The 71446-nt window shown below is 48.3% G+C and overlaps 4 protein-coding genes across 4 annotated transcripts; all 4 read right to left on the bottom strand.

Annotated features, from left to right (window-relative positions):
* Nucleotides 1-7957: 7957 nt before the first annotated feature.
* Nucleotides 7958-10670, bottom strand: LOC136507921 (probable LRR receptor-like serine/threonine-protein kinase At1g74360). The gene is made up of 2 exons (XM_066502515.1): nt 10337-10670; nt 7958-10245 (listed from the first exon to the last, which is right to left on the bottom strand). Exons 1-2 carry the CDS (start codon nt 10386-10388, stop codon nt 8024-8026), a joined length of 2274 nt encoding a protein of 757 aa, XP_066358612.1. The 5' UTR covers nt 10389-10670; the 3' UTR covers nt 7958-8023.
* A 3496-nt stretch (nt 10671-14166) lies between these two features.
* On the bottom strand, nt 14167-16068 carry LOC136508645 (UDP-glycosyltransferase 88B1-like). Its single transcript, XM_066503379.1, has one exon. It carries the CDS (start codon nt 15739-15741, stop codon nt 14344-14346), a length of 1398 nt encoding a protein of 465 aa, XP_066359476.1. The 5' UTR covers nt 15742-16068; the 3' UTR covers nt 14167-14343.
* Nucleotides 16069-26507: 10439 nt separating this feature from the next.
* LOC136508606 (endochitinase A-like) lies at nt 26508-29144 on the bottom strand. The gene is made up of 2 exons (XM_066503325.1): nt 28805-29144; nt 26508-27249 (listed from the first exon to the last, which is right to left on the bottom strand). Exons 1-2 carry the CDS (start codon nt 29103-29105, stop codon nt 26843-26845), a joined length of 708 nt encoding a protein of 235 aa, XP_066359422.1. The 5' UTR covers nt 29106-29144; the 3' UTR covers nt 26508-26842.
* Nucleotides 29145-47786: 18642 nt separating this feature from the next.
* Nucleotides 47787-49639, bottom strand: LOC136507621 (uncharacterized). The gene is made up of 3 exons (XM_066502289.1): nt 49441-49639; nt 48085-48228; nt 47787-47992 (listed from the first exon to the last, which is right to left on the bottom strand). Exons 1-3 carry the CDS (start codon nt 49637-49639, stop codon nt 47787-47789), a joined length of 549 nt encoding a protein of 182 aa, XP_066358386.1.
* Nucleotides 49640-71446: the final 21807 nt, after the last annotated feature.

Here is a 71446-nt window from a genome sequence, read left to right as displayed (position 1 = left end):
TGATGCTCTATGCATTCACGTTTACTTTCATGCATTGCACTACATACATGTGATTGTGATACTTATGTGACATGTGTGCTCTCTACATTGATTTATATATAAGTCATGTCACTTGGTTATGCTCATTTGCTTTGCTTCCGCGTTTTAATCCGATTCAAATGAGGTTTACTTCCTGTACTCATGCTTAATTCATATCTATGTGTACACTATGTTGGCTTGGGTCATATAAGCATGTCTAACTCCTTTGCTCTTATTGTCAAAAGCTTATATGAACCAAGCATGTTGAAAACCTCACTCATCTCTTTTACATACTCAAGGTTGTGTTGTCATCAATCACCAAAAAGGGAGAGATTGAAAGCATCTAGGCCCCTAGTTGGGTTTCGGTGATTAATGACAACGCGAGATTACTATGACTAACATGTGTTTTACAGAGGCAATTTAAGTTAGGTCATGGTAATGGCAAATTGATTGGGCAATCATGGTTATCATGCCCCTACGATAGAAATCGTTTCGGTTTTCAAAGGATGGACGATAAGGTTAAGGATGAACTAGTTCTAAGTGTCATTTGGTGTTGAAGAGACACTTAGAGTAGTTTAGGATCTTGTTTTTCCTTTGGCCGTACTATTAAGGGGGGTATGGACTAGTAGCTTGACCTAGGTGAGTCTATTGGGTTAGGTGTGGTGCACACTTGTTAAATCTAGCACTAGGTAGCCCAGGAGTAGCCCAAAGATCAATTGGAGTAAACTTCATTCACATAGTATTTCAAGTTGGAAGTAAATGGAGGGTCAAATAACTAACCGGACGTTGGTCTGGTTGTGACCGGACGCTGAAGGGTGAGTTCGGTTAGTTCATTTGATCAATTGAAGTCATCTGGTTGTGACCGGACGCTGAGTGAAAAGTGATCGGACGTTGGGTGCCTGTGTCTGGTCAACTCTAGAGAGGTTCCAGAGAGGGAGTTTCCTGATTAGATGCATACTGACCGGACGTTGGTCAGGATCCGGTAATTGATCGGATGCTGAAAAGCAAAGTGACTAAACTCTGGGTGCCAACGTCCGGTCAACATCAGTAAGGTTCCAGAGAGTGTTTTTCTTGACCGAACGCGTCCGGTCAGTGCTGACTGGACATAGGTCAGAACTTAACAGCTCTTTCTGACACACTGGCGGGGATAACTGACCGGAGCATCCAGTCACCCCGCAGAGTGAAGACTCAGCCTCCAAACATTATGTTTTGAATGAGGGGGTATAAATACTTACTCCACTCATCCAAGGGAGGTCTCTTGTCCATTTGTTCAATTGAGAAACACCCTTGAGAGTGCAAAGGAGAGCAAGAGCCTAGTGAGGTGATTGAGATTTGAGAATCCAAGATTAAGGCCTCATTAGTGCAAGGAGAGTAGCAAGTGTGCATCCACCCCTTCTCATTAAACTTGTTGTGGTCAAGTGAGAGTTTGTGCTTGTTACTCTTGGTGATCGCCATCACCTAGACGGCTCGGTGGTGATTGGGAGTTTGGTGATCATCCGGCGGAGCTTGTGGATGACCCAACTCAAGTTGTGAGCGGTTGTGGGTGATTCACTGTGATGGAGTGTCGAAGAATCGGCCCGTAGAGATCACTTGGTCCTTGCGCGGATCAAGGGGGAGCTACACCCTTGCGCGGGTGCTCCAACGAGGACTAGTGGGGAGTGGTGACTCTCCAATACCTCGACAAAACATCACCGCGTTCCTTTCCCTCCCTTTACTTTGAGCATTTACATTCGAGCAATTCATTTTTGTCTTTATATTCCTAGAATTGCCATGCTAGAGTAGGATTGGAACTTAGGGTGCTAAACTTTTATGCGGTAGAACAATAGAATCATATTCTAGGCACAAGGGGTGAAGTGGACTAAGTGTAGGACTTAATTATTGCAAAGAATTTAGAATTAGCCCGATTCACCCCCCCTCTTAGGCATCTTAATCCTTTCATGGGTGATGTATCTGCCTTACGGGATGGAACCCTAGTTTCAGGCTTGACCATGCGTGGCGTCGCGCCGGCTCATCCCTTGATCACTAGCAACAACGTCGCGCAGTGATGGGCGGCTCCGTTGTTCATGTGTGCCTTGGCTCACTGTGTTTCGCTGGTGGTGGAGACGTTGTCCGGGGCATGACTCTACTGCAGGGTTCGGCTTCACCATGCGGCGAGTCTGGACTGGGTATACGCTGACGACGAGGCATTGCCCCATTGGTTCAGGTGATCTCGTGGTTCCCTAGATGGATGTGGCCACCATAGGCCATTCCTTGGGCAAGGTCGCCATGGGCTATGGTCGTCTGGCTCCCTAGGTGGAAGTCTTGCCCCTGGCCGGTGATGAGAGAGGGCCCTAGGCTCCCTACGTAGGTGAACTCTGGGATATAGCCCCCGTGGGCAGTTCTGGGAGTGCGCCCTCCATAGGCCGTGGGACCCATATTCCCAAGGTGGAGGTCTAGGTCGTGGCCGAGGGTGGATGTAGGCGCCAACCCTTTGGTGTGCTTAACCGCGTGGTTCCCTAGAAGGATGTGACCGGTCGAGGCCATTCCTCGGGCGAGTTCATCACGAGCCATGGTCCTTTGGTTCTCGGACGGGAAGCTTGGCCATGGCTTGTGACGAGCGAGGGTACTGGCCCCTATAGGTAGATGAACTCCGGGATGTAGCCCCTGAGGGCAGTTCTGGGAGTGTGTCCACCGCGGGCCACGGAACTCAAATTTCCAAGGTGGAGGTCTGGACTGTGGCTGATGGTGGACGCGAGCGCTGGCCCATTAGCACCGATGAACCCATAGTTTTCATGATGGATGTGACCACCGCGGGCCATTCCACTAGTGAGTCCACCGGCGGTGCGAGGAGCCATCACTTCCTTCTCAACAATCGAGAGTGCGCGACTATCCCCTGCCTGGCGCGCCAACTGTCGGTGTTTCGTAAACCGGACTAGTAAACTTATATGATTGTCTTGCTGCTCTAGGAAGATGATAGTAGCATCCAATAGACACGAGGATTTATACTAGTTTAGGCTGGAGCCCTACGTCCAGTCTCAGAGAAGATCGAGTGTGTGTTCCTCGTTTGAATGCTCTGAAGTTCTTACAATGGGGGGTGCAAGAATGATGAATGATGTGGTAGAACCTATGCCACTCGAGGGGTAGCCTGAAGAGAAGCTCCAGGAGCCCTACTGCTATGGTGAATGGATGGAGTGGTAGAGAACGATGAATGAGAATGTGTCGAGGTGGGAGCCCTGGATGCCCTTATATAGAGTTCGGGGCCAGGGCTCGTTACACAGAAGAGGTTCCCCCGACCGAGGGTCGAGAGCCTGAGGGAGGTCCTAGCTAACTTGGCTTGTAAGCTACGCCATCTTCTGGCTTCCATCTGGGCATGGCCATCGTTATGGTCTTGTGGCCACGTTGCGGCAGGTCAGGACGTGGTGCTACTGTGCCGGACGTGGCAGGCACTGTAGGCACTTTGGTGGTTCGTCAGCCGTCCTGTGCAACGCGGCATCCGTCATGGTCTTCGTCATTGTCTCCGGGTTCCCCGGGGTGCCGTTCCCGTAGTGGGTAACCGCCCTGGGTCGTTGTTCGCCTGATCGCTTCTCGGGGCTAGAGGCCACGACCCCGATTGTCGGGGTCGGGGCTTTCAACCAGCCTAGTCAGCCTCTGTGCCGAGACCCTTGTCATGGATCCCATCCCGTAGTGGGTGGGATCGTACGCGCGTCCTGTCGATCCGTATTCGGACAGTGGGTTTTGTACTAGTTGCCACCGCTGTGCGGTGTTGTTTTGCTGGTGCGACATGGCACAGGGATGGTGTCTGATCGGACCGAGGTGACCGCTGTCACATCGGCCCTTGCGGGGTCAGTGCGACGTACCTGCTCTTGTCAGAGCAGACATACTGAGCCGCGCTCGGTCTCTTCCCGGGGGTCGTGATGGGGGAGAGGTCGCGCGTCTTCCGTGTGTCTAAGGCACGAGAAGGGGTCGTGGCCGACCCTGGCCTAGGCGTTGGTTCGGCATGCTCATCCTAGCTAGGCCTCGGTCGTTCGGGCCATTGTTAACCCGATGAGTTGCGGGCCGCGTGGCCTGCCGACTAATCGGTGTCTTAAGACACCCCGAGGTCATAACCCCAACAATATGGAACTATACCTTTCAAAGAAATTAAGGGTGAACGGAGTATGTGCTCCCTTCTCCTAACTTATGTGAGCCTTTGTCTTTCAATCTTTAAGTATTTGCTGACTGAACTGAGTGTATTTTCATTTCCTGTGCAATGTCACTTTCATGTTACAGCAATCTACCATATTCAATTAAGAATTCATTACATGCTTGCATGTTTTGCTTTTTTATTTCGTTCTATTAGTTTCCTTTTTACCTTTTATTTTAATGGATGTTTTATCAGCCGACGGATAGGTAGTTGTAGCTCAGTTTCAGATCAATATTTTTGTTTAGTTCCTGAGCCTTTTAGTTTTTTTTGCATGCGGTCTAGGCTTTTTTTATTCAAGTTTGGCAAGCGTGAGCTTCAAGTATTGCGTTAATCAAAGTAGCCTTGCGTTTTTTGAGCAGTAGCTGCTGTTATTTTTTTCTTTATTTCTTTTAATCTCTCTTGCTATGAGCTTTTTATAGTGTGCATGTATGTTGATAGCAAGACCAGTTCAGCTGCACCTTATGTTGTTTACCAACTAGCCATTAAACTAATTTTGAATTAAATTTGAGGATCCTTTTGGACTAAATTTTTCTGTACCCTAGTTTCAGTTTCAGATTTCTTCTATTACTGAGGGTCAGACGACCTGGATGTCCGGCGCTATGCAGCCTGTTTATTTGGCCGTGGCTTGTCGTAAACGATCGTAAATTTCCAGCTGGAATAGTATTTTTCTCTCACACAAACCAACCAGCAGTACCTCTTCACGAACCAGCAACGATATGAACCAGCCAACCGAACAGGCTGATGGCTGACATCTTTTGGCGAATCAGTTTGCTTAGATTTTGATTATGTAATCCTGGAGTCTTGCACTAAATTAGCTGTCTTTGTGCATGCATGTGGTTGCACTAAATTAGCTAGTTCCCTTTTGCCTGTCTATTTGCACGCACGTGGCCTCAGGAGAAGACTGGATTAGCTGTCTTTGTGCACGCACTAAATTAGCTGTCTTTGTGCATGCATGTGGATTGCTTATAGGGCACTGTTATCATGTTGCTTCTAAAAAAGGCATCATTGCCTTAGTTAGTCAGTGCTGAGCAGTGAAGTCACTGCTGAAAATCCTGCACAATTATATGAATTGAAATCTTCTCCAGTCTTAGACAAAATGATAAAAGTTGAACTCTTTCACATGTGTTTTTTTTATGCCTCTTTCACATGTGTTGAGCAGCAGCAGCTCATTATCAATTCACAATAGCTTGCTTTGCTCAACTGATATATATATTGTTTTGGCTTTAATCTGAATTATTTTCATAGCAACTAGGTGTTTTGTTTTTTAGTTTTTCAGATTTAGAGTTTCAACAGCAGTCAGGTATAGCATCCTCCTGATTCCTTCATAGTGTTTTTTATTTATAGTGGACAACAGTAGAACAAGGATTCCTGGTCTTGACTTTTTAGTATCATTTTAGTTTTTTATTATCATTAGTGTTTTGTGAGATTTTCAGTTATAGTTTTAGTATGTCTGTGATACCTGTGTCGCTCCTATGTTCAGTCTTGTGCAGGTCATAGTAGCATGTTGTTGTGCTTTTCCTGTTGGCCAGCTGCTTGGTTTCTTCTTTGCTAATTAGCAGCTCGAGCTTGTAAAGTGCTTTCAGTTTCTATCTTGTTATCACTGCACGTATATTATTTTCTAATTTTTTTTCTGAATCCGATGGCTAAAAAAGGAAGAGTTATGCGAATGGTGATAATTCATTTTCTGTTCGAGTAGGCCAGCATAACAACTTTTGTAAGGGGAAGGTATGTTAGTTTTGGTTTTCAATTCTCATGTTTTTAGACTTTTAATTGTCTTATTTTTGTTTTAAATTACTAGCAGTCCTTCAAAAGAAATGCACTCAAGAGAAACTTACAACATATTTTGGAGAGCATTTGTCATCTACGTTGCTGCAAATGTGGTCTGTCTTGGGCGCCAGTTTTCTTTCCTTTTTATTATCATTTGGCTGTTTTTTTCCTTTTTATTATTTTCTGGAAGATAACAACTGTAGAAATCTTCCAGAAGATAACAACTATAAAAATCTACCAGATTTTGTTTCATGTGACTACATCCGCTGCTTTTTTTTCCCCTTTTTGTTTGTTTGTATCATGTGACGTGGCAATCACTGATTGGTTGAAAATGTGGAAGACAACAAACAGCAAAATCTGCCATGAGAAGCAATAATAGCAAACTACTAATCTCACAACGGTGGCAACAAAGCAAAGTCCCTTGATACTGAAGGCCCAGTCCACGTGGCCCAACAATTCTCCATCCCCACGTCGGCAGCCCAGCAAGAAGAAGAAGCGTCCTCTCAAAAAAAAAAAAAAAAAAAGCAAGAAGAAGCAGCGTCGCCGTCGTCCTCTTCCTCTCCCTTCGCTGCTTCTCTCGGCTCGCACACACCATCACACCATCGGCCAAATCGAACGTAGCGCCAATCGAGCGTAGCACAAGCCGCCAAACTGAGCTTAGCACTAGCCAAAATCGAACCCTAGCACCGGCCGGCGGCCAAATTGGATGGCGGCGCTGTCACATCCCGGCTCAGGCGGCGGCACGGCCACATCCAGGAGAGGGGACGGCGCCGGTTAGCCACGCAAGCGCCAGCGGACTAAAGGCGCGCCGCGCGGAGGCCGCACAGAGGAGGGAGGCGCGCAGGCGGCGTCGGTTCGCTGTGGGGGGAACAGGCGGCAAGCCGTAGTCGCTCATGCGCTACTGCAACCTGCAACAGAGGCGCACGCCGCGCAGCTGTACAGAGCACGGTGAGCACACCAGGTTGTTCCATCCAACTTGGTTTTGTAGCAATTGTTCAATTGTTTGTGGCTGTGTAGCAGCTAGCAGGTTGTTTTATTTGGGTTTTAATCTGAATTTTATAGCAACTATGCCTATTATTCAATCAAGCCAACCTTCTGAATCTGTACAACTGCAATCAGAACTAATAATAGAAGGATCATAAATAGTACGAACAACAGATAGCAATTAGCAATGCAAATGTTATGCAACCAGGATCAGTAGAAACCGGAGCTGATCCTAATGTGCAAAATGAACCTTGTGGTGTTCTTATTGATGAGATATTGTTGCTGATCCTGGGCTTCGCATTCTGCATATTGCATTTTATTGCATCACTGACACAGTCAGTTATACTATCAGATTATATTTTCATATTGTGTCTTTCATTTCTTTGAGATATCTACTAAATTATGCATTTCATCCTTCCCTTTTGTTAGATACTATTGGTATGTAGGCTGGGTTTGAGTTTTTTGGCGCTTAGATAGTGGTCTTAGACATGAAGATTTGCTAGCTCTGCTACTGGTTTGGAGGTAGGTGAAGAGGCAGCAGGAGGAAGACCAGGTTGGATCTCGTGATACCATGTAGGAGATAGCGAGTGATAAGGCAAACACTACACAACCTTGGAGGGATGACCTTTCATGTATATAGCCAATAAGAATACAACATATACAATATGTGTACAACACAAAAGGCTATACAAAATCTCACACAAATCAAGTTGGTTAGCACATTTTTATCACCCAATTCTGATTTTTAATGGAAAGATGCATATTAAGAACATAGAAACCCGAATGAACTCCCATTTCTTTTTTAAAAGTTCCAAAATGGCAAACTAAACCTGAAATATTAGATTAATGATGAATACTAAGATAATAAATTACAGGCTAGTTTTTGAGATGTCATGGTATAGCCTTTGAATAGTTCTATATAGTAGTTCTGTTTTTTAATTACAGTGAATCCCCTGGAACAGAAATAAAATGGACATAATTTAAAATTCTGTAATGCTATGTGGCCGGATATGTTACACTTCAATATATGAACCACATTGGCAGTGACACTATTCTCTTACTTTATTAATTGAATGTTACAAAGCTCAAGGGTTACAATTCTGCATAAATCTTCGTACTTGCACATCTGCATTTCATGGTATAGTACACATACATGAAACTGTCATGTTCTCTGATAGCAATTGTGGTAAAGAAAAACACAATAAATGAAATGATGAGCACCATTGATTCTTCTTTAGCAGGATCCTTTTCTGTACCTTCTGTTGAGAGCTCATCATTGTTTGATTCCAAACGGGGTCCATGGTCAATGAAATGTAAAGACAGGAGAGGGTCTCCAAGAAATGATTGCTCGTCGAAGGTGGAGAGTTGGCCAGTAGATGGAACATTGCCAGAGAGAAGCGAATTGTATGAAACATTGAACTTACTCAGTTTATAGAGCTGGTTCAGACTTGATGGAAGTTCATTAGAGAAGTTGTTAAAAGACATGTCAAGGGTCTCAAGGAGTACCATCTGACCAATCTCAGATGGAATCTCACCAGAAATTATGTTCCTAGAGATGTTAAGCACAACAAGTGACATTTGACTAATCTCTGATGGTAGGACGCCAGCGAGCAAGTTATCATCAAGAAGGAGCAAGTTGAAGTTTCTCATTGCAGAAATCATGGGAGGTATTTGTCCTGACAACAGATTCCCTGAGAACCTAACATAACCCAAGATGATACATGGCTGGACAGAAGGTGGTGTAACAATACCATACCCCTTCAAGATTCGGTCCTCTAGGCTCCGACAGTCCTTCCAAGACATCTCTGATTCTACATAATTGAACCCTGGGTAACCGAGGGGAATCCACCGCATCACAGAGAGACACTTCCTGGTGCCAATCTCCAATTGTGCAGCATCCTTCTGATTCCTAGCAAATGTTGGACTTGGGTCTCTCCCAACACCTGCTATCTCTGGGGGAATCTGACCAGATAGCTTGTTTTCCGCAAGGTTGAGCCAGAGCAAGCTGGTACAGTTCCCTATTTCCTTTGGGATCTCTCCAGAAAGTTGGTTTCCAGCAAGCATCAACACGAGAAGTGAGGAGAGTTTACCAATATCTGCAGGGACACCACCAGAGAGGTGGTTGTATGATAGGTCCAATATTTGGAGCTGGGCAATCTGTCCATACACCGGGGGTATCTGACCAGAGAAGTTATTCTCAGCAAGCACAAGGTATTTGATGCTTGTCATGATTGCGACCTCCGTGGGTAGCTTTCCGAAGAACCGATTGAGGCTGAGATCAAGCATGATCAGCTTAGGTAGTCTAAGAATGCCAGAGGACACAATTCCATCAGTATAATTGTTTGAGTGAAGTATGAGATGCGTCAAACTTTCTAACTTCCCAAAGAATCCTTGCACCTCCCCACCAAAACCATTGTTACTAATGTCCAAATACTTCAGTGCAGTACAATTCATTAAGCTAAATGGCATCTCACGGGCAAAGTTGTTGCTCCCCAGGATCAGTTTCTCAAGCCCAGGAATTACTCCAATTCCTGGTGGTATCTGCCCATCAAAACCGTTCCCCGATAGCGACAGGTATGTCAAACTAGAGCAATTTGCTATGGAATTAGGCAAATTGCCAAACAAATAGTTGCTGGAGAGATCCAGAAACAGTAGTTTGCATCCCTCTGGGAACATGTCAAGAGCAATGCTTCCAGTCAAGGCATTCTCAGCAGCATTGAACTGAATTATGCTTGCAATGCCCTGTGTGACCTGGCCAGTGAAGCGATTCAAACTGAGATCCACATATTCAAGCCATGAACAGTTATCGAGCAAGCCAACGATGTTGCCTCTGAGATTGTTGCTGGAGATGTTGAGGATGGTGAGTTCGTCACAGGTTGCAAGGAAGTTCATGCCAATTCCCCCCTCGAACCGATTCCGTGAGACATCTAATGTTCTCAGCTTTGTCAGGCTGGATATGTTAAGGACTCCACCTATGAGGTTGTACGAGAGGTTAAGGTGCTTCAGTCCCAAGCATCTGTTGAGATCAACTGGGAGTTCACCAATGATAGAATTGTCTGAGAGATCCAGATGAATGAGGCTTTTGAGACCTGAAAAATTGCCGAAGAACGGTCCTGATATGCTGGAGCTAGAGAGGTCAAGGGAACTCACACGGCCGTTCATGTCACATCCAACTCCTTGCCAGTTGCACGGGGAGGCCTCTGACTCCAACCATCCATCGTACGCTCCTCGGTTTATCTGGTTATGTGCTTGCAGGAAGCCCTTGAGCTCGATGAGGACCTCCATGTCATCGTTGTTCCCGCTTATCAGCTCAGCTGTACAAGTACAAGTAATGGGATCAAAGTTAAAAACAACATGATTTAGAAATAGCAGAGATGCAAGAGCACTTCAGTGATCGACTCATACCAAAGATTAGTACTGAACACATCAATTCGAGAAGATGCGGAAGCCTGGACATGGATGCAGGATTATGGATTGCTTGCCTCTGTGGAGTTCATCAAATAACTGTCTGTGTTTGTTTTTGCATCTTGTCCAGCAAAGCTCTAGTGGCACGTCAATATATATGTGTGTGGCTAGTTGTCATATATATATTGTAAAATGAGGAGCAGGTCTCCCTCTGTTTCGTGGAAAACGCATACCGAAACGTGATATATTAAAACCAATATTAAATGATAGGGTTTCCGTCAAGTAGTCTATCTCTGCGTGTGCTGGAGAGATTTGGTCAAAAGGCACATGCTTTCAGAAAGAGAACAATCCGGGTGCCTTCATTCGCACCTCAGATGAACATAACATGTGATTAATGTTGACAGATACTAACATATATAATAGTGGTGTCTGTTTTCAAATTTGATCGAGCTTAGCTTAGGCCTCATTTAGTTCCAAGCCAAAAACAAAAAATTTTCAAGATTCTCCGTCACATCAAATCTTGCGGCACATGCATGGAGTACTAAATGTAGACGAAAAAAAAAACTAATTACACAGTTAGCCAAGAAATCATGAGACGAATCTTTTAAGCCTAAATAGTCCATAATTGGATAATTTTTGTCAAATAAAAACGAAAGTGCTACAGTAGCCAAAAGCCAAAAATTTTCGGAACTAAACGGGGCTTTATTTCATTAGATTTCTTATGGGAACGGCCTAGGTTCGAATCTTGAACTTATATAGTATGAATGTTCTAATTTAAAGGCTAAATTTTTCTTTTAGTGTTCTGTGATGTGTCAGACTACCAGGTATATGTGGTGACTTCACCAATTTAACATTCCGTGGTCTTAGTTTTTAGATGTATTAATTAATAAAGCTGGATGTGAATGGATGTATCATTAGAGGTGAATATATCAGCATCTATATTATTAATATGTTTTTTAAAAGAAAAGATTATTAAACTGCTCATCTGGTGTAATTCCCTTTTGTAGTGACTGATGGTAGCTGTGGACGCCAACTACTCGTGCTAGCAGTAGTCTTGAATTTTTGTCACTCGAACATTTTCTTCTCGATCGCTGAGAATGTTGACTATCTGTTGAAAATTGTGAATTTCCTTCGCTTCTTTCATTTCTAGAGAACGTGATGAGCTGGTTTTCCAACCGTTTTTTTTCAAAGATGCCAGCGTCAACCTCCGCCTTGAATGTTGCACAGTGTTTTGATTGCTTTGGAGTCTGGAGTTTTGTTAGGGATGCAAATGGATCAAATTGGGCATGTTCGTTGGTTGGTTTCTGGGCTGGTTTTGGCTGACTGGTGCTGGTTTATTGTGAGAGAAAAATACTGTTGACTGACTGGTTTGGGCTAGCTGAAACCAATAAGCTAACAGGCTGACAGATATATATCGTTGATCCGCTTCCGTAGGTCGCCGCTCCACCATGGCATTGCAACTGGGCGAGCAGAGCTGGCCGTCGTGCTGCTGCTTTACCGAGCCAGCGTGCAGGGCCTCGCTCCACCATGCCGTGCGAGCATCGCTCTGCCACACCGAGAGGAGAGAGAGGGAGAGAAACAAGAGGAGAGAGGAAAGAGAGATTTGTTTGCCCACTGACACGTGGATCCCATATATAAAGGGATGAGGTTTGCCCAGGATCCATTATACTCTATAATTCAGTTTTCTCAATCCCTTATATCAAATTTTAAGGGAGTTACAATACAAGTTGAATTTGGGTCTGGAGCTTTAACTTCAACAGTACATTATAATAATAGAGTAAATATACGGATGATCCTGTCAAGGAATGGCACTTAGGTTCACAAATTTTGAAAATATATTTTTAGGTCCCAAAACTTGCTAAGTTATGCAATGCAATATTGTAGGTCCATTTCTGGAGGATACCGTCGACTTGAGTGAGCCAGTTAACAAGTTTTGAATCTAGAAATAATTTTTCAAAATTCATAAACCTAAGTGATATACCTTTTAATAAGTAGAGAGATGTAGGAAGACGAAGCAAGCCCCGGTGATTCTAAGGAAGGCTACGCAAGCTGGGACATAGGTCGGCCCAATTTGAAGAGCATGTTCACTTGTTTGTTTTAGTCAGGGCTTATCAGTCAGCCAATAGTATTTTTTTTTCATAACAAACAAGCATCCATCGGGTTTATCAGCCCAGAAACGAACCAGCGAACATGCCAGAAGAGGTGATGCAGCCCAATCAATACCGGTTCCACCCATAAGCGCAGCACCAGCACCTGGTTGAGGCTTCGAGCACCAGCACCAGGCATATCCACCACGAGTCCACGAACGGCACCACCATATATTCACCAACTATCTTTATCTTAAAAAAGAATTCACCAACTATCACGTACTAGATTTGTTTATCAAATTGATAATTATAGGTTTTCTATCCTCTGTGTTTTGATGACCATTTGGTGCGCGGTGAATTATGTGAGAGGGTAATCATCCTCAATCGTCTTCTATTCTGTTCCATTCTTCAAAAAGAGGAAGCATACCCAAATTGAAGTGGGCATGTCAAATGATAGAGACCGCGGTAAAGAAAATATAGTCGTAAAAAATGAGTGGCTATCTTCTACTCCCTCTAGTCCAGTTTATAAGGTGTGGTTTAACATGGCACCATCATCCAAATTACACTTTGACTATTTATTTATTTTATACTATAATATTTATGTTATAAATTTAAAGTACATTTGATTACAAATCCAACCGTAAGTATGTATTACAATAGTGAAAAATGGTTGCCTACCGGAGCTAGGGCCGATCACACCGTTGCGCATGGGCACCACACAAGACAGGACAGGGCAGCCACGCCGGAGCTAGGGCCAAACACACCGCCACACAACCTCTTTTTTTTTTTTTTTTTTTTTTTTTTTTTTTTTTTTTGCTTTTGCTTTTGCTTTAGACATCACTTCCTACATTGCAGCTACCGATGCTAAAATCTCAACATTCTAGAGCGGCGCAAGTTGAAGCTCGGTGCTATATGAGTCCCATACTGTAGCGGACCGAGCCTAGCTCGGGTGGCAAGTGCCCAGGTGCTGGGGCTTGCCGGCCGGAGTTCGACCCCCCCGGGGAGCAGAATTTCTGGTCCCGCATCCATATTTGTTTCGTGCAGGTCCTAGACAATCACGTGGTGCTACAATGGGACTACGACGTGTCCATCGTTTACGAGGCTTGTAGGGCTTCGGTGATCTCCAAAAGGACGTTTGAGGTGTATAGGTTGTAGTTTCTAGAGGTGTGCGTGTGTGGTGGTGTGAGTGTGTTGTGTTGAATACAGATACTACAACTTGTACACTAGGAGTCCAGCCTAAAAAAAAAAGTCCCATACTGTAGATAGCTCCGCTTCCAAATTTGTTCCACACTGCAAGTAGGAAAAGTGGTTCACTATGGGACTCATTTTTAGGTCTTCCCCGACTCCAACATGTTTGGTTTGGAGGCCTCCAGGGGCGAGGACATCCCGTGCGGGGCTTGTCGGAGTTGAGGAAGAAGCGAGGGCTCACCGGAGTTGCCGAACTTGAGGAAGAAGTGAGCGCGCGGGTGAGGTCTGTCCTGCCCCGCGCGCCTGGACGTGTCCGTAGGGAAGGGGAGAGGAGCAGGCGGTGCTCCTGGATGTGTCCGTGGGAAGGGAAGGGAGGGGAAGAGGAAAGAAAAAGAAAAGAAAAAAGACTAGCACGTGGGCCCTCTGTCATTAGCAGATCCCACTTTCCTCATACCACACAAAAAATGGGTTCATCACATCCCTTCTCAGCCAAATAGATAAATGAAGCCGATCATCCTTAAAAATCAGAGACAAAGACCATCCCACGACACGTTCTCTCAGTCAAACGCTATCTAAGCTCTACTTGCACACTACGGAGGGCTTTAGACGGTGTAAGTTTGGCAAAAGAAAAGGTACCAACATAGTAAAAAAAGTATTGTCATAAAAAAACATAGCAAAATAAGTATAAACCCTTTTTATTAATATATATAAGTAAATATATGTAGTCCTAATTCAAACATTAACCAACGGGTCTTTGAGGAACTCGAGGAAAGCCTCACGCGACGGGCCCCCTTCCGCCAGCGCCTCGGCCGCTCGGTCCCCTGCCGCCGCCGCGTGCTGCCTGAGCACCCGCGCGCCGTCGGAGTCCTCCATCACCCACCTCACCTTCGCCTCCACCTCTTCAGCCGTCACCACGTCCTCGTCGTCCCTCCTCATCTCCACCCCTAGCTTCATCTCCTCCACGATCCACACCTTGTTCAGCTTCTGCTCCGCATACAGCGGCCAGCACAGCAGCGGCAGCCCCGCCACGACGGCCTCCAGCGTCGAGTTCCACCCGCAGTGCGTCATGAACGCGCCGGCCGCCCTGTGGCGCAGCACGTTCACCTGCGGCGCCCACGGCTTGACGACGAGTCCCCTGTCCTCGGTTCGCTCCCGGAACCCGGCCGGGAGGAGCGCGCCGACGTCGTCCGCGGCGCCAGGAGGGCTCCGCACGACCCAGAGAAACCTCTGCCCGGACCTCTCCAGACCGGCGGCGATCTCCTCCAGCTGCTTCTTGGGGAACGCGCCCATGCTCCCGAAGCAGAGGAACAAGACGCTGTGATCCGGCTGCGCGTCCAGCCAGCGGAGGCACCCGTGGTCTTTGTCGCCGCCGGGCGACACCACCGGCCCGACGCAGTATACCGGCGGCGTGGGGCGGCCCGGCACGCACAGCCCGTCCCTGAGGGCCCACATCGCGCGCGGCTCCAGCGACTCGAAAGAGTTGACGAGGATCCCGCGGGCCTCCGGGATCCGGGCAGCCGCGCGAATGATGCCCCTGCACGCCTCGCCGTCGTCCGCCAGCGCTGGTGGCAGGTCCGCGATTCTGAACGGAGGAACGCCCGGTAACGACAAGACGGCGGACTCGCCGAGCTCCGCGAAGCTCGTGCCCACGCTGGCCCGCATGGCGGGAAGGCCGAGGAAGCAGGCGAGGCCGGCCGCGCCCGAGGGGGAGAAGAAGTAGGCGGGCAGGCCGAGCTCGGCCGCGACGTCGAGCGCGTCGGCGCAGAATATGTCGAGGACGACCGCCTGGACGCAGCGCGACGCCGACAGCGTGCGGAGGAAGTCGCGGAGCGGCGCGTTCGTGGCGCGGAGGAAGCGGAGCAACCGGGCCAAGGGGTCCTCGGGCTCGGTGTCACCGCCGCCGTCGGAGGCCGGCGGGGGAAGCACGTGCAAGGCGACGGAGGTGTTGGAGGCCTTGGCGCGCGCGACCGTGGCGGCGAAGCCGTTCGCGTAGACGGGCGGATCGAAGACCACGATGGCGACGTCGACCTGGTCCCCGCCGTGGCGGAGGAACGCCTTGGCCAGCTCGAGCATCGGCGCGAGATGGCCGACGCCGACGCCCGGGTACAGCACCACCGTCTTCTTTTCCATGCCTCGATTCGACTGACAACGACTCAACTGCCAGCTGCGCACCAGCACCGCCCGATCTTTCTGGAAAGCTGCTAGGCTGTCTGGTTGTGGGACACGAGTATGCAGTGCACACGCCACAAGCGTGCAGCCACTGGGATCAGTCAACACTTGTCATAGTGCCCACGCCTACCCCCAACGTTGCTTTTTTACTTAGGGCACCGCCAATGAAGATTAACATTCCTAATGGATCTAATACAAATAAAGTAATCTACATAGACTATGAAAATATTAAGATTACTATCCATACTATGCAAACTATCACTACTTATAGTTTGTAAAGAAACTTTATCCTTTCATCATACCTTACCTTTATTTCCTCTCCCTCTTCTTTTTTAGCATGTACCATCTTCTCTCTCCCCAAGCATACGTAGCTTCTGCAAGCTACTATGACAAGTGTAGAACATCTATTTTTTTATCCGATCCTACATGACATTTAGGGCTACTAAGTAAATAAGCAGCGTTGGGGAAGCCCTTAGCCCCAAGGACCATGTAGGATCGGATAAAAAAAGTACTTCCTCCATCTCAAATTATAAGACGTTTGACTTTTTTATACTAAATTTGACCACTCGTCTCATTTAAAAATTTATGCAAAATATCACTTCTTTTGTCGTGGCTTGCTTTATTAATAAAAGTTCTTCAATAATGACTTAAATTTGACTATGTTTACATAATTTTTTTAATAAGACGAGTGATCAACCTTGGGGTAAAAAAATCCAAACGTCTTATGATTTGTGATGGAGGAAGTAGGTGCTCTGCACTTATCATGGTGGTCTGCAAAAGCTACATATGCTTGAGGAACGAGAAAGTGGTCCATGCTGAAAAAGAAGAGGAAGAGAAAATAAAGATGAGGTACGGTGATAGAAAAAAGTTTCTCTATAAACTACAAATAGTAATAATTTACATTGCTTGAATAATAGTTTCGACATTTCCTGGTAATCATTTTATTTATACTGCAACTAAGAGTGTCATCGGTAGCCCTGGATAACGAGCCGGCTCGGCTCGTTTGGGCTCGGCTCGTTCTGGCTCGTTAAGATAACGAGCTAGCTCGGCTCGGCTCGTTATCCTAACGAGCCAGAAAGCCAGCTCGGCTCGGCTCGTTAAAAGCTCGAGCTGGCTCGTTAAGCTCGCGAGCCAGGTATAAAAAATACACAAAATATAATATTTACATTTATCTAAAGTTTGAGAATAATAATAATACAAAAGAAATGCATCTAGACCAGTTACCAGTCAATTTATAGGGTCTAGACCAGTTACTAGTCAATTGTAAAGTGCAAGACATGAAGTAATACAAAAACTAATACAAGTTTTGATATTTTTTTCCTGGAAGCTTGGCTCGTTTAGCTCGCGAGCGGCTCGCGAGCTGGCTCGAGTTGGCTCGTTATAGCTAACGAGCTAAAATCTTGGCTCGGCTTGGCTCGTTATCATAACGAGCCGAGCTGAGCCGAGTCGAGCCAGCCACGAGCCGAGCGAGCTAACGAGCTTCGAGTTTTTCGTCCAGCCTTAGTCATCGGTGACGCCCTAGCAGCCAAGCTAGTGTTGAGAAACGTGTCACGATGTCACGTGGAGAGTGTAGGGGAGAGTGATAGGCCGATAGGGAAGGGATGATGTAGAGATACAGAATTTCACAACTCTTTTTTTTAATAATAAAAATTGAATTCTAATTTGGGGGATTTAGTATATGCCTTCACTGCTGCAAAATGACTTTTTTCATGGTCAAAAATAAAATAGAGCCGGCTTTCAAAACCGGTATCATGCCATCGATCATAAAATAAGTCATTTTAAGGAATAGTTTTACAACTATTTCTAAGATATCGATTTTCAGGATCGATTCTGTCTGGAAAATGGACTATAGGCCTATTTACTTTGGATTTTGGTGTTTGATGACCAACACAACTAAATTGGACTAATGAATTTGCAAGTGATTGTTTTGTAGTTCAAAAGGGTGCAAGGCGTGACTTGGACGAAGGCGACGCGCTGATCCGATGATCAACACCTTAAGCAAGACCCTAGAAACACAAAAGAAGACCTAAGATATCAAGCAAAGTCCAAGCACGAAGAAAGGAATCAAGCCGGACACAAGATCGCGAAGAAAGCCGGACGCAAGATCGGGAAGAAACGAGCTCACAGAGGTAACCGAACGCTGGCGGAAAGCAACCGGACGCTGGCAGAAAGCGACCGGACGCTCCGATCAAGAGGCTCGGCAACAATAGGCGTGATCGAACGCTAGCGACAAATCGACCGGACGCAGGACTGCAGCGTCCGATCGAGTACAGAGAGGTTTTAGAGCAGCGAAATTACGACCGGACGCGTCTGGTGGCATGTGACCAGACGCTGGCAGCGTCCGATCAGTTGATCGCGGCTCTAACGGTCGGGACGACCGGACGCGTCCGGTCAAGACGTGATCAGCGTCCGGTCAATAATAGAAAAGCGGGATTTCGTCCCCAACGGCTACTTTCTCAATGGGGCTTATAAATACACCCCCAACCGGCCAAATGAAGTGTGTGGAGCTGAGGAAATATATCAAGGGTGTTGATACACTATTTTAGTGATCTCCACTTCCATAGTGCTTAGTGATTCATTAGGTGATTAGCGTAGGTACTTTGCGTAGTGCTTAGGTTGATTAGACTGCCGCTTATGCGCTTGCTCTAGGTTTAAGGCCTAGTGCTTAGTGAGGGTTGCATACCTCTTACCACTTGGTGCTTGCACGCACCATAGTTGTACATCGAAGGGGCTTGTAGTCTTGCGAGATCACACCAACCGCGGTTGTGATGTGGCCGCCACCGTGTACCGGAGGGAACAAGACCCACGACGTTTCGGCTGGAAGCTTGATAGTGAAGATGGCAGGGAGCATCTAGGAGAGGCTTGCCGGAAGGCATGTCAAAGACCCACTTGCGCGTAGGGAATGCCCGAGGTTATCCATGGAGTTACCCGACCAGGAGCTTGGCCCTTGCGAGGGATTCCTTGCGAGGGGCTCCAACGAGGACTAGGGGAAAGCTTGCGCGCTTTTCGATACCTCGGTAAAAATACAGGAGTTGTCGACAGGAGTTTGCATATCTCTACCTTGCTCTTTAACTTCTGCATTTACATTGATTGTATTACTCCTTTTACGGTAGAGATAGCAACACACTAGCAAAACCATAGTTGCACATTTAGATAGTTTATCTTTTGCATAGGTTTTGCTAAGGTTAGAAAAAGGGGCCATAGTTTAGAGTTAGAGTTTAAAGTTGCCTAATTCACCCCTCTTTTAGGCGTCACGATCCCCTACAAGTGGTATCAGAGCCGGTTGGCTCAATTTGGACCTTTAGATTAACCGTCGTTGAGCCGACGCTATTTAGAGTGGTTGGGATTGATATCTCTAGGCCTCTGCACTTTGACGACACTAACTTCCCCTATTATAAAGCTAGAATGGCTTGCCACCTTGAGGCGGTTGATTTGGATATTTGGAGAGTCACTCGTGATGGGATGAAACCCATTAAGAATCCTGATAAACCCATAAAGAGTGAAGAAAAGGAAATGCATTTCAATGCTAGAGCTAAGAATTATTTGTTTGAATCTTTTAGCATGGATGTGTTTAACAAAGTGTTCGCTTTAAATACGGCACATGAAATTTGGTTAAAACTTCAAGAGCTCCATGACGGCACATCTAATATTCGTGAGCAAAAACATTGTCTAGCTAAACAAAATTATGATTCCTTTACTATAAATGATGATGGGCTTGTTCGTGATATGTATTCTCGTTTGAATCTAATTATCAATGAGCTCCATTCAATAGGATTAACAAAGCTAGATGATGCGGACATCGTGAGAAAGATCATCTCCGTGCTACCACAAAAGAAATATACAAGCATCATCACCATCCTTCACAACATGGAGAACTTGAGCACTATGACCCCGGATATAGTCATTGGAAAGATAGTGGCATTTGAAATGTCATGTAAGATGGGTCAAGACGAAACCTCTTCATCAAGCAAAGGCAAAGCTCTCGCATGTAGCGATAAAAAGAAGATGAAGGGCAAGCAAGTTGAGACAAGCTCAAGCTCAGGCTCCTCAAGTGAAGATGAAGAAGAAGATGAGGATGATGATGATGATGATTCAAGTGATGATGATCAATCTTCCTCCTCCACCTCTGACCTTGATGAAGAATCAATCAAACTTATCAACAAGGTGGAGAAGATGATCCAAAGGCTCAATGTCAAGGATGTGCCTATCCAAATTCAAGATATCATCTTCACTAATCAAAGAAATGAGCAAAGAAACAGAGGATGCTATGGATGTGGTGAGTTGGGGCACTTTGTGGAAGTTTGTCCAAACAAGCCCACACCCAAGACAAAGAAGAAGGCATGCAAAAACCAAGCTCTGACATCAATAAGGTCATAGGATGATTCTTCAAGTGAAGAAGAACACCATCACAAGAGGCGAGGCCGCAAGCACTCATCGTCAAGCTCTTCTCGTATGTGCCTTATGGCACGAGGTAACGAAAGCTCATCCTCTAGTGAGAGTGATAGTGATGATGAAATGCCTTCTTATGATAAAATTGTGCAACAAAATCTTAATTATGCTAAAGTTTGCACTAGTCAACAAAAGAAGCTCGAAAAACTAAAAGAAAAGCTAGATAGTTCACAAGAAGCATACAAAACTTTGCTTAAACAATATGAGAATTTTGCTAATCTCAATGTTGAACTATCTACTAAAATTGAGCAACTTGAGGCTAGTGCAACAACAAATGCATACACAATTAATGATGAGCAACTTGTAAAGAAAAATAAAAAAATAAAAGAAAAATTAGTTAGATCACAAGATGCTTATAAAAGTTTGCTTGCTAAAATAGAAACCATGTGCAAACATTGTGATGATCTAACTATTAAAGTTGCTAATCTTGAAGCCGTCGGTACAACCCCCACCAAGGCATCTAAAAAGAAAAGTTCTATCTTTAACATGCCTAAAAAGGATGCTTCTACCTCTTGTAATGATTTATGTTTGGACTCACCCTTGTGCAACCAAGTTTGTGTTGAGAAAGTTGTTGTACATACACACACACACAAGAGGTTGCAGAGGAAAATAAGCAACTCAAGCAAGAAGTAGCTCGCCTCACCAAGGACTTGACTCAAGAGAAAGGCAAGGCGAAGCAAGCCCAACTACATCAAGATAACCCCGTCAAGGAAGTGAAGAAGCTTGATGAAGGACAAACCGTGGTTTGCTATGTGTGTCACAAGGAAGGATACAAGTCCTATGAGTGCAAGGTGAAGAATGGGGGAGGAGCGAAGAAGAAAGACAAAAAGCAAACAAGCAAGCTTTCCAACACCTACACCAACGAGGTGGACAAGAAGGCCTCCACACCTTATCTCTTGAAGAAGAAGAAAAATGACAAGGTGGTGGCCATCAAGGTGAACAAGCAAGCCAACAATGGGGTCAAACGCTTTTGGGTGCCAAAAAAATCATTTCCAACATGAAGAGCACCAAGAAGGTTTGGATCCCAAAAGGGAAGTGAGAGGTCCAATGGACTTCGGGGAATTTGAAGACTTGGCAAAGTATGAATGCATTTCATGGGGTGCATTATGATGGACAAAATCATTGCCAAGTGGGTTAGTGAATACTATGGATTCAAATTCTCCTTCCCATGTTAGGTAACTAGATTCAATTTACTTCAAATGGTACTAGATTTAATTTCCTACAAGTGGCATATTTAAGCATCTAGTTACTCTTCATGCCTAGGTTTGTATTTGTATGCTTATATCTTTTGTCATACATACACTAGGTATATCTTATGGTAGGCTTGCTCGGTTTCATTCTTAACCCTTGGAGCAAACCTACATGGCTTAAAATTGTTTAGGAGCACGTCACATAGCTTGTCTTTCGATTGTTCATCTAATATGTGCCAAAGTCCAAATTGTAGATAATTTCTCCTGAATATCGCTTTCGAAAATGACTCTCACATTCATGTGATGTCATCTTTCAAGTGGTATTTTTATTCTAAAATCAATGTGCATGTTTCCTACAAGTATTCTAAACTTGTGTGCACAAATTTAGGAAGAGGTACTCTACAAGTTGGATGCTTTGAGACTAACACCTTTTCAAGCTTATCATGTGTATAGTGGTCTCATTGCAAGGAAAATGGAGTCCCCAAAATTAAGCATCATACTTCAAATATTCACCACCTATTGCAAGTGTTAGAAATCAAATTGGTTTCCACATATGGTATTTCTAAACCGATATCATCATGTTGATTTTATTTTGATATTTATATGCTTTCTGCATGCATTATATATATATTAAATTTCCTTGAGCAATAATTTGCCAATTATGCATATGCTTTGCCTTCTACCATATGTATGCATATATTTAGGGGGAGCTTAATCTATATAATGTGAGAGTAAAATTTTGTGACATATTCCACTCTACACATAAAGGATCACAAAGTTTGACCCTCCCTTGTGCTACTAATGTCTTCCTTTTCGGTGTTTGATTCCAAACGGAGAGAATTTAGAGGACCAAAAGCAAGCATTATTTTGTAGAACCAAAAGCTAGATCATAATAATTTACAAGTGGTAATGATCTACAAGTGGTAATGGTCCGAGAAAGGAAGGATAGTGGATTATGGATTAGTCTATGTAATGGGATTTTATAGGAAGCAAGGCTTAAATCCATAATGCCACATGGGGACATTTGTGAGGGCAAGATAAGTTTTTCAAGTGGTATCTTCTAGTCTTACAAGTAGTATCTTTTAGCATCATATAACCTTGCCCCTTGCATTGCATCCTTGCAAGTAGATAGTTTTTAAATTCTCTAAATTTTTATTATTTGCTTGCTTTGGTCGTGTTGTCATCAATCACCAAAAAGGGGGAGATTGCAAGGAAAATGGACCGTAGGCCCATTTACTTTGGATTTTGGTGTTTGATGACCAACACAACCAAATTGGACTAATGAATTTGCAAGTGATTGTTTTGTAGTTCAAAAGGGTGCAAGACGTGACTTGGATGATGGCGACGTGGTGATCCGATGATCAACACCTTAAGCAAGACCCTAGAAGCACAAGAGAAGACCTAAGATATCAAGCAAAGTCCAAGCACGAAGAAAGAAACCAAGCTGGACGCAAGATCGCGAATAAAGCCGGACGCAAGATCGCGAAGAAACGAGCTCACAGAGGTGACCGGACGCTGGCGGAAAGCGACCAGACGCTCTGATCAAGAGGCTTGGCAACAGCAAGCGCGACTGGACGCTGGCGACAAATCGACCAAACGTAGGACTGCAGCGTCCGATCGAGTACAGAGAGGTTCCAGAGCAGTGAAATTGCGACCGAACACGTCTGGTGGCATGTGACCGGACGTTGGCAGCGTCCGATCATTTGATCGTGGCTCTAACAATCGGGACGACCGGACACGTCCGGTCAGGACATGATCACCATCTGGTCAGTAGCAGAAAAGTGAGATTTTGTCCCCAATGGCTACTTTCTCAGTGGGGCTTATAAATACACCCCCAACTGGTCAAATAAAGTGTGTGGAGCTGAGGAAATATATCAAGGGTGTTCATACACTATTTTAGTGATCTCCACTTACATAGTGCTTAGTGATTCATTAGGTGATTAGCGTAGGTGCTTTGTGAAATGCTTAGGTTGATTAGACCACCGCTTATACGCTTGCTCTAGGTTTAAGGCCTAGTGTTTAGTGAGGTTTGCATACCTCGTACCACTCGATGCTTGCACGCACCATTGTTGTACATCGAAGAGGCTTGCAGTCTTGCGAGATCACACCAACCGCGGTTGTGGTGTGGCCACCACCGTGTACCGGAGGGAACAAGGCCCGCGATGGTTTGGCCAGAAGCTTGATAGTGAAGACGGCGGGGAGCATCCAGAAGAGGCTTGCCGGAAGGCACGTCGGTGACCCACTTGCGTGTGGGGAAGGCCCGAGGCTATCCACGGAGTTACCCGATCGGGAGCTTGGCCATTGCGAGGGATTCCTTGCGAGGGGCTCCAACGAGGACTAGAGGGAAGCTTGCGCGCTTCTCAATACCTCGGTAAAAATACAGGAGTCGTCGACGGAAGTTTGCATATCTCTACCTTGCTTCTTAACTTCCGCATTTACATTGATTGTATTACTCCTTTTGCGGTAGAGATAGCAACACACTAGCAAAACCGTAGTTGCACATTTAGATAGTTTATCTTTTGCATAGGTTTTGCTAAGGTTAGAAAAAGAGGCCATAATTGCCTAATTCATCCCCCTCTTAGACGTCACGGTCCCCTACAGATTCTTTTAAGACAACTGTCTCTAAAATCGATTTCAAGATCGCTTTTGTTAAGTCCATCATAGAAATGATTTTTAGATGCAGTTAACTTATTCAACCGTCCTTAAAGATAATTTTTAGATTTAAGAAAAACGTTTAGAAGTTATAAAAAATAAGAAAAAAATATTTTAATGTGGCCAAAAGATTTAATTTTTGATTTGTTTCGCAAAAGTGTAGCCATGGGGAATCAAATCCATGATCCATGACCTTAGGAAAGCATGTACCGCCTCCAAACCACCACATCACATAGCAACTTGTGAGTATGTATATATGATGTTGTCTTTTTTACTTATATGTATAAATCTTATAATCAATACGTTGTAAACAATGTTAAATGAGAAAGTTATCAACTACAAAGTTTTAGATTTCGTCAAGCTCAATAATTTAGATATGGAGCATTCTCCATCCAAGGACATTTCAAAAATTTGAACTCAAAATTTGAGAACTTAATATATCTCTATCTCTTTTACTGCTTTCTTGTCTCATCTTTGTTATCTATGCTAGCAAGGACCTTGATCTTCTAGGCTCTGACAAGTACACGTCCGCGTGTAGAATTGTTTATCCTTGTGCCTTGTTTGTTGTCATGGAAAAAAGCTGATGAGCCTGATAGGGAATTGTTTCTTTTAAACCAGAAAGGGAATATCTCATCATCAAATGAGCACAATGGTATCATAGGTAGGAATACCCTCTTCCCAACATGTTGTCCTAAGACGATTTCTACATCAATGGCGTTTTTTAAACCCCCGGACCACTAGCCTTGTGCCGTTACAAAACACATTGAATGGATGAATGTTTCTAAGGGTCTGTTTAGTTTCCCATTTTGATCAAAACTTTTGCTGTTTTATCTCATCTTTTGGCAAAATGGATTTAAACATCATAGGCAAAAACAGCAAAACTTGAGCTGCAAATTTTTTGGCATTTGGAACTCAAGAGGCCCAAAACTAGACAAAAAACGTCTTGGAAGCACGTGTTGTGTCTGCATGGCTAAAGTTTTGCCATGCATCTAAACATCAAATGCCAAAAGTTTGAATGGCAAAAGTTTTATAGCAAAAGATTAGGGGCAAAAGTTTTACCATTCCAAAAAGCATCTAAACACCCCCTTGTTCCCCATTTTGGCCAAAACTTTTGCTGTTTTATCTTATCTTTTAGCAAAAAGGATCTAAACACCATAGGCAAAAACAGCAAAACTTTTGGCATTTGGAACCCAAGAGGCCCAAAACTGGACAAAAAAAAAACATCTTGGGAGCATGTGCTGTGTCTGCATGGCTAAAGTTTTGCTATTCATCGAAACACCAAATGCCAAAAATTTAAATGATAAAAGTTTTGCAACAAAAAATTAGGAGCAAAAATTTTGTTGTTCCAAAAGCATCTAAACATCCCCTAAGTATATGACCAGGCAGTTGACCTTGAGCTTCAAAACGTAGGGAGGCAAAGGCAACCCATTAGTTGGATGTGATTAATCACTGAAAAGACTAGTACTGTGTGGTTCGAAAAGAGTACGCTATCTATCTTTTTTTAGGTGTCGCTGTGGCATTCGAACACGTACAAACACAGAGTCTACATACACATACATATGAACAGTTACACATACAAACACGTACTAGTACCCTAGATCCGACCGCGCTTCGGACGCAGGCCCACTCTCCCTATGGACGCCCTTTAAATTCCTTAAGCCTCTGTGCTGCCTTGGTGTGGCGTGGCGTGGCGTGGCGTGGAGCGTAGGTCCATCCAAAGGCTCCGGCCGGTGGAGCGTAGGTCCCTAATTGCAAGCCTAGGTCCACAAAAGAGGTAGCCCAGATTCGACTGCACATGTACATGGCCTTTCCGTTATTTATAACGGGAAGCGACCCGTCGATGGCAAAGCAGGCGCCGGTGCGGTGCCCCGCCGCAGCAGGCTGCAGGCATGAGAAAGTTCGGCAACAAAAACGAGAAAGTTCGACCAATCAGAGGTTACAGTAGAAAGAGAATTATTTTCTTGACGTTGAAAACAATCCTTGAACTTACCTATTTGTCCGAAAGCTAACTCTTCGGTTAGTTTTGGGACTTAATGATGTTACTTATCTATTTGTCCGAAAGCTACCTCTTCGGTTAGTTTTGGGACTTAATAAAATGACGATTTTGCCCTGAATGAAAAATGAATCAGTGCAGAGCTCAGTTTGTCTGTGTCTAATTTTGGGGAATACTATTTTTAAAACATGCGAAATATTCCTCAAAATTAAACGTACACAAACTGATTCATTTTCCACTCAGATGCAAAATCATCATTTCATCCTTGACTTATAACATCGTTAACTCCCAAAACTAACTTTCGGACCAAATAAGTAAGTTCAAAAATAAAAGGGAAAAAAGTAAGCTGAGAATCCTTTTCGGAGCCAAGGAAATAATTCTCTCCATAGGTAAATGGTAATGATGGTAGCTTCAGCTATTGCAAACATATTCATTTATGTGGTGAATGTTTACATTTTACAAAGGACCAGGAACTCAAACGGGAATGGAGTAGATAGATGCCATGTTTATTTTTGTGTCACTATATATATATACACTATAGAGGGTCCGAGCATTCATGTACAATTTTATTGATCCCCTAGAGCGCCGCTAAAACATGTTGTGTTGAATATTTTCTCTACCTTAATACAAAGACGCACAAATATTTTGCTTGTTCGAGAAAAACTATACGTACACACTGAGCCAGAGTACTTCGCACTCGCTGTCAATCCCTTGGTTAATTATTCGATCTTGAGAGGCCAAGCACACGCATGCATGCATCACGGCGAACTCGACACGTCTAGCACGTGAGATTGTTCCCCGGGTCGACGTTCAGCTGCTGGCAGAACTTCTTGTAATAGTTCACCCGGTCACTCATCTGGTTGGGCTCCTTCCCGTCGCACTCGCCGCTGTTGATGGCCCGGGTCGTGGCCCCGAATCCCCGCGGCATGGCCTGGTGCACGTTGGTCATCCAGAACCACAGCGCCGACTCAAAAGAAACGAAGGGGTCCTTGGCCACCGTGTCCGGATTCCTCAGCCCGTCGAAGCCGATTCTCTGTCCCGCAGCGCCGTAATTGTAGTTCCACGAGATCTGCAGCGGGCCGCGTCCGTAGTACTTCTGTCCCTGGGCGCACGGCCACTGCGTGTAGTTCATGTCGCAGAAGTCGTCCATGGCATGCTCGTCCATCTCCCTGATGTGGCACATGCCTGTCGGTTCGTTTATTATATATATAAGCCATGCATGTGAATTAATAATGGCTAAATTTCATTTTTCGAACTTGAACATGCATGAGAGTATTGGACATCCTTCGCAACCCGTAAAACAAGACAAATTTGATCTTCTAGCCGGCTTCAAAGGTGACATTATTTTTTTTTTAAAGTCAAAACCTAGTTAATCTCTAAAGAAAAATCATAAATAATTCATATTAAATTAGAAATATACTAAACCAGTACTTTTTTTTTCAAAAAAAATTGTTATCTACCTGTTTGTTTTGAATTTTTATTTGAAATTAATTATTTGGATGTTTTTTGTTTCATTTTTCTTAGTGTTTCATTGCATCTAGTCATGTTTGTTGTTATTATTTAAAATTATCATTTCTTAATCTAATTGCATGATACTCCCTCCGTCCCAAATTATAAGTCATTCCAAGAACCTTGGAGAGTCAAAGCATCCCAAGTTTGACTAAATTTATATAATAAGATAATAACATTTATGATATCAACTAAGTATCATTAGATTCTTCATTAATTATATTTTTATAGTATACCTATTTGATGTCATAAATCTTTTTTATTTCTTTCTATAATTTTGGTCAAACTTGAGATGCTTTGACTCTCCAAGATTCTTGGAATGACTTATAATTTAGAACGGAGGTACATGTTTGAGACCTTTATTGTTTGAAACTATATAAGCTAACCAAAATCATTTCCCATAAAAGTAAAGCGATACATATAGTGAAGCGTGGCATAATCTGTGAGGTTGGTGTTGTCTTCTACGGAGTATGTCTTTCTATGTACCTACTTGAAGACTGTTAGATCCTCTAGGTCGATCTCCAGGTCAGATATAATTCAAAATGATAAATAAATGATAAACATGGCTACGAGCAATAAAACAATAGGAACATAATAAATAAATAAATTCAAAAGAACTCTAAATAAACCATCAATAAATAGATAATATTTTCCTAAAAAAGTTCGTACTAGTTTCATTTAAAATAAATTAGGCTATGTTTGGATACAAAGTATTTTTGAAGTTCTAGAAGAATACCATGGTTTTGTGAAGTACTTTAGTTTTAGAGTACCGTGAAGTGTTTGGACGTGCAATAAACTTTGTGGTTTTGAATACCATAGTATTCCTAAAACTATAGTCTTTTTGGAGTTTTAAAAACTCCACTCTAGGCATCTTTTTTTTTTCTAAACCACGATTTTACACATTAATGGTTCTAAAACTATAATTTCTTTATACTACGGTTTTTTTGAAACTACAACATCCAAACAGGCCCTTAGTTTGTTTTATAGGAGTATTTTCTAACCTCCGATATACGTAACACTTTCGTTTTTTAAACCAGAATTATGAGACAGACGATCTGCTGTTCTCTAACAGTTGAAACCAAGCAAATTTGATCATGTAACGAGTTTTCAAATGTGGTTTTTTTCCGTCTCAAAATAATTTAATTTGGGTTAAACTCTAAATAAAGGATTAATTAGGTACGCCTTTAATAATCGACAGTGCATGATACATATGCAGAGTCGATCGACTCACTTCCGGTCTCGTGCGCGACGTGCGCGAAGAAGGCAGCGATCTCGCGCTTGCCGTCGTCCTCCGAGCCACCTTGCGCGAAGTCCGGGTACTGGTTGGCGGCGTTCAGGAACGCGTTTCGCGTATAGAAGTCCCGGCCCTCGCAGTTACCGTTCTGGTTCTGAGACTTGATGCCGTCGAAGAAGGCGTCGCTGACGACGGTACCCACGTCTGTGCCGCCGCCGGTGGTGGCGGCGAAGAGGAGCGCTAGCCCAAGGGCCAGCACCGTCGTCAGGATCCCCGCCGGCGTTGGTGAGCTCGCCATACTTGTTGGATCACACAGCTTCAGCACTAGCTTGCTGTCGTTGGGTGATTGTGAGATAGTGTGTTGGTACAGTGGTGGTGTTTATATAGGATCAGTGCGTGCTTCTTCTCGTTGCATATTATTGCAGTCAAAGGCGGTCCCTGTGCCGGCGACCCTATGCCGCACGGCACGATGCTCGTTTGTTGCCGTAGTAGACCGGGCAATAATCGAAAGCTTCGTGATGCGAATGTGGTGGACGTGATGACCGTAGGTACCCCTGCTGCACTGGGAGAAAACTAGAAGCCGTACGTCCCTGGAGCAAACGCCACTCCAAGTTGTCACCCCTGCCAATGAACCATGGTGTATATATAGATGCGGCAAGGCACTAGCATGATACCGATAAGGCGATACTATTAGGCACTATATCTTATTCGTATCGTGCCATATACTGCCGTGGTACCAACTTCTCGGTCCTCCAGGCACGTCACTAAGAGCAGGGACGGAGCCAGGATTTGAGCATACGGGAGCCACTTAAGCCTACAACAATCATACATGATGAAATGTATACAAGACAATAGCATAGATAATATCTAAATAAAAGTTTATTTTACGATATACATAAAAGCTAAAAAAATTCGGTGAATATTACAAAGAAAAAGGGAACAATTCAATTAGCACTAGGTCTCCAGCATCAGAAAAAATATAGATATCACGGTAATAATAGAAACAAAGGAGATAAGAAAGAGAACATAAAGACTAGTCCTAAATAATATAGATACAGTTGGAGATCAACATGAAGAGAGAACAAACACGCAAAACACTAACTATATTTGTTAACTAGCTATTGAATTGTACCGTATAGGAAAAAGAAAAGAAATAAAAAGACAATAGAAAGACTAATCCTAGATTATTAGGGAAGAAAAATAAGCAATTAAAGTACTAATTAGCATTATTACCTTGCTAATTGAATGATTAACTAGCTAATTAAAGAGGGAGCATTGTGGAGGCACCGGCATGTTGGGGGGGGGGGGGGGGGTTGCCAGGCCCCCCTCAGCCCCTCCGCCACTGACTAAGACCTATTAGTCGTGCCGTATTGGCACTATTGGCATGGCAGCCCAGCGTGCTCGTGACGGCCCGGGCACAACCGTATAGTCGCCGCCATCCACGCCCCACGCCACCACCGCACCATTGTGCCGGTCGGGGGCCATGTCATTATGCTCGATGTCGAGGGCACGCGTGAGGCCACAGAGCCGTGTCCGACACCAGGGACGCACCCGAGACTGGTGACACGAGCGAGGCCTTAGCCGAGGCCACGGGTTGCACCTCCGCGTGGTCGAGATCGAGGGCCGTGCCGCCACGCTCCATGTCGAGGACGCACCCGATGGTAGGTCCATGTGCGAGACCACGCCCAAGGCTAGGAGCTTTGCGCCTCCATCACCATGCGGTTGAGGTCAAGGGCCGCGCCACCGCGTGCCCGAGCTGTAGGCAGCTAGGGAAGGAGAAGCAGGCAGAGGAACACAACAGGCAGGGGGAGCTAAGCCTTTATACACTCCACAACGTTACATCTAACAGTGTTGATTGACTTGAGGCCATCTAACCACAGGGAGATATCGAGCCGATATAGGTACCGGCCCATTAATCGTGTTGTGCCCGCGCCGGCCCTACGAACTGAACTTGTGGCCCATGCACGACACTAGGCCCGTGCTCATACCGTCACTAGCACTACGGGCTTAGTGTCGTGCCGGGTTAGGGCCGTGCCTTTTCGGACCGTTCCTAGTGCCGCTCATTGGATCTAGCCCGTTTGACCATTTATAGGACCACACGCATTGCGGTTGTTTTGTGCACTAGACTTAGGCTGCGTTTGTTTCACCTTCTATGCACTTCTGATGTCAAAAAGCAGAAAGCCAACCAAATGGTAGAACCAGAAGCTACTCAGAAGCAATTGCTTTTCTGTAGTACAATTTTCATAGCAAAAAAAACTTTTTTTTTCTATTTTTTGTGATGTTTAATATTTTGTGATTTTGAAAACTAATTTTAGAGGTGGTTGACTACTGCAAATGTTGTTGGGTGGTTGACCAAATAAAATTGTCCCTGGAAATCCGTTTCTGTCACCAAAAATACCTTATTTTTATGATCGATGACGGAGTAGCGGTTTTAAAATCTGCCCTTGAAAATTGATTTTGACTATCCGTTAAAAAATTGTGGTTGTTTTGTGCACTAGACTTAGGACGCGTTTGCAGGAGCTCCGGGAGGCTCCGGCTCTGGTACTGTTCATGCACTGTAGCACAGAGCCAGTGAAGCTCGAAATCGTGGCTTCGCCGGCTCCTCCTCTTTTTGGCTTCTTTTCAGTTCATTTTGTGCCTCGATTTCCGAAACTGCTTCTGCTACAGTGTCGCTACAGTATCACAGCTGAGGAGCTGGAGCCGGCAGGAGCAGCGCCAAACGCGTCCTTAGTCTGCGTTTGTTTCAGCTTCTTGAGAGTGCTTCTGATGTCAAAAAGCAGAAAACCAACCAAATGGTAGAACCAGAAGCTACTAAGACGCAGTTTCATTTGTGTAGTACAATTTTCACAGCAAAAACAATTTTTTTCTATTTTTGTGTTGTTTAATATTTATGTGATTTTTGAAAACCAATTTTAGAGGTGCTTGACTACTGCAAGTGATTTTTCAAAACTTGAAATTCTGACTCTCTTGCCCCTCTGTGATAGTCCCAGGATATCTCAGCTATCACAGGCATCCACTTTTCAGCTGATTACCTTTCCATACAAAACATTAGAGTACAAAATTAAGCCTATTACAATAGCTAAGATACAAGCCCACTGGTCTAAAACAAACAAACACCGATAATCTACTCATAGCAGCGAGGCTTGGCGATTCTCCAATCCACAAGCATCCTTGAGATGTGTGCATGCCACTGCAAGTCAGGAAATTTGCACACCACCAGATGTGTGCAGGCCATGGTCAGCACCGATGAGCTTTGGTGAAACATAGAAAATAAAGGGATCTGGTGACACTAATAGTTTGACTGTAGTTTGCATCCTTAGCGCATGCAGAAAAGCATCAAGTATATAAATATTATCTTCTCAAAACCCCATCCACACTCTCATTCTCACCATCCACTCATCATTGTATCTCACCACTCATCATCATATCTCACCACTCATCATCTCTCACAACACCCTCATACTCTCAGTCTAGTCGACGAGGTGGCCTCCTCACGCCCCTCGTCTCAACGGCCTCAAGCCGGACCTTATCTTCAGGGGGGAAAGAAGCAAAGCAGAAGAGAAGCTAGATAGCTGAACCCTGCACACAGTAATTGATCATGACCACGTATAGATTATAAACCTCTGCACAGAGTACACAGTTATCCCACATGAACAATATCGACGAATCACCATCGGCGATGAACACCACCACCGCAAACTAGGTCGACTAACATCAGTCCTGTCCACAAGCCAGAGTGAAGATATATAGATGCCACCATATAAGTTGGGGTCGTGTCATCGAGGTAACACAGACCCTCCTGACACTAATTGCACAGGAACACAGACCGCGTGCCTACTAACTCCCACAGAGACTGGTAGTCGCCTGCACTACTTTGGGCAACGGGCCCCTTCCCCATTGGCATGTGGTGTGTACGTAAGTAACCCATGATTTATGGTTGCAACCTACAAAGTCCTTAATTTGGCCAGAGTGAGCACCTTCCACCAAACCATGTGCCCTCAGAGCATGAGACTCACCCCCTCAGAGGTGGTCTATCCACAAACTCCTCATCCCAACGTCCCTTGGGGACTGTAGTCCCTCTAGGACTCCATGTTCCCACCAAAGGAACTACCCTTGGTGCACTTCGTAGACCACAACAACCTCTCACTTTGGCCAGTATCACCAAAGAATCGGGTTGAGGGCAAGGAAAGTCTCCAGATCTCCTCACATCACCACCACCCACTAGGGATTTACCGCTCCCATTGCATATCAAACCATATACCACGTGGGGATGCGTCGCGTTGAAAGCCCATCCACCATCCACAATCACCAAACCATCACACATCACATATCAAGGCATATATGTAAGTATGATGGAGTAAATGCAAGCAAGCAGACATGCATATATAAGTGCGAGCGTGGAGCTAGGTAATCAGGGTAAATTTGTTTCAATCAAGGCAATCAAGGCTCAGGAAATAGCATGCATCACATATTCTAGCAAATGAATAAATGTAAAGCGCTAGCAATTATACTTTGCAATGCCTAATAGGATTCTCTAAATAAGGCGCTGCCATGACACCTGTGATGTCCAGGAAGTAGTGATACACGTCTCCAATGGTCGTTGTAGCCAATCAGCAGGAGTCTCCTTCTCCATCCGAGGCGCCTTGGGATCCATCCAAGGGAGAAGCGGTCTACGCAAGAAAATGCCAAGAACGGCTACACGAATAAGAACCAATAAACTCACAAAAGGGAATCTGTAACAACCCTGGAAAATCCCTTGACCCAAAAATCACAACTTTCAAAAACTTAAAAACCCTTGTATGGTGAGTGTCATGCTAGGAAAACACCCTAGTTGCACAAGTAGACCCTAAGTTTAGCTTGTGTGAGCATATGCACTTAATAACTTGTGATTTGCTTCTTTATGATTTCATGTAATGTAATTAAAACTTGACAACCTTTATTAAGTAAACTTGATGTTTGTGTGTTGCTAACCCTTGGCTTGAATCCTAGAACCCTAGATGACTCCTAGTGGACCCCACAATGATGTATATGTGCCTGGCAACACATGTATACATGCATAGTTGCTCAAAGGTGTAAATAGAAAATAGAAAAGGAATTAGAAAAGAGGGAGGAAATAGAAAAGGGAAAAAAGCCCAGCCGGCCTAGCTCGCGCCCGCGCCCCCGCTGGCCTCACCGTGCGCGCAGCAGGCCGCGGCACAGCGCAGCCGCTCACCCACGCCCGCGCTCAGCCGGGCGGCCTAGCCCAGCTCTACGTGCAACCATTTGCCCACGCCCGTGCCTTCCCCCTCACAGCCTCGCTGACAGACAGGCCCGGGAGGACCCACCTATCATCCCCATATCCCGCTCTGCTTTACCACCGCGGAGGCAGAGCATCTCCGTCGGTAGGGAATCCTAAGTCGAGCCTCGCCATCCCTGCTGTCCACCCCATGGCCGTTGGCCACGCACACGCGGATTCACGCCACACCTGTGCCCTCCCCTAGCTAGCGCCACGAGCCACTAACGTTGCTGCCTCGGCCCCTCACAGTGTCGTCATCATCGCGAACCCTTTTGACCATCGGCATCTGAATTGGGGAGCGCCAAGGCATCACAAGCTCTGCGTTGTGCCCAAACCCTAGCCCAAGGCCCCTAATCGCCCTACACGTACCCCCTCTCCCTTCCCCGCCGTCCGCCGCCTGCCATGGCCGTTGCGTGGCTATAAAAGGGCGCCCTAGGTGCCCTAGCCCCTCTCCCATGCCCCGCCACTAGGCGTGGCACGCCACCCCAACCACACTGAGCCAGAAAGGAGAAGGGGAAGGAAGGAGAAGGGGACAGAAGGAGAAGGAAGGAGGAGCACCGAGCTCGTCGGAGTCCGCCTAAGGCTGCCGGAGCTAGACGACGTCGATCACCTTCGTCACCGTCATGGTTCTGCCGGCACTGCTTCACCTCATCACGGCCACGACTCATCAATGCCCCGCTAACCTTTCTTCCCTGCCACCACGGTGAGTGTCCCCAGCCTTGCCTTTCCCTCGCCGTCATGGTCATGCCATGGATGTCGCCGTGTTCTCCCCACTTGGGAGGGCCAAGGGCGCCACCTTTAGCCATCGTTGAGCACCGTGCACTCATGTACATGCCTAACGGCCGTAGTGCAACAACACCGAGCCACCTAGGCTCAGGAATGCTAGTGCAACAGCACGTGCCATGCTCGCCATGGCCAAACCCCGCCATGGTGGAGCCTCGTTCTGATGGATCTAGAGCAGTTGAGGTAGGACCCTCACCGCGGTAAGGTTCGCCTTGCCACGGGACATGGTAGCCCTAACCATGCTAGCTTAGATGCCTTGGAGCCATAGGTCGAGCTTGCATTGCTGCTGCCACCATCGTGCACCCTAGCTCCATCGTGTCGAAGCCGTTCCGGCCAACTCTGGTCACCTCCTCGGCGAGGATGGGCTATCGAGCTTTAGCATGAGTCTATGAACCCCATAGTATAGCTAGTTGGGAGGAAAGCCCCCACCTTGACCCCTTTCGTCGTATCTAACCGCCCGTCGAAGTTTTGCCGTGCGCCTTGCCATAGTGTGGACTCCGCTATGGCATTTGGTCATCGGTGTTGAGCATTACGCCTTGCCCGTGACTTCAATTGAAGGAAAGGAGCCACCTTTGGGCTCAATTGAGCATGTGACCGCCTCACCGTGGTCCGCCACCACCGTCGAGTCGCTGCCGTCGTGGCCAACCTCGCCTGAGCTCCTAGGGCTTTGCCTAGCACCCTAGCCGCCTTTGCTAGAGCACGAGGAAGCTACAGGACCCCATCGGAGCCTCAGTAGAGCCTCAAGTCACACCACCATCGTCACCACACCGCTGTGACCTGATGCGTCGTCATTTTTGGCCGCTGCAGACCCCAAGTCCCCCACTTTTTACCCTTTGCTGCACTTGCCGTGACCTCACGATGTTGTAGATGCCTCTAGCTAGTCCGACAAGCCACCATAGCGTGTAGCCAAGTGAGTTCACCACCGGTGAGACCACGGCTAGGAAGGAGAAAGGAGCAGCCGCACCTCGGTCTAGCCTCGTGTGCACTCGTGCCGCCATGAACTGGAGAAGGAGGAAGGAGAGGTGGACGCAGTCCACCCTAGACCGAGCGAGCGGTCCATGGACCCGTGCACGTGTCCACCATGAGCCAGCCCCATGGGCCAAGGCCCGTTAGGAGCCCAAGAGCACCACGTGGCCTGTTTGTCAGCCTGACACATGTCCGGGCCAGGCCGGCCCAACCCAGGCCGTATATGGCCCATAACCTGGGCCTCCGGGCCTAATCAAGACTGACGACTGGGCCCCACCTATCAGTGACCATTGCTGCCTCACCCAATCAGAGGCTACCACATGTCCATTACTGTTTAAAAATCCCTTTTTCTTTTTCAAAAAATGATTTAAACTTAGAAAATTCATAGTAAATTCATCCGACCTCAGAAATATATGAATGAAGTGTCCAAATTTTTCTATAAATGAGCTCTATGTCATAGGCTTATGTTTGAGTGCTTTTGGATCTTTTGGTTTTCGATTATTCTTTGTGAATATCTATAGGAGTCGCTTATCACGACTTTATGTCTTGTTTTCAGCCCTAGAGGAGCAGCTGCCTGAGGAGGACTACGACTACTTGGAGGTCCTTGGAGACGACTAGTCAGCAGGTGCCATGTCCCACCCAACCTCATAGAAACCTATTAGGCATGCTATATGTAGTGGCTAGTGCTTTACTTTAATGCAATTGAACTGTGATAGGATGCATGGTAGTTTGCTTGTGAAGCCTCTACCTTGACACAACCAAACCCCTGCACACCCGCTGTGAGGATAGTCACTCGCTTACTACTTGCTACTTTCTTCTACTCGTATTATATCTGTGATGTGATGCTGTGTGGAATATTGCGTGAATGGATAAGGCACTTGGTGCCAGGATTATGGTAAACAACATGGGGAGATCATGGCATGAGTCTTGGGTGTGTGATGAGGGTTGAGTCAACTAGGCAGGATCCCATGACAAGTCTGTGGATGAGTCTTGCCAGGGGGTGTGACCTGGGCATCCCCTGTGTGAGGTACCTGTGGTGGGTACATGTGAGATGAGTAGATCCCTAGGAGGAGTGTCTTTGTGGGATGAATCCCCAGTATGGAGGTGTTGTTATGGCATGGGGTGTTGGTTATCCCCTTTGAGAAGATATCCTATCCGATTCCCCCTTAAGGAATGGTATGTCGAGAGAACCGGCTCATAGGACCCTTCATGCATACCACTCATTCCTGATGGATGGGAAACGACATGCCGTCTAGCTAGGGCGATGCCACTACTATTAGGTTGGAAGCGGATAGTGTAGGAAGGTACAGGCTAGCGGCCCACACCCTCCTAAGACAGCGTGGTAACCTTGGTGGCCTGGTACTACGTCTCACAGTCTCAGCGTGCTGGTGGAATCCGGAGTGCCTCAGGGCTGAGTGGTAGGGTGGAATAGTACCGGTCAGAGGGTAGCCCGGCATCAGCCTAGACGATGTACATCATCGATGATGCCAATCTTATGGTTCCAGGTGTACACGCTCTATAGAGTTGATCGATCTATACGTATAGCCATGTCCATGGTTATGGACATTCATATGTTCTACGCTTCACTTGATTAGAGAGAGGTGTCCTTTCTTCTCTTCCCCCTGGATTTGTTGGTGTTCTGGCGAGAGCCGATGAGGCAAGGCATGAGAGGGAGTCATCCTTGCCGCCTAGAGAGCGAGAGTGTGGTGAGATGTGTGGGCTAGGATGGATGGATGCGTGGGAATGATGGGTTAAAACTTGATGAATTATTATTATTAATATTGACAACTCGCATAGGAAGACCACAGCCAAATATAGGTGTTTGCACTACGTACCCTTGCATTCCACTTACCACAAAGCAAATGCAATGCATAGGGTGGGAGCCAGTGGCCATTGCAAATCATACTAATAATTGTATAACAGGTGAGGAGCCCGAGTACGACTACGTGGGCGATGGTTAGGAGGACTAGAGGTCTCGTTCTTTGCTCAAGTTGGTCAAAGAAGTTGGAGTCTACGCCCATGATCATGCCTTCGGATGCTGTTCAAGGTGTTGTGTGCTCTATGTGATTCCACCAAGTGGCGATGTAATAATGAGTAAACCTTACTATTGACTCTCTAAGATAGGTATTCAATGTATGCACTGTGATAACGACTAGGATTCAGTAATGTGATGGCATGATCTTTGGGGACTATCGCATTATTGTTTGTATCTATGGATTTCCCTTCGTGGAAATCATGGATCGCTACAGAAACCTAACCCAAACTAAGAACAACACTGAAGAACGAAAATGACTGAAGAACGAACACTTGACAAAACACCATGCAACAAGGCTAGCCATCACAAAGTGAGTCCATTTCCTAGGGCTAAAAGAGAGCGAAGGAGAAAGTTGGCTAGGCATAGAGCCCAAGTCACATCCTCGATATAGAATATTGGTCGATTGGGTCGACTCACATGGTTTCAAGAACATGACCTTGACCTTACCTTCGCTAACTAGAAGTGAGAGTCCATGGTCTTTGATCCAATCGTCATGGCAAAGGACGGGATTGAATAGAGCAGACCAAGAGGGAAAGGGAAGTGGTTCCGGGCTCTCTTGATCCACACGTCATGGTAACCGATGGGAACCAAAGAGAGGGTGGAACAGGAGGGAGAAGAGAGGGGCAGCGGTTCGCTTTATTCCAACCCACACGCCATGGCAAAAAATGAGGCATTGGAAGGAGCGACGCACAAGAGAACGCGAACACCCAAACTACTCATAAGGTACCATGACCTACATGCACTAAATGGCACCAAGACATCCCTAGGGGTCATAGCAGTGCGGTTGTCACCGCAACCACAAGGACCTAAGGGTGCTATGGTCTAAAAAGGTACAAGCATATGAGGGGCTCGAGCATGAAGGATCAAAGAGAGGTGACAAGATCACAATATAGGGATATGTCAAGTCCCGGGGTAGAAGGTTCCTGATCGAAGGACCCCCCGACCGACCCCTCTAGGATCGCTCGAGGGCTTTAGGGGCTCGGGGGCTCATGGGGCTGCTCATAAGCCTTATGTGCCACATGCCTTCACCACTAGGAAGCCTCTAGAAGGCGCACCTAGTGGAGGCCAGTCCAAGCTGACAAGATCTAACAGTCCGAGCGTTAGAGCACAGCAGCCAAACGACGCCCACGGCTTCTCCAGCTCCACGACAATGCTAGGGTCCATCCACGCTATGGTAGCACCCTCCTGGACTCCGGTGCATGTAGACCATAGACTAAACCCCCCAAACCATCATGTACCCAACCTACCTCGATATATAAGGGGAGGTCGGATCCTAGAGTGTGGGAGGCCAAAACAGAGATCACATTCTAGCCGAACAGATGCGATCCCTAATTGAACAGTGCCTTTGAGACAACACCGAGCTCTGCACTGAGAGAAGAGCCACCCCAAGAGGAGTACTGAGAGCTCCTCCACTCCTCCTTCTTCCCCTCTGATGGGGTAGAGACATCACCATCGACGAGCCTTGGATTAGCACCGAGCGATCCCCTTCCAAATCTCTTACACTCTTGTTGTAACCCCTCGATTTGGGTGCTCTCGAATACTAAGATCATTTATTGCAGGACGTAGGGCCCTAATAGCCCAAACCAGGATAAATACATGTGCCCGATCGGTGTTCTTGTGTTCTTAAGTCCACCCGAGCCATCGGAGACCCACACTCAGTGACACTCGATGAACAACATTGCATGCTGCAGTTATGACCTCACGATAGCTAGCGCGCCAGGTAGGGGAGCGTGTCAAGTGTGATTCTGGCTCTATGGTGGCCGGAGCCACCCACCTCGTTGTCGGAGCAAGCGACACTGCCCTAGACAGTGGCGTCCGCTTCCCTTGCCAGTTCTCCACCATAGCCGGTGCCTTTGCCCCTGGCGAGGTCCTCAACTTTGGGAGCCTAGCCTATGTCACTGACTGCTACGGTGAGCTCCACCCCCTCAAGGAGGCCACGCTAATGGACAATGAGTCCCTAGTGTCGTCTCCCTGCTAGGCCTCTTGGGAGCACATCTCGAGGTCCTCATCCAACAGATTTAGAATGGCTTGGGCCCAAACCCCACCATCTCGGAGCGCCACCAGATGTTCTACATGCTGGCCAATGTCCATTACCAGATCACCACCGGTGAGGTGCTCCCACTACCTGAGCGCTTCTGGTACTACCTCCTAGACCTACCGTTCAGCATCCAGAACATGGTGGCGTCTTTCTAGCTAGAGCTGGAGCATGTCGTCAGCCAGGAGGCGCCACAAGGCACCATCCTCTTCGGCATAGCAAGGACTGACGTCCCATCTTTGCGCACCATCCTTGAGATCCTCTTGGGGAACGGCCTAGAGTACGACTCCGATGATGTCCACTACTACTCTATGTCCCATGAGTGCTTCCACATCGACGACGACAACCACACCAACGAGGCCCCTGAGCTCATAGCGACGAACCAGAGTCCCCACAGCTGTGCGGAGTACCTCTGGGAGGAGGCAGCGTGACTGAAATCCTAGTAGGTGGACCTAGAGACCACCGAGGCTGAGTTCGAGCAGCAAAGAGAAGAACTTGTGTGGTAACAGGCAGTATAGCCCAACGACGGTGACTGCACGGGGGCTCCTAGTGCTCTGTGCTTCCCTCATGTAGCCTACAACATGGCAGCAGCCGCCTGCCGCCTTGAGGACATCCTAGACACACCAGACCCAAAGACCAATGAAAGGCTTCATGAGGCAAGACGGCTCCTTCACATCGCCCTTGAGCAGCATGCCGAGAGCTCGGCGTCATAGCACTGCGCTGCCACTTCTCGGCCATCCCAGTCGATGCCCACCGTTAACAGGGGCCACTCCGATGCATGTACCCCACCATCAGGAGGTGATAGTGATGGCACCTTCGGCAATAGCTCTGACTGCTCGAGGATCAGGGGCGCCAAGCCTTGGTAGGGGCGAAGGCATGACCTTTCCCGCCACCGTCCGCCCGTGCACAACCGGCTCAGCGACAACCGTGACATGCGCGATACCATCGTGGCCAAGCACCATGCTCAGGCTTAGTCGTACACCCCTGAGTAGCAGGAAGGGAGCCTTGCCTAGGACTGGTATGGCCCTATGGCCTTCAGGGCCTAGATCCGAGCAACTTCCTAACCCAAGCGCTTCCGGCCACCAACGCACATCGCCAAGTACGACGGCGAGACCAACCCCGACCATTGTCTTGAGGACTACCGCATCGCCATGATAGTAGGGGATCCAATGATGACTTCATCGTGCAATACCTGTCTCTGATCCTATCAAGCTGAATAAGAGCTTGGCTCGAGTAGCTGGAGCCCGGCAGCATCCACTACTGAGCGTCCTCCGCTCAACCTTCATTAGGCACTTCCAAGGTATGTACACTTGACCTGGAAACTCGTGGGACCTATGCAATTGTTGGCAGAGAGCCGATGATACCCTCAGGGAGTACATTTAGCGCTTCTCCAAGAAGCACAATGAGCTCCCCAACATCACCGACGCCGACGTGATCAATGCCTTCACATGCGGCATGACATGCGAGGCGCTTGTCCACGCGCTTAGATGCGAGGCCCCATGAATGATGCAGGAGCTCCTCTATGTCGCCACCAAGTATGCCATGGGCGAGGAGGCCATCCAGGCCAACTTCAACGGCAAGGCCAGGGCTACCACCTACCTTAGTGGTGGGGATGCGGTGGCGACCCTACTTTCGCCCAGCGCTGTCGTGAGAAGAGGGGGAGAGATAAGAAGCACCATGAGGAGGAGATGGTGGCCACGGCTGATCATGCCACCTAGCCTCAACCTCATGGGAAGGGCCCATGCCCCGAGCACTTTGAGAAGGCACTCGAGGCCCCCTGCCCATTCCATAAGGGGCAAGCCAAGCACGTCCTCAAGGACTGCGCAACCATGAGGGGCTACATCTGTGGCACCCTCAGCCAACAAGGCAAGTCCTAGAAGCCTGCCTAGATGGCCAATGCCATGGTGGGCGATGCCTAGGAGGAAGACACCGAGTTCCTTGAGGCCAAGTAGTGCCTTATGATCTTTGGGGGCTCCCAGGCGTACGAGTCCTGCCGCCAACACCGCATCACCGAGTAGTAGGTGAACGCCGTCAACACACTCACCACCCCAACATGGCTCCGATGGTCCTAGATGGCAATCACCTTCGACCAAGGTGATCACCCCAATCGCGTCCCCCATTTGGGACGCTACCCGCTCGTGGTCAGCCCAATCGTGGGCACCATGTGCCTATCTAGGGTGCTCATGGACAGAGATAGCATCCTCAACATCCTCTATGCCAGCACCCTTGATAGGATGAAGATCCCCAGGAGTAGGTTGCGCCCATGTAAGGCACCGTTCTACGGGATCATCCTAGGGAAGGAAGTTGTGCCCCTCGGGTGCATTTGGCTTAATGTCACCTTTAGGCAGCTGGACAACTTTTGGAAGGAGCCGCTCACCTTTGAAGTGGTGGACTTCCCCAGCATGTACCACGCGCTCCTTAAGCGTCCATGCTTTACCAAGTTCATGGCTATCCCCAACTACACCTACCTAAAGATAAAGATGCCCAGTCCGAACAGGGTCATCACCATCGAAGGCAGCTTCGAGCATGCCTACTACTATGACCAAGACTGCGTTGCCCAGGTGATCACATTGTCCACACCCTACGGCCCTGCTGGCTCTGACCATGGCGTAGGAGGAATGGCGGTAGAAGGAGAGGCCCTGGTAGTGATGCTCGATCGACCGAGCTCCAGCAGGGTGCCTGACGCTGCTAGCGGCTGAGACGGCATGGCTGGCCCCTCCATACAAATGCTCAGCCCCCCAGGCTCGAGGGCTACTATTGGGTACCATAAAAAGGGGTTCCCTAAGCAAAAACCAAAAAATCGCTTAGACCCTATCAAAATCAAAGCCAAGAGACAACTAGTGGCTAACCCCCACCTTGTCCGAGGCTACCGATTCTCCGCCTCGCTCGAGGCCTCGCACGTAAGGCCTCGGATGGGGAACCGATTCTCTATCTCGCTCGAGGCCTCACACGTGAGGCCTCAGATAGGGTATCGATTCTCTATCTCGCTCGAGACCCCAAGCGTAAGGCCTCGGACGGGGAACCGATTCTCTGTCTCGCTCGAGGCCCCGCACGTAAAGCCTCGGATGAGGTGCCGATTCTCCGGCTCGCTCGAGGCTAGCTCGGCAAAAACCCCGTTGCCTCCGCCTCGACCGATCTCCCTGACAGAACATCATGTCCAACTAACGCGACCAACCACTCCCACGACGTCAGCCGGACGACGGCTCGACACAGCGGAGTGGCCGATGAGATGGAAAGTCGCATCAACACCATGCCGTCCAGGACAGGACGGGGTAGGGGTTACCGGCCGCTGTGCTCGGTACTGTGCCCATGACTTACGCCCACACTGCACTGTGCTACCTACCCCCTGCTCTAAGGACAACACGGTATGGGGAGTCAAGTCCGAGTCACTGTAGCCTCAGAATCAGTGTACAGGACCAACTGCTCCCTCCGAGCCTCGGCAATCCTCTTCAGGGTCTCGGCAACCTTGGGATTCATGCCCACCGAGCCCCCCATAATGGCTCGGCCTCAGCACCAACTGAGCCTCAACTCTTTACGCTATCGACACACAGCGACCGACACATAGTCTACCATGCCCTGCGTTAAGCTGTCACTGGAGCTCCCACGTCGCACATGATCGGGTGTGACCAGCGCGTTGCTTCAGTGCATCAAGGACAAGACTGCTCCGTCGACCATGCCACCACAGTGGCAAGCTACAGGGCTCGGAAATGCCACCTCCGCTCATAGGACACCATGTAGCGAACATATGTATCACCCCTGTCCCCCTTCAACTATAAAAGGGAGAAACCAGGGCCATTTTGGGGGGAGAGGGACACAGACGAACACATAGACACAAACACGAGCTCACGGGTTCATGAGCTCACGCATAGACTCACATAGATTTAGACACACATGCTCCCCCGCTGCCTAAGAGTAATGTCTCAAGTAGCCCACGCCGTTCCATGTAGAGACCTAGGACTAGCTCCCTCTCTCACCCAGCTTGTAACCCCCTACTACAAGCACTTTGGCGCAAGGAATACAAGATCGATCTCTCAGACTGGACGTAGGGCACCAATTGCCTGAACCAGTATAAACCTTGTGTCTCTTTGCATCACCATCCAGGATTAGGGGCACGTAGTGCATTTTCACTAGTTGGTTGAGGGCCCGCCAGTCCAAAACACCGACAGTTGGCGCGCCAGGTAGGGGCTCTACTGCATGTCAGCTTCATCATCCGAACGAGTTCTAGATGGCAGACCCCGTACGACCACTACGTCTTGGCATGGTGATCTGGTTCATGAGCCTAGAGTTTGTCTCTAGGACGTGAGTACGATATGGCACTCCTTACACCCAGAGCCCCACCGATCGACGACGATACCACACACCAGTAGCCCAGGCGCAGGCGGTGCCCGAGCCGCCACTCTTGTCACGCCTGCCAGGCACGACGCGGGCGGGACCACCTTGACATCGCGCAAGCTCAGGGCAACGCACCGAGCTTCATCGGTACCCCATGCCCGGCTGTTGGTACAGGGTCCTTGGTTGGGGACCTGTCCAGCTTAAGCCTAGGTAAGGGAAAGACGCCGGTGGCATGCAGTGATGCCCCATCATCGAGCTCTGCCCTGCCACCTCCTGAGGAGTCGACTCCAGCAGAGCAAAGCCCGGTGATGGCACATCCCCGTACCCCTTTGGGTTGCGCAATGTCGCCACCGCCTATGCTTCCACCTACGCTTCCGCTCACGCGGAGCCCTTAGGATGCCACCAGGGCTTCGCCCTCTACGTCACGACCTCAACCCACACCCACATTGACTCCTCGAAGGAGGACGAGGCATGGGCCAGAGTGGACTTCTTCGGGCTTCATGACCCTGAAGCCATGCGCCGCTTCCTGGCCACGAGCGACTACTGCTTTGGCTACTCCAACTCCGACGATGAAGGCACTTACGATCCCACTCGTGAGTGCTTCTATGTCGAGTTTGGGATGCCGAGCATGGGTGATGAGCACGGAGGGGCAGGCAGTCGCTGCCCACCCTGCTAGGGGGCCAGCGACCCCGCACCTCCATGTATCGAGCCTCTAGCAGCACGGAACGAGAACCCTACCCACAAGGAACTTCGACATCTTGACCTAGAGTAGCTCCGTGAGCTCCAGGCCAAGGTCGAGCAGGATCGACTCCTTCTGCGGTAGCTCTGAGACACCCTCGAGCAAGAGCAACAGGGTCACGGTGATGGCGGACCAGCCCGGTGGAGGGCCCGCGACGTCGGCCACCGCATCAACAATGATGTAGGGGGCGAGCAACCCCCTATCTTCAATCGCGCTAGCCAAAACATTGTGGCAGTAGTGATGCTACTCCGGACTATGCCCAAGCCCTCTACCACAGAAGGGTGACTAGTCCATGGTGAGCTCCGAGACCTCCTCGAGACCACTGTGGTACAGCAGGCCAAAAGCTCCACCTCTAGATGGCGTGGAGACACCTCAAAACTACCCATGGCATCGCCTCGGTAGGGTAGAGGGGCCTTGGTCTATCTTGAGCCTGCTCGAGCACCAACGGCCAACAGGGTCCCCTCGGTGCACGACCGCCTTAGCAACCAATGCGAGGCACATGGCGACCACGATGTGGTCAGTAGGCGATGGCGCCATGACAACAAGGGACCCGCCCGAGGCTACCACCCAAACCGAAGCGGTCGCTACGACAGTTGGGAGGACTACAGTCCTTCTCCTGAGCCACCTGGCCCTCGAGTCTTTAGTAAGGCCATCCGCGGCGCTCACTTCCTAGCCCGGTTTCGGCAGCCAGCCAACCTCACAAGGTACAGCGGTGAGACCAACCCCAAACTATGGCTCACCAATTACTGCCTGGCTTATCAGCTAGGCATTGCGGATGATGACCTGCTCATCATTCGCAACCTCCTGTTGTTCCTGTCTGACTTGGCACGAGCCTGGCTCGAACACCTCCCTCCCTCATAGATCCATGACTGGCATGACTTGGTAAAGGTCTTCATTAGGAACTTCCAGGGCACATACGTGCACCCTAGGAACTCCTAGGACCTCAAGAGTTGTCGCCAGATGCCGGATGAGTCTCTTCGAGACTTCATCCAATGCTTCTCCAAGCAGTGCACCGAGTTGCCCAGTGTCGGCGACTCGGAAATTGTCCAGGCTTTCCTCTCCGGCACCACCTGCCGAGACCTAGTCTGAGAGCTAGGCCAGAACATGCCAACCTCGGTGGCCATGCTCCTCGACATCACCACCAACTTTGCCTCGGGTGAAGAAGCCATCGGGGCCATCTTCCCTGACAACAATGCCAAGGGGAAGCAGAGGGACGAGGCCCCTGGGGCCTTGGCTCCCCACCTCCCCAAGAAAAAGAAAAAGGGTCACCAAGGGAAGCAGGAGGTCCTCGAGGCTAGTCTAGTCACGGCCGATGATCGCAAGAATCCCTAAGGTCCCAGAGGCCCTGGGCGCTTTGACAATATGCTTAAGAAACCCTACCCTTACCACCAGGGCCCGGTGAAGCACACCCTCAAAGAGTGCACCATGCTCCGGCGTTACTACGCCAAGCTCGGGCTCCCTAAGGACAAGGCCAAGAGGAGGGATGCCAGCGATAGGGACAATGATAAGGACGACGGGTTCCCCGAGGTGTTCAATGCCTTCATGATCTTTGGCGGGCCTTTAGCATGCCTCACGGCACGCCAGCGAAAGAGGGAGCGCCGGGAGGTCTTCTCGGTTAAAGTGGCCACTCCCTGGTACCTCGATTGGTCTCGGGAGGCAATCACCTTTGATCAGGATGACCACCCCGATTACGTCCCAAACCCTAGGCAGTACCCACTCGTCGCCGATCCGATCATCGGTAACACCCGGCTCTCCAAGGTGTTGATGGACGGGGGCAGCGGTCTCAACATCCTCTATGCCAGCACCCTAGAACTCCTGGGGATCGACCAGTCACTGCTCTGAGGTGATGCCGCGCCCTTCCACGGCATCGTGTCAGGGAAGCGCATGCGACCCCTCAGGCGCATCGACTTGCCCGTCTATTTTGGCACTTCCTCCAACTACCACAAGGATGTCCTCACCTTCGAGGTGGTTGGGTTCAAGGGAACCTATCACGCCATCTTGGGGCGGCCATGCTATGCCAAGTTCATGGCGGTCCCCAACTACATCTACCTCAAGCTCAAGATGCCAGGCCCCAACAGCGTCATCATGGTCAAGTCCACGTACGAGCATGCATACGACTGCGACGTCAAATGCATTGAGTACGCCGAGGCTCTTGTGGAGGCCGAGACCCTCATCGTTAGCCTCAACCAACTTAGTAGCGGGCGCCTGATTCCAAGCATCATGCCGGGACTTTTGAGCCCACGGAGGCTGTCAAGCTCATCCTGGTCGACCCCACCTGCTCCGATGACCGGGCGCTGAGGATCAACGCCACCCTCAACATCAAATAGGAAGCCATGCTCATTGACTTTCTCCGCGTGAATGCCGATGTATTCGCATGGAGTCCCTCTGCAGAACCGAGCCTCCCTCGGGGGCTAGAAGGGGGGAACCCCCCTAAGTCCCAGGCACCATTTTTAATCGTTTTTCGAATAAATTTCTATGCCAAACACTCTAGCGTGCTCTAACAAATCGATTGTAAAAAACCTAAGGACTGAAAGTCTATCTCAGGGCCAAAAGGCTGGCCGAGCCGTGAGATGGCCTATGCCTCTAGGCTATGGCACTCCCTCACCACCTTTTCCTTGAGGGGTAGCTTAGGCTCTGAGGAAGTTTCTTGCAACTGATATGTTCAGAGACGAGACAGAGGGCAGAGGCCCGGAAATACAATAAGAAATGATTAAAAAGCGTAGATGCATAAGTACTTTAAAAAAGGCCTCGACGGCCACAAGCATCATGGTATGATAATAATCCTAATCTGTTTACATGGCCCTTTGGCTCAGATCAAGGCTCAGGATCACCAGCGTCGATGGATGGCGTGGGAGGGACCACCTCCTCTTCGAACAGCTTGGCCAGCGCCGTGCCGGGGCTCTCAGCCGCCTCCATCAGCTTCGTGACCTCCTCATTGGCCTCCTCATCATCCTCAGCCAAGACATAACCATCACTGATAGCCTCGAGGTCGACATCGGCGTAGTGCGAGGAGACAACAGCTAGGGTGCGCTTGACGCTCGTGTGCAATGCCCCCGGAGTCGCTCGCGCACTTGGCCACTCAACGCGGTCAAGCGGCTCCTAAGGGAGCTACCTGACTCGACCCCCTCAACCTCTAGGGCCTTGCAGACGGTACGGGTGGCGCTCTGCAGCGTGTTGTGCTCCCCGATCTTGGCCTCAAGCACCGCCTGCACTGCGACAGAGGCCTCAGCTGCCCGAGAGACCTCCTTCTCCAACCCTGCACCAAAACATGCAGGATGGGGCTTAGTGCAAAAGAAAATAAGCCAAACAGGGGCGAAGACCTACGGGACTCACCCTTGGCTTTCTCTTTCCAGCGCTGGACCTCGACCCGAGAGGCCTCGGCTTTCTCTTTCTAGCGTTGGACCTCGACCCAAGAGGCCTCGGCTGCCCTGGAAGCCTCCTTCTCCAACCCTGCATCACATCGGGGAGTTAGGTGTTGAATGCAAGAAAAACAAATAAAACAAGGGGAACAACACTCACCCTCGACCTTTCCCTTCTAGACTAAAGCCTCGGTCCGAGAGGCCTCGGCCACCTTGAGGGCCTCTGCTAGGGCGCCTTTCGTCAGCAGGTGCACGCCCTACTCTACCCCCAGCTGCCCAGCAATGGCCTTGGCAGAGGCCGTCGCTTCTTCAGCATGAGACCTAAAGGTGTCCCACTCACCGACCACCCGGGTTAGCTCCTCCTCTAGCTCCTTGATCTGTGCCACCAAAGGGGCGGCCTGCTCTAAGCCATGGCCGCCTTAGCCTTCATATCAGCAGCGTGAAGGCGGAGGTCCTCCACCTCCTCGCTCCGCGCTGACAGAAGCTCGTTGGCATTGGCGAGCAAGTCCTTCTGCTGCTGGAGCTGGTCCTAGATGTCTCTCTCCTACCGGAGGAACAATGACTTCTCGAGAGACTAAGTGTCGACCTCCTGGATAGGCAGAACAGACGTCAAGCGCTGCGAGAAAACTTGGGAAAAAGACGACACCGCACGAGAAAAGAAGACGTGAACCTGGGCAACGCCGGGCAAATCGTCGGCCATGACGGATAGTGCTGTCCGTAGCGATCGCTTTGCCAGATGGTGGTATTGCTCGAAAGAGCTCCAGTGCCCCCCTTGGCCGTGTCCTCGAGGGCGAACAGAGGCTCCCCCTCAGGGTTATCCCGGCTCCGCCACAAGACACACGGGTGATCCCACCCATGGGGCTCGGGTTGTACCCACACGAGGGCCGAGCTTCGCTCGCCAGAGGTCAGAGCTGGCTGCTCCACGGTGCTGGTCACCTCAGCATCTGCCACCTCCTTCCCCCAGGAAGTATCATCAGAGGAGATCGAATGGACCTCCACTTCCCGGGCGCTCTCCTACGACAGCGGTAGGTCTTGGACCAGGGGCGGTACTGAAGCTTGCCCCGCCCCCATATCCGCATCCTGGCCCACCAACTCCACCATGCCCAAACTGGCCTCTGCCACCTCAACCTCGGTAGCCCGGGGAGCCCCGGCGCCCGCCGCTTCGGCCTCCGAAGCCCTAAGGGCCTCGGCCTCTGTCGCCTTGGCATCGGCCTCGGTGGCCTCGGCAACTAAGGGCACCCCGGCTTCTTTGGACTCATGGGCCTCGGCCTCACGGGGCGTAGGCTCCTCCTCCTCCGTTTGCTCCATGGCCGCCTCGGTAGCCTCTCCTTGGGCGACTGGCTCCTTCGGGTCGGTCCTCGCCGACGCTGCGCCACGCTGTATGGCGACCTATGCCTCCACCACCCATTGGGCGGAGGAGCCAGTGCTCACCTTGAGCGCCTTACGTGGCGCTAGGGCGGGCACTTCTGCCTGACGCTTTTGGCTGAAGGCAAAGCACTAACAAGGTCAGCATACGACCAAGGAACGAATGGGAGATGATGCCAACTTCGTCGAAAAAACACTCACCTCGAACAGGGACACAGCCACTTCGGCACCGCGTCCCTCCTCTGCAATGGCGGTGGCGGCGGCGGTGGCATGACCTCCGTGTCCGCTGGTGTCGGCCAGCCTTCGCCGGACACCGACGCCCCCTCGACCCTCTACAGAGGTGGTTGCGCCGCCCCCACCATCGCCTGCTCCACCTCCGCCGTCGAGCCCACCAGGCTAATGACGCGCTTCCCTAATGCCCATGCCTCAGGCACATCGGCCTCGGCCCCGGGGCGGGCGATCGCCAGCCCTGAGGCATCCTCTCCTCCTCCTCCTAGATACGCTGGGCTGCTCATCGATGCCCCGGGCGCCGTCCCCCTGATGTCAGGGAGATGGTCCAGGGTACCCTACCCCACCTCGCTCTCATCACCATCGCTCGAGGAAGCCAACAATGACGGTGACAGAGATGACTCCACCGGGAGACCATCGTGCCTCTGCTGCCGGTGACGCTTCTCTAGCTCTTTACGCTCAAGGTTCTTCCTCTTGCGCCTTGCCTCCTCGGCGTCCTTCCGCTTCTTTTGTGCCTTGGCATGCGCCCTGTTCACCACCCGCCGCTCTGCGTCCTTAGGAACGGGTGGCGGGGAGGCTCGCATGTCCCTCATCCCCTACAGGAATGGTAAACACAAATAAGGGAACAGTAAAATGCGAGGAGCAAGGAGGCCTCGGGGGCCACAACGGCACGTGACTTACCAGAGAGAGGTACCCCCATGATGGGCGCATCATGAACGGGGTCAAGCCACTGCTCCTCAGCCGCCCCTCCACCGTCTCCCTCACCCGATGTAGAATCTCCTCATCGGAGAGGGCGACAGCGGATGTCTGGACTCCATCGATCGGCTTGTCTGGTGTCATGTCGAATAGGCGCCGCCACCAAGCCATCAGCGGCAGCACCCTCTGGCGGTGGAAAGCCACCACGACCATAGCTATCATAAGGCCGTGGCTGTGTAGCCTCTCCAGCACCTCCAGGAGCAGCCGCAGCTTGGGCTGATCGACCATCGGGACGCCGTACCTCCACTTCTCCGACGGGCTCTCCATGACCCGCCCGGTGTAGGGGGGGAAGTCCGCCATCGTCGTTGCGGAGGTAGAACTAACTGTTGTACCAACGATGGTTGGATGACATGAGCTGGGCCGAGATGTAGAGGGGCTGCCGGTCTTGGCGCACTTGGAGAGTGCAGCCGCCGGCCCTCACTGCCTTCTGCGTGCCTGTCGTGCCTATTGGCTTGGTGGTGAGCCCCGCCCAGAAGAGGTGAAGCCACAGCTCCTAGTGGGGGGCAATGCCCAGGTACCCCTCGCAGACGGCGACGAAGATGGCTGCCTGTGCGATGGAGTTGGGATTGAAGTTGTGGAGCTCCACGCTGTAGTAGTGTGGGAGCGCCCGCATGAACCGATCCGCCAGCAGGCCAAGACTACGCTCGTGGAAGGCCACGAAGCTCACGATGTAGCCATCGTGCGGCCTCGGCTTTGGCTCGCCCCCCGGAGCAATCCACTCTGGTCTGGTGGGGTCGGTAATGGGGCGGAGGAGGCCATCGTCGACGAGCGACTATAGCATCTCTGCCGACATGTCGGACAGACCCCAAGGATCCACCTAAAGGACAACAACGCCACTGGCCATGGGTGCGGTGGAGAATGCGGCTACGGCGGTAAGGCTTGCTCTCTCCCTGTCCCCCCTTCTCCCTTCTTCTCCTTGGCGCTCTCTGTTCCTAGCAACGGCTCGAGGGCAGCAAAGGCAGATGCAGGCAAGGTAAGGAGGAAAGGGGCGAGGCCCAATACATATTTATGCGAGAAGGGGGCGAAATGGACGGGTGTCAAAATTAGGGAAGTTTCCCTCAGATCTGGCATAGTTAATCCGGATCCGATTAAACCGCCCACGCACCCACCTTTTCCTTATGAATTGCGCACACATAGTAACGTCCCATCCGCTGGCATCACGTCGCATCCAACCGCAGCAACGGTAGGCGCCGTTTTATCTCCCCGAGAAACCACCTCAAAAGGCACACCTGCCATTGTCAGCTGATGGGAGGGGAATATCCCCCACCTGATTCCTTTCAGACGAAGGAACTGAGCATCGAGCCCGTTACGGTCCAGGGGTTCGAAGGCTGGGCCCCCGAAGGTCTCGACAGCCGCCCCAGGACAACAGAGTCAGGGATGACTATGGGAGAGCCTGTACATGGCCGAGGCCTAAGCAAGCGATCGCTTGGGATGCCCTAAGTCGTGTCCGAGACTGGCAGGGAGGTCTCTGAATGGGATCCCACCGTAGGGAGGCGCCGAGCCCCCAGGGCCAATCGAACGGCCCTGGGACCCACTAGAGAAGCCCTCTAGTACTTTTGGAGTACGTCTATGGACCACCAGCCGACCCTTATCGAACAGGGCACGGGCCTCCACTCAGACTTACCCGATAATAGCTCACCGGAGGTGTCACCGCTCATGCCCACCGAGGGTAGCCTGGCATACTCCACCCCTCCTTCCGAATGAAAAGGATGCGCAAGGGTCGTACAAAAAAGACAGGGAAACTCCTGATCGCCCTCTCACTCTGTGCGGAGGCTCGAGGGCTCTTCCTGCAACCAAGCCGAGACCCAGCAACCCAAACCCGCACTCGAGGGCTCGGCAAAACAACCTCTCCTTCCGAACGAAAAGGATGCGCGAGGGTCGCACAAAAAGATAGGGAAACTCCTGATCGCCCTCTCGCTCCATGCAGAGACTCGGGGGCTCTCCCTGCAACCAAGTCGAGACCCAATGACCCAGGCTCGCACTTGAGGGCTCGGCAAACAATCCCTCCTTCCGAACAAAAAGGATGCGCGAGGGTCGCACAAAAAGATAGGGAAACTCCTGATCGCCCTCTCGCTCCGTGTGGAGGCTCGAGGGCTCTCCCTACAACCAAGCCGAGACCCAGCGACCTAGGCTCGCACTCGAGGGCTCGGCAAACAACCCCTCCTTCCAAACAAAAAGGATGCGCAAGGGTCGCACAAAAAGATAGGGAAACTCCTGATCACCCTCTCGCTCCGTGCGGAGGCTCAGGGGCTCTTCCTGCAACCAAGCCGAGACCCAGCGACCCAAACTCGCACTCGAGGGCTCGGCAAACAACCCCTCCTTCCAAAATGAAAAGGATGCGCGAGGGTCGCACAAAAAAGACAGGGAAACTCCTGATCACCCTCTTGCTCTGTGTAGAGGCTCGGGGCTCTTCCTGCAACCAGGTCGAATACCAGCAACCCGAGCTCGCACTCAGAGGCTCGGCAAAATGCAATAAAGGGCATCGAGCCCGTTACGGTCTAGGGGTTCGAAGGCTGGGCCCCCGAGGGTTTCGACAGCCGCCCTAGGACAACAGAGTCAGGGATGACTATGGGCGAGCCTGTACATGGCCGAGGCCCGAGCAAGCGATCACTCGGGATGCCCTAAGTCATGTCTGAGACCAGCAGGGAGGTCCCTGAATGGGATCCCACCGCAGGGAGACACCGAGCCCCCAGGGCCCATCGAACGGTCATGGGACCCACTAGAAAAGCCCTTTGGTACTTTTGCAGTGCGTCTCTGGACCACCAGCCGACCCCTATCGAATGGGGCACGGGCCTCCACTCGGACTTACCCGATAACAGCTCACCGGAGGGTGTCACTGCTCGCGCCCACCGAGGGTAGCCTAGCATACTCCACCCCTCCTTCCGAACAAAAAGGATGCGCGAGGGCCGCACAAAAAAGATAGGGAAACTCCTGATCGCCCTCTTGCTCCGCGCAGAGGCTCGAGGGCTCTTCCTGCAACCAAGCCAAGACCCAGCGACCCGAACTCGCACTCATGGGCTCAGCAAACGCAATACAACCCCTCGCAAACACGTGAAAAGCCCCTGAAGGAATAAATCCACTCCTCTAGGGCCTCGGGGGCTACACCCAGCGGGTGCGCTCACGCGCACCCACCGAGGCCTCGAGTACGAAACACCATCCCGTCAAGAGCTACCGCGAGTCAAGTCTCATCAAAACCTTAGGGAGAGCGCTCACACTCTTCCCAAGGCTCGGGGGCTATTGTCGGGTACCATAAAAAGGAGTCCCCTAAGCGAAAACCGAAAAAATCACTTAGACCCTGTCAAAATCAAAGCCAAGAGACAACTACTGCCTAACCCCCATCTTGTCCGAGGCTACCGATTCTCCGCCTCGCTCGAGGCCTCGCACGTAAGGCCTCGGATGGGGAACCCATTCAATGTCTAGCTCGAGGCCTCGTACATGAGGCCTCGGACGGGGTATCGATTCTCCGTCTCGCTCGAGACCCCACGCGTAAGGCCTCGGACGGGGAACCGATTCTCCGTCTCGCTCGAGGCCCCGCACGTAAAGCCTCGGACGAGGTGCCGATTCTCCGCCTCGCTCGAGGCCGGCTCGGCAAAAACCCCATCGCCTCCGCCTCGACCAATCTCCCTGACAGAACGTCATGTCCAACTAACGCGACCAACCACTCCCGCGACGTTAGCCGGACGACGGCTCGACACAGTGGAGTGGCCAACGAGATGGAAAGTCACATCAACACCATGCCGTCTAGGACAGGACGGGGCAGGGGTTACCGGCCGCTGTGCTCGGTACTGTGCCCACGACTGACGCTCGCACTGCACTGTGCTACCTAACCCCTGCTCCAAGGACAACGCGGCGTGGGGAGTCAAGTCCGGGTCACTGTAGCCTCGGAATCAGTGTACAGGACCAACTGCTCCCTCCGAGCCTTGGCAATTCACTTTAGGGTCTCGGCAGCCTCAGGATTCGCGCCCACCGAGCCCCCCATGATGGCTCGGCCTCGGCACCAACTGAGCCTCGGCTCTTTACACTGTCGACACACAGCGACCGGCACGTCGTCTGCCATGCCCTGCGTCAAGCTGTCACTGGAGCTCCCACGTCGTACAAGATCGGGCATGACCGGCGCGTTGCTTCAGTGCATCAAGGACAAGACCGCTCCGTCGACCATGCCACCACAGTGGCAAGCTATAGGGCTCGAAAACACCACCTCCGCTCATAGGATGCCGCGTAACGAACACATGTATCACCTCTGTCCCCCCTTCAACTATAAAAGGGAGAAACCGGGGCCATTTCGGGGGGAGAGGGACACAGACGAACACATAGACGCATACACGAGCTCACGGGTTCACGAACTCACGCATAGACTCACGTAGATTCAGACACACACGCTCCCCCGCTGCCTGAGAGTAACGTCTCAAGCAGCCCACGCCGTTCCACGCAGAGACCTGGGACTAGCTCCCTCTCTCGCCCAGTTTGTAACCCCCTACTACAAGCACTTCGGTGCAAGGAATACAAGATCGATCTCTCAGACTGGACGTATGGCACCTATTGCCTGAACCAGTATAAACCTTGTGTCTCTTTGCATCACCATCCAGGATTAGGGGCACGCAGTGCATTTTTACTAGTTGGTTGAGGGCCCGCCGGTCCAAAACACCGACAGCATGATTATAGCACAAAGATGTTTAACCAAAGTTTCCAATTTTGCAACTATGCTGCTATGAAACTATTATCAGAAAAATTAAGACGTAGCACAGTGAGAAAATTTGATGAATAAATATGGCCATATTTGCTTTTGGCTGGGAAGTCTGGGATTATAATTTTTTCTAGATTTGATTTGACCAGGACCGAGAAAAACAACGCAGGCTTCTAGTTCTCTTTCTTTTGTCACTGAATCTTGAAGTGCGTATTATCCCCAAAGGTTATGAAATGGCCTACTGGCTACTCGTTACAACAAAAGTTTAAAATTTCTTAAATTTGGTCAAGCTCTAAATCGATATTACTTTAGTTGGGTTTGAATTGTCAAGAATGCATTGTTGTGAAATTAGCATGAAAAAAGTGTGAGACTTGCGACGAGTGACTGTGTGGTGGCTGCTCAGGCAAAACAACTTTTTTCTATTTTTTGGTGCAGTTTAATATTTTTGTGATTTTCTGAAAACCATTTTTAGGGGTGGTTCACTATTGCAAATGATTTTGGGTGGTTGACAATGTAAAATTGCCCCTGGAAATCCATTTCTGTCACCGACAATACCTCATTTTTGTGACCGCTTTTGAAAACTGCCCTTGAAAATTGATTTTGACCATCCACAAAAACAGTTTCGTGTGACATTGAAGTTTGGGCTAGTTTTACAGTACCCATTTTTATTTTTCTCAAGGATCCAGTTGGTTCATAGGAAAGTTTCATGTATAATTACGTCACAAAGATGTTGAGCCAAAGTTTCCATTTTTGTAATTGTGCTAATATGAAAGTAGACTTATCAGACAAATTTAGTTGTAGCACAATGAGAAAAATTTGATGAATACATATGGTTGCCTTTGCTTTTGGCTGGTTGGTTTCTGGGTTGATAAGTTCGGCTGGTGCTGATTTGTTATGAGAGAAAAATACTGTTGACTGGTTGATAAGCTCTGGCTTAAAACAAACGAGCGAACATGTTGTCTGTAGCTTGGAGAACGGTAAAAGGCCCTGCTGTCGCTATATAAAAAGCCGGCAATCGAGAGCCGCCACAGCCCCCAGCCCCTCCTCCTGCATCCCAGTGGGTGACCGGGTACCCGAGAGCATACCGTGCCCCCGGCCGGCCAGGTTTTGCAAAAGTGGGACTTGAAACATCGGTCGTTTGTAGATTTGACACTGGATCCATACTTATAGACACAGATGGACCCACTTATCATCCACTCGAGTATCATCATAATCAAGAAGTTAATCTTTCGAGTATCATTTTTGCAATTTTTTCACCAGGTTGATGAACCATGCATCGAGTTGCTGACCTGTACTGTACATGCCGGGTACCCAGGACTGAAAATTTGTGTTTTTTTTAAAGCGATAATTTCTGTACGTAGAGGAAGTGGAAGCGGAAAGGGAACGAAAGACCTTGCTCAGCTAGGAGGCCGGGTACCCGGCTCTGGATCTCCGAGAGCTAAGCTGATCAAGTGACCATAGAATACAACAAGTGTTGTTGCCTTGCCCAAATAAAATATAGTACTGGAAACGCAACCACCCCGGCGGCGTGGCACGGGTACCCGGGACTGATAATTTCGTGTGAAATTCATGATAGTTTCTGAAGTTGTTTATAAGTGTTATATAGGTCTTCGGAGTTTCAAAATGTATTTTTGGTCCTTGAAGTTAGTTCTGGTCTCATTTAGATCCAAAACACCAAATGGGACACACATGTCAGCGGCAAGGCTCAATGTTAGAAAAAAAACGTATTTTTTCGTATGACCTCGGATGGAGATGATTTTTATATAAAAATTATAGCCATCGATGATACCTATAATTTTTTAGTTTTGAGTTTTTTTTTCATTTGAGATTAGTAAGATGCTTAAAAATATTATAAAGTTCCAGCGACATATTAATTTTTTCCTTGTACGTACATGAGGCGCCGGGCTGATGAACCATGCATGCATCGAGTTGCTGACCTGTACTTTCAATGCCGGGTACCCGGGGCTGATCTCTAATTTCTGTACTTGAGGAAGTGGAAGTGGAAATACAATGAACCACCTTGCTGCTGACCTGTACATGCCGGATACCCGGCTACCGGCCAGGGAGGCCGGGTACCCGGCTTTGGATGTCCAAGAGGTAGCTAACCACAGAATACATGTGTTGCCTTGGTCGTCCAAATAAAATATACAGTAGAAACACAACGCAAAAGGAAGTACGCGGTCGCACGGGTACCCGGGACTGATAATTTCTGTACTTCACCACCTTATTCGTGCCCTATTTTTTAAGCCGATGTGATTTCAGCCTTGTACGGTGTTGAAGAAGCTGTTAACTTGGGTACTGGCAATATTGTTGCGCAGACTAATATGCTTTACTACTAGTGAAGCAAGCAATTCAGTCCTTGTCAGAGCATGATCGCTTTCGTGCTGCTGTGTTCGTCTATATGTGAATTGAAGTAGAAGAGTAGAATACATTGACGGTCCTTAAACTCGATGACGGTGTCATCTAAGTGTCAAACTTTCATTTTTTTGATTCCTAAGTCCCTAATCTTGTACCAGGCTTCAACATAGGTCCAAACAGGTTTCAACTCGCTCGGTACACCGATGTGGCATGATGACTCGTGCCGACGTGGATTGACATATTCGGTCCAATACCTAAACTCCACTACACCAATGTGGGTTTCAACTACACATTAAGTGTTGGCAATTGTCTAACTTTTTAACGTCAAATTATATGCCGGCAATAGCGAAAATTTCTAGACTGCATAAGTGTCGTCGTTGCCTAAGGGGAACCACCGTGCAAGTGTCGGCGAAGGAGTACCCATGGGTGTAGGATGGCCGGTAAAAATTCATCTCGCGCCAAAGCTGGACCGAAATATTGAGACCCGCACGCGGCCGCGCTGAAAATGTTGCTCCCCGCACAGGGACAGAAAACTCCTTCCCACCGACACGGCCTGCACAAAAAAGAAAGAAAGAAAATCCCCACGCCCGTTGCCCCCAATCTTCCGCCGCCCCCATGTCCTCCAACCCCGCGCCGCTGCCCCTACCGTCCGCAGCCCTCACCGTCTGCCGCTGGGGATGGTGGCCTGCGGCAACCCCCGCGTGGATCTCGCCTGTGCAGCAGCCTGCGCCAGATCTGGGAGCGCCTCCCTCTCCCTCGCCGCCTCGCGTGGCTGAGTCCGCCGGACGCCGTAGCCAATGATGCGCCACCATGTCGTCGCCGCCGGAGTTGCTTGCGCGGCTGCTGGCGCCAGATCTGGCCACGCCTCCCTCGACCTGGATGAGAAGGCCCTTCGTCGTGTTCCTAGCTGCTGCTGTACATACGTCTGGCGGCCTGCTCCGTCGGTGGCGAGGCAGTGTGACAGGCACCAGTGACGGAGTGACTCGTCCACCCATGAGGATGACACAATTGTTGTCTCAGTCTCATGCACCAGGCAGCCATAGCGAACGCGGAACCAAGAAGAGGGTCGTCCACGCCAAGCAATGGTGAGGCTATCCACAACAACGACAACAACAACAACAACAAAGCCTTTATGTCCTAAACAAGTTGAGGTATGCTAGAGTTGAAACCCAGCAGAAGCAATCAAGGTTCAGGTATGCGAATAGCTGTTTTCCAAGCACTCCTATCTAAGGCTAAGTCTTTGGGTATATTCCATCCTTTCAAGTCTCCTTTTATTGCCTCTACCCAAGTTAACTTCGGTCTTCCTCTGCCTCTCTTCATGTTACTATCCTAGCTTAGGATTCCACTACGCACCGGTGCCTCTGGAGGTCTTCGTTGGACATGTTCAAACCATCTCAACCGATGTTGGACAAACTTTTCTTCAATTGGTGCTACCCCTAATTTATCACGTATATCATCGTTCCGAACTCAATCCCTTCTTGTATGACCGCAAATTAAACGCAACGTAAGCATTTCCGCGACACTTATCTGTTGAACATGTCGTCTTTTCGTACGCCAACATTCTGCACCATACAACACAGCAGGTCTAATCGCCGTCCTATAAAACTTGCCTTTTAGCTTCTGTGATACTCTTTTGTCACATAGGACACCAGATGCTTGGCGCCACTTCATCCACCCTGCTTTGATTCTATGGCTAGCATCTTCGTCAATATCCCCGTCTCTCTGTAGCATTGATCCTAAATATCAAAAGGTATCCTTCCTAGGCACTACTTGACCTTCCAAACTAATACCTTTCTCCTCCCGAGTAGTAGTGCCGAAGTCACATCTCATATACTCAGTTTTAGTTCTACTAAGTCTAAAACCTTTGGACTCCAAAGTCTCCCACCATAACTCTAGTTTCTGACTCACTCCTGTTCGGCTTTCATCAACTAGCACTACATCGTCCATGAAAAGCATACACCAAGGGATGTCCCCTTGTATGTCCCTTGTGACCTCATCCATCACTAAGGCAAACAGATAGGGCTCAAAGCTGCCCCTTGATGTAGTCCTATCCTAATCAGGAAGTAACATGTGTCTCCATCACTTGTTCGAACACTAGTCACAACATGTTGTACATGTCCTTAATGAGCCCGACGTACTTCGTTGGGACTTTATGTTTGTCCAAAGCCCACCACATAACATTCCTTGGTATTTTATCATAAGCCTTCTCCAAGTCAATAAAACCATGTGTAGGTCCTTCTTCTTCTCCCTATACCGCTCCATAACTTGTCTTATTAAGAAAATGGCTTCCATGGTTGACCTTTTGGGCATGAAACCAAATTTGTTCATAGAGACCCGTGTTATTGCTCTCAAGCAATGCTCGATAACTCTCTCCCATAGCTTCATAGTATGGCTCATCAACTTAATTCTCCGGTGATTAGTACAACTTTGAATATCCCCTTTATTCTTGTAGATCGGTATCAATATCCTTCTCCTCCACTCATCAGGCATCTTGTTCAATAAAAATATATGGTTTAACAGCTTGGTTAGCCATACTATAGCTATGTCCCCGAGGCATCTCCACACCTCGATTGGGATACCATCCGATCCCATCGCCTTACCTCCTTTCATCCTTTTCAACGCCTCTCTGACCTCAGATTCTTGGATTCTCTGCACAAAGCGCCTATTGGTGTCATCAAAAGAGTCATCCAACTAAAAGGTTGTGTCCATATTCTCACCATTGAACAATTTATCAAAATACTCTTGCCATTGATGTCGGATCTCATCCTCCTTCACCAAGAGATGCTCCATTTCATCCTTAATACACTTAACTAGGTTGAAGTCCCTTGTCTTTCTCTCATGAACCCTAGCCATCCTATAAATATCCTTCTCTCCTTCCTTCATACTCAAATGTTGGTAAAGATCCTCGTATGCTCTACCCTTTGCCACACTTATAGCTCGCTTTGTAGTCTTCTTTGCCACCTTGTACTTCTCTATGTTGTCCAGACTCCTGTCATGGTACAAGCGTCTATAGCATTCTTTCTTCTCCTTAATAGCCCTTTGGACTTCCTTGTTCCACCACCAAGTATCTTTAGCCTCGCCTCCACTTCCTTTGGTTACTCCACACACCTCTGAGGCCACCTTCCGAATGTTGGTTGCCATCTTCTCCCACATGTTGTTTATGTCCACTTCTTCCTTCCAAGAGCCCTCTTTGATAATTCTTTCCCTGAATACCGCTGACGTCTCCCCTTTTAGTTTTTACCACTTTGTTCTTTCAATCTTAGTTTGTTTATCCCTACGGGCACACACCAGAAAATGAAAGTCTGCCACCAAAAGCTTATGTTGAGAAATAACACACTCCCCTGGTATCACCTTGCAACCCAAGCATGCTCGTTTATCCTTTCTTCTTGCGAGGACAAAGTCAATTTTGCTAGAGTGTTGTCCGCTACTCAAGGTCACTAGATGAGATTCTCTCTTTTTAAAGAAAGTATTGGCTATCATCGGGTCAAAAGCTACCACGAAGTCCAGAACTTCCTCCCCCTCCTGATTCCTACTACCATACCCAAAACTTCTATGAACTGCCTCGAAACCTGCGCTTGTAGTACCTACATGCCCATTAAGATCTCCTCCTATAAAAAGCTTCTCACTACTATGTACAGCTCTAATCAGGCCATCTAAGTCTTCCTAGAACTGTCTCTTAGCACTCTCGTCGAGGCCTACTTGGGGGCATACGCACTAATTACGTTCAAGACCATATCACCAACGACAAGCTTGACTAAGATAATCCTATCTCCTTGCCTTCTCACTCCCACCACACCATTCTTGAGTCTCTTATCAATCAAAACTCCTACTCCATTTCTATTCACGGCTGTCCCTATGTACCAAAGCTTGAAACCTGTATTGTCCACCTCCTTCGCCTTCTGACCCTTCCATTTAGTCTCTTGAACGCATAATATATTTGCACGCCTCCTAGTCACGGTATCAACTAATTCTCTTAACTTACCTGTAAGCGACCCTACATTCCAACTACCTAAACGGATCCTAGTTGGTTCGACTAGCTTCCTTACCCTTCGCACCCGTCGACTCAGATGTGAAGACCCTTGCTCATTTTTCACTACACCCGGGCGCCGATGTAGCGCGCCACTAAGGAAGCGACGACCCGATCCTTGCTCACTTGACACCATGCCCAGATCGTGACATGGCGCGTCACCAAGGGGGTGCCGACCCGGCCCTTACCCATTTAACACCATACCCGGGTTCTGATATGGCGCGTCGCTAAGAGGGTTACGCCCCAACAGTTTTCTTTCGGGTTTCATCTCCATTAGAATGGCTAGATTTAATGTTGGCTCGCCACGCCTATCACAACCCTCCTCCTTTACCAGGGCTTGGGACCTGCTATGTTGAGACAACATAGGTGGAGTTAACGGTGAGGCTATCCCTGATCTGATTTTCCCCCTTTTGTTCTCAGTAAACGTGATTCCAGGGGAGAAATAGACTGAGGCTTATTTGACAGTATGGTAATAAAACGTGCCTTTCTTTTCATAGGTCAATAGGTTCATATATTTCGAGTTGTGATGTTCATGTATATGAGTACACAACAGTGCTAAAACGTTCAAAGATCATTCTAGTTGGTAGGAAACTTAATGGAAATTCATTATATCTGCCCTGCGAGCTGAATTTTTAGGGCTTCCAAACCACCTAGAAATTGGTTACAGATTCTAGATTACTGTTTGGTGATATTGGAACTAGAACTCTATTCTGGCTTGTAGCTCCTCAAGTCATTTGAAGAAACAATAGTTTAGCAAGGCATGGATTTTTGTTTATTGAACCAATTTTGAAATTGGAAAATTTGTGCAATTAAAATTTTAAAATGGAGAATGTACAGAGTCAGCAGGTTAGTTTAGCTATACAGGCATGCCATTGCAAACACATAATTGCAGTTAAGCATCAAATGTAATCAAAACCTGTACGATAAACATTCTGTAGCTTACCTATGCCAATGATCATAATATTTCGGTCGCTGGAAGCAATATTGAATTCAAAGGAACTTTCCCGGTTTTCATTTTATAACATGTCCGGATGTCATATCAATTAAATGAAATGGAGTTCCCATTTCATAATCACAGCTTTTTCCCATGGGAGCACCACTTAACACTTTTGTAGTACTTTCCATAATCACAACTTTCCATAATGAAACAGAGCATCTGTCTGCATGACTATTGCCTAAGTTTTGCTGGTTCTTGTGAGTTCATTTCATAGCAGGAAAATGCCATACCAAGCTTTTTTTCAGCGTGGAAGGGGGCTCTTTTTTCAGCGTTTTCTGAAAATACTGTCCAGACATAGCCTAAGTAGTGTACCATTGTTTCCCTTGTACTGCAGTGGGTCAAACAAACCGGTAGACATGAAAAGCTATGTGAAAAGCTTCTTAAGCAAAAGAAACGACATAAGCTTCCAACATTTACACCACCAAAGGTATTTTATTTTCATCTCAGTTTTCAGTTCAAGTGGAATGTCTATTCATGCATTCTCAGGTTTGGGTGTTAGGATGATTCATATCTGCAACTAGCTATTCAGTGCAATTGCAAGTTCTTTTGTTTTTCCAATTAACCATTGGCAACCAGGCTTTAGAAATCAAAAGAAAAAGATGCAGACTGATTCATTTTGAAGTTGTTAGACTTTGTTGGCTCATAGTAGCCCTTTTTTGGTACACTTGGATCAGATTCTCATTGGTTAGTAATATATTTGTTTTCTACTAGATGAAGGATGACAAGAAGTCACTGCAGCACTCAAAAGGTGGTGGCACAGGAAGGCCATCACAGCTTGAAGGTATTTTACTTGAACATTTCGACTTATATATGTGATCAAAACTGTTTGAATTGCGGGAAAGGATACCTTTATGGCTATATATATTTTCTTCATGCTTGATATTCACCTAGTGTATAGCAACCTGATTGGACATTAGAAATGAGTCAGAAACTGTAAACAATGCAGCCTGTGATTATGACTTGTTGCCAGCAGTTTTGAGCACAGGAAACAAGTGTTTTGGTCACCAAAATGTTGATAGCATAGCTGCCCATTGTACAGTAATATTGTTTCACTATTTCCATCGAATAACAAAGCAAGAGTTAATGATACAGACACCAGTTTGCTCAAGTACAAAATCCTAATAACCACTTACGTGTTCTGTTCTTTTGTGCACCTACTATCATGTAGGCCAAAGACATGGAAGTGTTGAATGTCACTTTTGTGCCCAAGTCATGATCTATTGATCTTTTAGCTTTAGCCATAATCAGCTAGTACAAGACTTGTAGTATATATCTATATATGTTTGCTAGTGACTAATCTATATCCTGGACCTGTATATGCATGGCTCTATGTACTATGACCATCACTTGACTTGCTATATATATATACAGCTGATGTATGTATGGAAGTTCTAATATATTATTTCTATAAAATCGAGTGGATTTGCTCAATGTCAGCCTTCTCTATGAACAAAATTGGATTTTCAAATTATTTAAATTGTATTGATATCTACATTTCCAATATAGATTTGCCGCTGATGAGGGCATGTTTCATAAAATGCTTTGAAAACGGCTTCGCCAACATATAAAGTGTCGACAAAGGTTTGAACTGTTGGCGTAGGTTTAACTGTCGGCAAAGGTGTACCGTTTGGCTACACCAAAAGTGTCAACGATTCTTTTAACTGTCGGCAAAACTTTCACCGACTGCTTCTACCACGACTGTTTCTAAAGTGTCGGCAAAACATTTGGTGGGAGGCTATCTATCGGGAAAGGTACCCTTTCCCCACTTTAAAAAGTGTCGGCAAAGGTAGGTCGTGTTATAGTGCTTGCACATCAGTGTCATCTAGGTCCCAAAGTTCCAACATTACATATCGTGGTCCCCAAACTTGTTAAATGGGTCATACGAGGTACCTAAACTTGCACGAAAGTGCCATCTAGGTCCCTAGCTTCTAAAACTACAGTTCTAGGTATGCAACCATGCTAATCTAGGTACCTTGGCTCTTCTGGCCGTCGTATCCATGCATACTCTGGTAGGGCTTTGTTGTAAAGTGTTGTCCGAACACCACTGGACCATGGGTAGGGAGTGCTGTCCGAATAGAGACTGGAGGGAGGGGAAAGAAATGAGATAGAGTGATGATATGTGGGCTCGCACATGAGGGAGTGGGGAAGGAGATGAGAGAGGGGGACGATACATGGGCCCCACATGCCAGGTGCATAGTCAGCAGCCACACAGGCAGCTTATCGCAAATAATGATAGTTTGGACATCGTGTGGCCTGATTAGCAAGTTCGGAGACCCAGATCTACGTATTTGGAAGTTAGAGACCTAGATGGCACTGTTGTGGAAGTTTAGGGTCCCGTTTGACATGGCCCCACTTCACTAGTGAAGTCATTTTTGGGAGGCTTTAGTTCCATGAATAGCTCCATCAGTGGAGCTGGAGCCATTTTTGTAAACCGTTTGGCAAACAGCTTCACATGTAAAGCTCCTTAAAACATCTCTCATGTAACCCCATATAGGGCCCACTAGGGCGAGGTGAAGCTAGGTGAATCCACTATTTCTGGCTTCACCCTCCATATATCCATTGTGAGAGCATAATTTGATGGACTCCTTGGGTGAAGCCATTTGGTTTTATGCCGTTTGGCACAAAACGGCTCTAAACGGTTTCAGGAGCGAGTGGAGAAGCCATGCCAAACATTGTCATTAGCGCAGTACCTAAGCCGACCTTGGCCGATTTTGTCATTGTTGCTAGGCTGACAACATTGTCATTAGCGCCTACATACTCTCATATGCACGAAAAGACAGTTTACACGAGACAAACAATATCACACATAATAACACTAGTAGAGAACAGTTTTTTGATTTTAGGCTTTAGTCCAGACTATTTTTGGGCCTGGGACTAAAGAAAGGATTAGTTTGGAGCCACCAACTGGGACTAAAGTCCCCTCCCAACGGCTAGAGCCGCAGGCTTTTGTAGGAGCGGACTTTTAGACCTGGTCTGTGGCTCAAACCGAGACTAAAGGTCATCCTCTAATCCCGGTTGGTGGTTCCAACAGAGACTAAAAGTCCCGCTGGCTTTTTATTCCGGGTGGTGGCTTCAACCGGGACTAGAGGTGCACCCTTTAGTCCCGACCGGGTCCATCAACTCGGACTAAAGGTCCCCACTATATATCCCGGCCGCTTCCTCAGTCCCAGCCACCAGCCCGAGGCAATCCAATTCAAAATTTGCGCATATGTTCTTGCTTGGGGGAGCAAGAGCAGTTCTTGCCGGCCGCCGTCAAGCATCTTCTTCCAACCATTATTGTAAAGGTTAGCATCTTCTTCTATCCATTGTTATTTTCTAAAGGTTAGCAACTTCATCTTCTAATCTTCTTCCAACCATTATTAAATACTTATAGTTTTCTAGATCTTTGTTAGCAACATTAGTTCTTGATGAGAGTTAATAATCGTTAAAAAAATATGTCCCAACAAGAGTAGGGTGCAAAATGGTTGCAAAATGTTTAAGTTTAATTGGCATGCATATATATATATATTGATGATTTATTTTTTATATGTTTCTCTAGTATATATTGCTGCATGGTATATTTATATGGGGATTCTATATTTATTGGAATGTTTTTTTAGTTTTTTAGTTATGATGAATGGCGGCGGACTTCCCTAGCCACAGGAACCAGGTTTCCACCCTGGCGATCTTCCATTCGCACCATCGCTAGATAGGGCCGTTCCGCGTCACCCAGACCCATCAATAGTATAAAATATTTTAAGTTTTGCGTGCTAATATAATTTTTGCATATATACATTCATTCATAACATGATTGTTGTATATGTCACAGACTATAAAACCGGTCAAGTGGCTGCAAGCAGCACTATGGCTGCTCGGGGTGTGGGACATCTTTGAAAGGTCCTAATGGCTAGAGGGGGTGAATAGTTTATAAAAATTTTCTACAACAACACTTAGCAAACCGGTTAGACAAATATGAGGCGAAGCGAGGGTTGCTCTAGCCTACTAAAAATGCAAGCCACCTACCACAATTCTAGTTTATATAGTCTCTATCCACATAATGGTTATGTCACTACACTAAGTTAGTGTGCTCTCAAAGGCTAACTAAAGAGCCACACTGACCAAACTAACAAGCTCTCACGACTAGCTACACTAAAGAGCTTGACAACTAGTTTACGGTAATATAAAGAGAGAGAGCAAGATGGTTATACCGCCGAGTCGAGGAATGAACCAATCAATCACAAGAATGAATACCAATGAAGACCAATCACCTCGGAATCAAATGATGACACAATGATTTTTTACCGAGGTTCACTTGCTTGCCGGCAAGCTAGTCGTCGTTGTGGCGATTCACTCACTTGGAGGTTCACATGCTAATTGGCATCACACGCCAAACCCTCAATAGGGTGCCGCACAACCAACACAAGATGAGAATCACACAAGCCACGAGCAATCCACTAGAGTACCTTTTGGCTCTCCGCCGGGGAAAGGTCAAGAACCCCTCACAATCACCACGATCGGAGCCGAAGACAATCACCAACCTCCGCTCGATGATCCTCGCTGCTCCAAGCCATCTAGGTGGCGGCAACCACCAAGAGTAACAAGAGAATCCCGCAGCGAAACACGAACACCAAGTGCCTTTAGATGCAAACACTCAAGCAATGCGCTTGAATTCTCTCCCAATCTCACAAAGATGATGAATCAATGATAGAGATGAGTGGGAGGGCTTTGGCTAAGCTCACAAAGTTGCTATGTCAATGCAAATGTCCAATAGAGAGAGCTAGAGCTAGCCAAACGATATTTATAGACATCCCCAAACAATAGAGCCGTTGGCTCAATTATTGGGTTGACTGTAGGACGACCGGACGCGCAGGTCATGTGCACCGAACGCGTCCGGTGTGGTGACCAGACTCGTCTGGTCGCTGCATCCAGTCGTAGCCTGACCGCCATGTGTCCCTTTCAAATTGTTTACCATTCGCGCCCAATGGCTAATACTGCGTGATCGGACGTGCGGTTAGAAAACAACAGGACGCGGAAGACGCAGCGTCCGGTCGAGTCCAAAGAGCTCCCAGAGCCGTTCTGGGCCGACCGGACAAGTCCGGTCACACCGGACCGGCGTGGGAGACGCAGCGTCCGGTCGAGTCCTGAGAGCTCCTAGAGCGGCTCTGGGCCGACCGGACGCGTCCAGTCACACCGGACCGGACGCTCTCAGCTTCTGATCAATTATTGCATTGAAAACCCGAGACTTGCTGGTTCACACCGGACGCGTCCGATCCGGTCGCTCTCTGCAATCCTGCTTCGGGCTATATCACACTGACCTAACGCTGAACAGTAACTCGTCAGCGTTCGGTCACTCCACTAAGCCAGAGTCCGGTCACCTCGACAACTCTGCCCATGCCTGGCCAGAATACCGGACACGTCCGATATCGATATCGGACGCATCCGGTCACGTCAAGAACACTGCCGCCTGAGACAATACCGGACACGTCCGGTACACATGTTGGACGTGTCCGATCACCCCGTGACCAGCGCATTCAACTCCTTTTCAACTCTATCTTTTTTACCCTTGCTCAAATATGCCAACCACCAAGTGTATCACCTTGTGCACATGTGTTAGCATATTTTCACAAATGTTTTCAAGGGTGTTAGCACTCCACTAGATCCTAAATGCATATGCAATGAGTTAGAACATCTAGTGGCACTTTGATAACCGCATTTCGATACAAGTTTCACCCCTCTTAATAGTACGGCTATCGATCCTAAATGTGATCACACTCGCTAAGTGTCTCGATCACTAAACCGAAAAGCTCCTATCAATTTCACCTTTGCCTTGAGCTTTTTGTTTTTCTCTTACTTCTTTTCCAAGTCCAAGCACTTGATCATCATCATGGCATCACCATCATCAAGTCATGATCTTCAATTGCTTCACCACTTGGAGTAGTGCTACCCATCTCATAATCACTTTGATAAACTAGGTTAGCACTTAGGGTTTTATCAATTCACCAAAACCAAACTAGAGCTTTTAATCTTCAAGACGACGACAAGTGAGGCCATGAATAAGGAAGGAGATGAGTTATGGACGTGCAGTCTCGCCTTTGACATCCCCATTAGGTACAATAATGAGGTGCGTCAGGACATCGTGCGGACTGGGCGACAGTCGCCGACCAAGATAGGCGCTCAGATTGATGCCGTGCTGCTTTCTTTTGCAGGGAATTGAGCGAATTGGCTACCGTATGCCTAATTTCTCGTCTTTGAAGATAGAAGCTTTACGTCAGCATAGTCTAGATGTGCCGCGAGTAAGCGAGAGGCATGCGACATTCAACCAAATGGATGTGGTATGTCGTGTATGATATGAGAGTAATGTTTATATCCTTATTATTATATGAGCGCTTCCTGATATTTTTTGTTTGTCCGATTACAGGTTTTACTCTATGATTTCACCTATGCTACATGTGGCTTGCAGCCCATTCTCACGCAAGCTATTAAGCGACTGGGGTATGCCTGGAACTTCGTGGAAGCGATGGGCCAGAGGACAACAGCTGGCATCCAGTATTGCGTGAGATTTAGGCAGAACTAGGCCATCAATAGTCCGTCAGTAGGCTACATCTATGGGATGCCATGTCCTCGGCGTTGTGAGGCAATGGAGAGTGTTTTAGTACGGGCCTTGCATTACATAGACAATGATCATGGTTATTCAATCCGAGACATACACTACTAGCAGTGGAGACAGGCTAGGGTTGCAGCCGGTTAGGATCTATGTGTTAGTTAGGTTTATTCATATTGTTATGTTTAATTAGGTTTATTCGAGCGGTTATGTTTTATTTGGTTTATTTGTATGTGTATTTTAATTGTGTTTGTATGCAAGTTAATTATGTTCATTAGGTTTATTGGTATGGTATTATAATTATGTTTGTATGGATTGAAATTTAACTCGTGTAGGATTGAATTGCATATGCAAATAAAAAAATCAGACAAATAAAAACACAAGGCATTATGTAGGAATAATAAACAGAAACAAAAAAGCCCCTTTAGTCCCGGTTTGTACTATAAACCAGGATTAAAGGTATTTTAATCCCGGTTGTGTTACAAACCGGGACTAAAAGTCCTCCACCTACCACCATTGCTCCCACCTACCATGCTGCTTGATCACCACTCATCCCACCTACCACCCCGCTGCTCACGCTTATAAAACCGGCCACCGGGCGCCATTCATCTTCCAGGACAACATGCCTTTAGTCTCGGATTAGCAGTCCCAGTTGGAAAACTGGAACTAGAGGGGGGTTTTCAACCGGAATTGCTACCCAGTCCTGCACTAGTGTAAACCAAATCCTCACATAAATACACCACAAAAGCAGAGGAACAAACACCTGCACCTCGTGCGGACACACGTAAGCATAGAAGATGGACCTGTTCACCTGAGGAAGATGCCACACACGACAGACTACAGAGGAAGCTCAGATGCACTATACCGGCGTCGTGCACACATAAGCAGAGTATAATGTAAGTACAAGACCATGCATCGACGCTGACATAGTGACATCTATTTCAGAGACACGGCCCCTCCTAAAGCAACCACGAACACGAGAGGCAAGATGGAAAACCACAGCATGGCCTTGCCAACGACGGCGCGCCAGTCGTCGTGGTCGCGCGGCCTCAGCCAGTAACCGAAGGACGCCTCGACGAGCCCAAAGGTGGCTACGGCTACGAGGCTGCCGTAGAACAGGAGCACGGGCGCACTACCATGCAGGCGGAGCAAGATGCCCCCGGGAACCTTGAAGATGAGGAGTGACAGCGCTGCCGCGGCTAGGGCGACGCCGCACAAGATTAATGCCACCGGCAGCTTCGCCGCGTTTTCGCACTACTACAAAAAGCATTTTTAGGGGCGGCTGGTAACCCTTTGTAGGAGCGGTTTGGCCAGCCGCCCCTACCGAACCGTCTCTACAAATCATGCATTTGTAGGGGCGGTTCCCAGGCCGCCCCTACAAATAGATTTGTAGGGGCGGTTGGTGATTGAGCCGCCCCTACAAATCGATTTGTAGGGGCGGCTGGTATTACGAACCGCCCCTACAAATCTATTTGTAGGGGCGGCTCAAGAACCAACCGCCCCTACAAATCTATTTGTAGGGGCGGCTGTAGTGCCAGCCGCCTCTATAATACCTGTTTGTAGGGGCGGTTCAATCTAGAACCGCCCCTACAATACATTTTCCCGCAAAAAAAAATTCAAATTTACAATTCAAATTCGACCAGAACTGTTTGTTTCTGCGTATTCCATCCAGCATCCGCGTTGCCGAACGGCCCGCGACCAACGTTCCAAACCGCGTTCGCGTTGCCGAACGCCACGCGACCAACGTTCCGAACGCGACTATATAAAGTACAATTACAAGTCCAATTCGTAATGATATATATATACAATCCATCATTAAATATACAAATTTCATACACATTGTTATCAACGTCCTAGAGCTAGCCTTTCAGTCTCACGAAGGTGTTGGTACTGAGGATTTGTACCTAAGTCAGACTCTCGATCATGGTAGGCGCCTCTGACGTGTACAATCTGGTCCAATATGAAGTTGCAAAGGTCGCCGACGAGCTCTAAGAGTTGGTCATCCTTGTATGGGTCTCTTTTCATTCCTTTCTCTTCTCTCCACTACAAGAAAACAAGTTTCAGTTTAGTATTTCATACTATTTATGAAGTTTTTATACTACGGGTGAAGAGGTTCAAAC

The sequence above is a fragment of the Miscanthus floridulus genome, chromosome 15 (assembly GCF_019320115.1).
Source record: "Miscanthus floridulus cultivar M001 chromosome 15, ASM1932011v1, whole genome shotgun sequence".
In the NCBI taxonomy this organism is placed as follows: Eukaryota; Viridiplantae; Streptophyta; class Magnoliopsida; order Poales; family Poaceae; genus Miscanthus; species Miscanthus floridulus.
The sequence above is the reverse complement of the archived record's forward strand: the minus strand, read 5'-3'. Positions and strand labels throughout refer to the sequence as shown.

Coding starts and splice junctions, on each gene's coding strand:
- LOC136507921 (XM_066502515.1), bottom strand. CDS start 10,388: ATGTCCAGGCTTCCGCATCTTCTCGAATTGATGTGTTCAGTACTAATC. Junction 10,246..10,336: donor GTGTTCAGTACTAATCTTTG/GTATGAGTCGAT, acceptor GTACTTGTACAG/CTGAGCTGATAAGCGGGAAC.
- LOC136508645 (XM_066503379.1), bottom strand. CDS start 15,741: ATGGAAAAGAAGACGGTGGTGCTGTACCCGGGCGTCGGCGTCGGCCAT.
- LOC136508606 (XM_066503325.1), bottom strand. CDS start 29,105: ATGGCGAGCTCACCAACGCCGGCGGGGATCCTGACGACGGTGCTGGCC. Junction 27,250..28,804: donor CGTCGCGCACGAGACCGGAA/GTGAGTCGATCG, acceptor ACGAACCGACAG/GCATGTGCCACATCAGGGAG.
- LOC136507621 (XM_066502289.1), bottom strand. CDS start 49,639: ATGGAGCAAACGGAGGAGGAGGAGCCTACGCCCCGTGAGGCCGAGGCC. Junction 48,229..49,440: donor GGTTGAGGTGGCAGAGGCCA/GTTTGGGCATGG, acceptor GTTTTGGTGCAG/GGTTGGAGAAGGAGGTCTCT. Junction 47,993..48,084: donor GGTTGAGGGGGTCGAGTCAG/GTAGCTCCCTTA, acceptor AGCGCACCCTAG/CTGTTGTCTCCTCGCACTAC.